General features: G+C 42.7%; 5 protein-coding genes and 1 long non-coding RNA gene across 8 annotated transcripts; 4 read left to right on the top strand and 2 right to left on the bottom strand.

Annotated features, from left to right (window-relative positions):
- Positions 1-3,388: 3,388 nt before the first annotated feature.
- Positions 3,389-6,189, top strand: LOC127772971 (uncharacterized). Its single transcript, XR_008017487.1, has 3 exons — positions 3,389-3,498; positions 4,853-5,731; positions 5,840-6,189. It is a non-coding gene; the product is annotated as an uncharacterized LOC127772971 (long non-coding RNA).
- Positions 6,190-12,363: 6,174 nt separating this feature from the next.
- Positions 12,364-14,506, bottom strand: LOC127773904 (transcription factor MYB59-like). Of its 2 annotated transcripts, none has more exons than XM_052300137.1 (2): positions 14,095-14,506; positions 12,364-13,370 (listed from the first exon to the last, which is right to left on the bottom strand). In XM_052300137.1, the coding sequence occupies exons 1-2, from the start codon at positions 14,351-14,353 to the stop codon at positions 12,772-12,774; spliced, it is 858 nt and encodes a 285-aa protein (XP_052156097.1). In that variant the 5' UTR covers positions 14,354-14,506; the 3' UTR covers positions 12,364-12,771. The 2 variants fall into 2 exon arrangements, with proteins under 2 accessions (XP_052156097.1, XP_052156096.1); XM_052300136.1 differs by having other exon boundaries at positions 14,153-14,506.
- A 6,546-nt stretch (positions 14,507-21,052) lies between these two features.
- On the bottom strand, positions 21,053-23,876 carry LOC127773862 (uncharacterized). The gene is made up of 3 exons (XM_052300070.1): positions 23,565-23,876; positions 23,405-23,462; positions 21,053-21,493 (listed from the first exon to the last, which is right to left on the bottom strand). The coding sequence occupies exons 1-3, from the start codon at positions 23,828-23,830 to the stop codon at positions 21,443-21,445; spliced, it is 375 nt and encodes a 124-aa protein (XP_052156030.1). The 5' UTR covers positions 23,831-23,876; the 3' UTR covers positions 21,053-21,442.
- Positions 23,877-24,021: 145 nt separating this feature from the next.
- Positions 24,022-27,043, top strand: LOC127773861 (phragmoplastin interacting protein 1). The gene is made up of 4 exons (XM_052300069.1): positions 24,022-24,547; positions 25,172-25,334; positions 25,837-25,883; positions 25,964-27,043. Exons 1-4 carry the CDS (start codon positions 24,048-24,050, stop codon positions 26,892-26,894), a joined length of 1,641 nt encoding a protein of 546 aa, XP_052156029.1. The 5' UTR covers positions 24,022-24,047; the 3' UTR covers positions 26,895-27,043.
- A 4,627-nt stretch (positions 27,044-31,670) lies between these two features.
- Positions 31,671-32,533, top strand: LOC127774667 (zinc finger protein ZAT12-like). Its single transcript, XM_052300948.1, has one exon. It carries the CDS (start codon positions 31,765-31,767, stop codon positions 32,359-32,361), a length of 597 nt encoding a protein of 198 aa, XP_052156908.1. The 5' UTR covers positions 31,671-31,764; the 3' UTR covers positions 32,362-32,533.
- Positions 32,534-51,108: 18,575 nt separating this feature from the next.
- LOC127773335 (type I inositol polyphosphate 5-phosphatase 8-like) lies at positions 51,109-57,268 on the top strand. 2 transcript variants are annotated; one of them, XM_052299396.1, is made up of 12 exons: positions 51,109-51,313; positions 51,712-51,820; positions 52,085-52,141; positions 52,247-52,328; positions 52,432-52,518; positions 52,891-52,987; positions 53,551-53,667; positions 54,401-54,878; positions 54,995-55,203; positions 55,308-55,419; positions 55,536-55,693; positions 56,587-57,268. In XM_052299396.1, the coding sequence occupies exons 3-12, from the start codon at positions 52,112-52,114 to the stop codon at positions 56,810-56,812; spliced, it is 1,596 nt and encodes a 531-aa protein (XP_052155356.1). In that variant the 5' UTR covers positions 51,109-51,313; positions 51,712-51,820; positions 52,085-52,111; the 3' UTR covers positions 56,813-57,268. The 2 variants fall into 2 exon arrangements, with proteins under 2 accessions (XP_052155356.1, XP_052155355.1); XM_052299395.1 differs by lacking the exon at positions 51,712-51,820.
- The last annotated feature ends 3,680 nt before the right edge of the window (positions 57,269-60,948 follow it).

The raw sequence follows: 60,948 nt of genomic DNA, 5'->3' as shown, positions 1-60,948 counted from the left end.
TAGAATAAGTTATAGTCAAAATTTCAAAATTACGACTAAGCTAGAGTGCATCTGCTTCTTCAGTTCTAATAGACGCAAATATTAGGGAATGACCTAATATCAAAATAATTAGAAGGGGTGAGACTTCGAACCCAAGTCGTCTAGCACAACACCTTATGGAGCTAGCTCTTCAGATCTTATTTATGACCATCTAAATTCTAAGACAACTGACTGACGAAAGAAGTGATGCGCGAAATTTTAGATTCCAAATCTAGATTCTGACAAGCAAAGTGGAAATCTTTGGTTTTTAGTCCATTTTTTAAATTCTTCAACTACAATAATAAATTCTCGGAATATGAAAAATTAAGCTAAATTATTGTTTAGGGGAGTTTTTAGTTGTGAGAGAAATTCTGATTGTCAGAAGCTCCCTGAACAAGCCCTAAGATTCTGATCGGTAGCGGAGCGTAGTGTAAATGGTGTGGTAGCGTTGTCTCACGTCAGGTAAAGGACTAGGTCTCCATCCGTCCACATCGAGGTCGATAGATAAACAGGTAAAAAGAACCGATCGGGTCAAAACTTTAAACTGACAGCTACTACACTCGCTAGCTTAACTATACTGCTCCCTCCGTCCCAAATTATATATAAGGCGCCCGTCATCTTTTTAAGAAAAAGTAAACTCGGTAGTTTTTTTTACTAACAATCATACTAACTATATCTATACTAAGTATTATGCATGTTATATCATTAGATTTATATTTTGAAGTACTTTCATATGATACTAATTTCATATTTGTTAGGATCATAGAATGGAATAAAATACTGATCAAAGTATGCTATTGAAAACTGTGTAAAAAAATATAGGCATTATAATTTAAGACAGAGAGAGTATCTTGGAGTGAGAAGCTCTATTAATTTGCTTCATGTATACGGTACAGCATTATATTTATCTTATTAATTATCATTAGATAATCAGAATTTGAGCGATAATTTTGTTTTAGTAAACTCATCTAATATAACTAGTAATATAACTAGAGTTAGCTACAACACACACACGGATATTTTGCTAGTTTTATAAAATCTGATAAACTCCCGATCATATGATCAGATTTTTCGATATTCTGAGAAAAAAAAGATCATGCTTTTCTATTTCCAATCATGCATAATATAGCATATGCGTCAAGCATCTTTGTACTAGTACTCTCGACTCAACTCCGTCACTCCTAAAAGTCATCTCACTTTTGCAAAAGTTCGTTAAAAAGTACATATCGACCAAACTGTAGCTGGGGAAAAATACTTCCTTCACACACACCTACCACCATGGCCCATTTTTAGACCTTTCCACCTCTCTCTCTCTCTCCCTCTCTCCAAAGAAAGAAGAAAAACTCCATTACATGAAAAAAGAAAGAAATAACAAAATTCAAGTTGGGCCTAAATTCGAGTGTGTATGTTTTCTCATCTGGATGTGGATTGCATGATCTGTAGTTGGTTTGGGCCTTAGCAAGAGGAACTAATGCTTCTTACAATTTGGGCCTTAATTTTTATAAAGGCCTAAATCATACAATTTTGACAGACTTGATAACGGCAACTTAATCCGGCCCAAGTAATATATCATTCAGGCTTGCAATAAGTTCACTTTTGGTCTCTCATATTTACCAAAAACCCAAACTTACAAAACCAGGTTAAATTAGGTTAGGTCATCTGATAGTACTCCCCTAGACGCATCGATGGGGGCGGCTCGGTGATGTGATGGCGCTTGCGGCAACTGAATGTTCTCATTCGCGTCGAAGATGCCTCAAATGCACAAATTTACTTATTTAAGATACTTCTCCTAAAAATAACTTATTTACAGATATCAAGTGTCAACCATTGAACCAAACCAAAATCCAACTCAATTGAAAGAAAGGGAGGCAAAAAGGAAAAAAAGGTATTGATTTGTCTCCTCTGCAAGTATTTTCTGTGTGTTTTAGCTGCTGCGTATGAATCTGAATCAATGGAACAAATCACAAAAAATGGAGAGAGAGTATTGATGGAATAATCATCTAGCGGAGGCTCCTCTCCATCATCTCGTTGTACTGCACTTGCAGCGAGCGAGGAGATCGATTTGCCTCTGCAGCTTCACCGGTAGAGCGGCAATCGCTCGCAACTCGCACTCTCGCTTAACTCTGAAACCTGAAACTCTCTCTACAGTGAACAGTAAACTGAAGAAACAATCTTCACAAGACTGAAGAACAGATCAGGAACAACCAAAGAAGGCGTTTTTTTTCTTCCCCTTTCATTCTCCTCCGCTAGAGAGTGTCACATACATACATACATACATACATACATACATACATACATACATATATATATATATATAGACACACACACACACAAGTGAGACCGATTAAACATCTACTAGATCTTTGAATCACGCCATCCCACGATCACAAACAAACTTGATCATCCTTGAATCGCGCCTGAAGAGGGATGGGGAAGAAAGGGAAGAGGGGAGGAAGAAGAGTTACGTTGGTCGCTGACACGTGGGTCCTACTCGTCACGCAGCTAAAACATGGTATTGTATTGTATTGTATGTACTGGGATCTCGAGTACACCGGTTTTGCAAAAGTTATATCTGGTATTGCGGTTGAAGGATGTAATTCATATCCGACGTAAAGATGAGGGATCTAAAATGAACTTATTCCTTCATTGCTATGTAGCCACTCGTTTCATTACACATCTGGCCCAGGTGGAGTTCAGGGTCGGTGCAATCCACATTATTACGTTCATGAATAATGATAAAATATTCAGAAAAATATAAAAATGTTACTGTTTTGAAGAGGTGTAACTTTCTCTATTAGACTATACCACCAGTAGTTTTGTAAAAAATGCGGGAAAATAAGCGATCATAAACCCAGGAGTAGTTGCAGCAAAAAAAGAGAAAGTTCTCCTTTCAGTGCTGCCAATCTCTGAATTTTCCACATGGCCATGACTTATATGCAAGACGACACTGTTGCTGCTAAATTTCATTGGTGTCCCTTCAAATTTCAACAAAAATTAATTCATCCAGAAGTTGAAGTTGCTTGTGAGTTTTATGATAAGCTTGGCAACAATAACTTATGTCAGGTCTCAGTAATGGTTCTGTTAGATGGATCTCCCTCCCCTTGAGCCCAACGGCTCAAGGGGGCCTTGACCCGTGCCCTAATCGGGGGCGCCCAGCCCAATGGCTGGTGGGCCTCCCTCACCCTGTGCCATATAAAAAGGGGTGGAGGACGGGGCGGCACTAGAGACGAGGTTCGTCACCGCCGCCGCTCCACCCCACAAACCCTAAACCGATCTCGAGGGGGGCGTAGCCAGTGACGGGAAGTCCACCGCCGCGCCACGCCTCGTCGTCGACACCATCGTTGCCGCAACCGCGTCACTGCCTGCGACCGCTGCTGCATCACCGCTATCGGCACCAAGCACACCGTCGCCGCCGTCCACGTCGAGCCGCAACGACAGCGACGATGTCCGGCGCCCTTTCCTCCACGAACATCTCAACCGGTCGGTATCTAAACCCTCTCCCTTTCATCTACAATGTCGTTCATCAATCCAATAGAGACAACCCGACTAGATCTAAACCTAGGTGATCCAACAGAGAACTCTAACAATGGTATCAGACCAACCCTAGGGCTTAGATCGGTTCGGGGATAGAAATCCAAATAAAAAGAAGAGGGGAATTGATCCCCGGAAAAGAGCAAAAGAAAGAACAGCACACGATCCGCACGGGTCGAAAAGAAAAGAGACTCACCTACCGCCGCCGACGCGCGCGGGAGTCATGCCGCCACCGGTCGTCCTCACGCCGACGCGGGAGAGAAAAGAGGGGGCGGCGCCGCGCCGCCGGCTCGCCGGGCGCCGCTGCACAGCCACTCGACGGCGGCGCACTCACTCTCGGGTGAGTGCGCGCGCCGGCGAAGGGGGGTGCGACGGCGCCGCCGCGCCGTGATGCCGCTGCGCCGTGCTGCCATGCCGCCGCGCCGTGCCGCCGTGGCTAGGGTTCCGGCCGGCAAGCGGCTAGGGTTTCGGCCGGCGTCTTTGGCGGCTTGGGGTTTTTGTTACCCCGAAAGAGGTGCCCGGCCGTCCGATCGAAAACCTAAGATCGGACGGCCGGCGATGGCTGGGCTGATTTTGGCCCAAGAGGGCGCGCGCCGGGGGCTCCTTTCTCGGCCCAGGCCCAGGTTGCGGCCTGGGGGAGAGGGGGCACCCGCGCGCGCGAAAGCCGGCCGTGGGCTGACCGGCTGCGCCGGAATAAGTCTATATTAGGTCCCTTGGGGCCGAATCAAAAGAAAAGAAGTTCGGTTTAGGTCCCTGTTTCAGAAGCATTTACAATTATAGTTATTAAATGTGTTTATTTCTTCAACGTGAAATTATTTAGAGAATAGATAAATGTGAGAAATGCTTCTGAACATGTATTTTGTATATTTTCATGCAAATTACAATAGAATTTTGAATTGTTTTTGCATGTTTTACCTCTGTTTAAATTTGAACCAACGGGAGAATTTTTACAGAGAGTAAATAACAGAGTGTTGTTACTGTTTATATGAATTGTATATAGATCTTCCGTTGCAAATAGATGAAATTGATGAAAAATTAGTGTTTCTAAAATTAAATTTCGAACCAACGGGAGAATTTAATTTTAGGAACATTAATTATGTGCTATGATGTTGTAATTTTCTGACCAACGTTGATAAATTGCAATGTTATAGTTATGGCTCTATGTGTTATGTCTATTTTCTGCCCAACGGTGATGTAGACTTAATACATAATATTTTAATGTTAATTTTGTTCTTACAATACATGATTATCTTAGGTGGCTACTTCTTGATGGGTTACATTAAAGATATTCCAACCCTGACAGGTGATAACTACGGAGAATGGAAAAGAGAACTCGACCTTGCTTTTATCTTGGGAGAGGTGGACTGGGTGTTGACTACCCCATGTCCTGTAGAACCTGCTAAACTTTTCAAAGGTGAAAAAGATTTCAAAGGTGAAAAAGAGTTAGATGCTGATGGCAAAAGAGAGAGAGGGACAATGCTTCCCTCATCATGTCGTATGACATTGAGCATGCGAAATGGTCCTCAGCCAACAAGAACTGTTTGGCTGCGGTAAAGAACATGATTGAGCCAACCATATTGGGTTCAATCCCAGAGTATGACACCGTAAGTACCTCGAGAGTATAAAGAGCCAGTTTACTGGTTCTTCAAAGTTTTATGCGACACAGCTGATAAAGCAGCTTGTGACAGAGAGGTACCATGGAGGTGGTGTAAAAGACTACATTCTTAGGATGAGCAACATGGCTTCCAAGTTGAAGCAAAAAGATTTGGGCATCTCAGATGACTTTCTGGTCCATCTGGTTATAACCTCATTGCCAAAGCACTTTGACAACTTTGTTGTCAATTACAAAATAAGTCCAGAAAAATGGAATCTTGAAGAGCTCATCTCTAATTGTGTGCAAGAGGAGGAAAGAATCAAAGAGACCAATGGTGGTTCAAGAGGAGGAAAGAATCAAAGAGACCAATGGTGGTTCAAGAGGAGGAAAGAATCAAAGAGACCAATGGTGACTCCATTAACCTTGTTAAAGATATCAAGGAAAAGTGCCACAGGTCACCCTCCTCAAAAGCAAAACAGCCTTAGCATCTGCCTCAACAACAACAGTTCACAGTTGAGACAGGATTAGTGTCTCCACTGCAAGAAGACAAGACATTCCAAGAAAGATCGTCCTGACTGGCGAAGAAAGGTGAGAACATTATTACATTTGTAAATGAATCTCATTATGATTAGTTATTATAGATCCACATGGTGGATTGATTCTAGAGCAATTATTCATATGTGTAATTGTTTAAAGGGATTCCGTTCAATGAGGACTATGCAAAGAAGCGAAAGATCCATTAGAGTTGCCAATGGAGTTGAAGCAAAAGTTGAAGCTGCTGGAGATCTTTGCCTAGAGCTCGCGAATGGCTTCACACTTTTATTTTGAGATGTTTTTTATGTCCCTTCTTTGCAAAGAATTAAGTGTATCCAAATTGGATTTTGATGGATATGATTGCCATTTTGGAAATGGAAAATGTGAACTATGGTATAATAATGCATGTGTTGGTCTTGCTCTGTTGCAAAATCAGCTTTATTTGTTATCTCTTTCTGAGAATGTGAATGTTGTGTCCTCGTTGACAAAAGAAAAGAAAGCGAACTCCTGATGTCTCATCGAAATTATGGCACTGTCGTTTAGGCCATATTTCGAGGGGGAGAATTGAGAGACTGGTTAAGAATGTAATTCTTCCTCCATTGGAGTTCTCAGTTTTAGAACAATGCATACAATGCATAGAATACATCGGTGCCCAAAACACCGTATGAGCTATGGATCCTCCGTGTGTGGGGGAGTCTTGCAGAGGTTAAAGTATTTAACCCAAATATTAGGAAGTTGGACCCCAAAACAGTCAGCTGCCATTTTATTGGCTATCCTGAAAGATCAAAGGGTTATTGTTTCTACTGTCCAAACAGTTATACAAAGTTTGTAGAAACGAGACATGCCGTCTTCTTGGAAGACGAAATGATTAGGGGGAGCTCGGTAGTTCGAGAAATTGATCTTGATGAGAGGTGGGTGTCTGAGCCCGCTCAGTCGATTCAAGAGCCTTCTTCTCTCTACCTGTTGATGTTGTGCTTGCAATGCATGACGTTGCGGTACCAACACCTGTTGTTATCTCTCCTGTGGCAACAATGAATGAAAGTGAGGAACCTGTTTTACAGGATTCAACAGAAATTATTGCCACACCAGAGGAGGAGCTGCAACAGCCTCAAACAGATAATGTGCCAGAATAGGAGACCCCTAGAAGGCGAGTCAGAAGATCGGTTATCCGTGATGACTATCAAATTTATAATATAGAAGAGTCGCATATGGAGGATGATCCCACCTCATATGAAGAGGCCATGAGAAGCGCTCGCTCATCTGAATGGTTGGAAGCCATGAAAGATGAAATGAAATCAATGAAATTAAATGGTGTCTGGGATTTAGAAGAAATTCCTAAAGGAGCCAAAACAGTAGGCTGTAAATGGGTCTACAAAACCAAATATGACTCCAGAGGGAATATAGAAAAGTTTAAAGCGCGACTTGTGGCAAAAGGCTTCACGCAAAAGAGAAGGGATTGATTACAATGAGACATTTTCTCCAGTCTCTTGTAAAGTTTCCTTCAGAATTATAATGGCACTGGTGGCACATTATGATTTAGAATTACATCAGATGGATGTAAAAACGACATTTCTAAATGGAGATTTGGAGGAAAAGTATACATGGCACAACCGAAAGGTTTCGTCATGAAAGGAAACAAAAATATGGGATGTCGTCTAAAGAGATCCATTTATGGATTAGAACAAGCTTCGAGACAGTGGTACTTGAAGTTTGATGGGACAATAAAGAAATTTTGGGTATTCAAGAGAATATCGAGGACAACTGTATTGATTCAGAGTTAAGAATGGGAGATTCATTTTCCTAATTCTGTATGTAGATGACATTCTACTGGCTAGTAGTGATGTCAGTCTACTGCAGGAAACAAAGAAATTCTTGTCCTCAAAGTTTGACATGAAAGATCTCGGTGAGGCTTCATATGTTTTGGGCATAGAGATTCATCGAGATAGAACATAGTATGCATTGGGACTTTCTCAAAAGGCATATATAGAAAAGGTGTTGAAGAAATTCAACATGTACAGATGCAGTGCTACACCTGCTCCTATAGTGAAAGGCGAAAAGTATGGGGCATCGCAATGTCCTAGAAATCAGTATGAGCTCAATGAAATGAAAACAAAGCCATATGCATCAGCTGTAAGAAGCCTACAGTATGCGCAAGTGTGCACACGACCTGACTTGGCATTTGTTACCGGGTTACTTGGCAGATTTCAGAGTAATCCAGGCCCAGAGCACTGGAAATCGGTATAGAAAGTCTTGCGTTATTTGCAAGGAACAAAAGGCCTCATGCTGTCTTACAGAAAATCAGAATCGCTCCAGATAGTGGGGTATTCAGATTCTGACTTTGCAAAAGATAATACAAAGTTAACATCGGGATACGTGTTCACCTTGGCAGTAGGAGCTATTTCATGGAAAAGCTCAAAACAGACCACCACCGCAGGGTCTAGTATGTATGCCGAGTTTATAGCATGCTATGAGGCAACGGGGCAGGTGAACTGGCTAAAGAAGTTCATACCCGGTTTAAAGGTGGTTGACAGTATTGAGAAACCACTAAAGTTATACTGTGATAATGAACCCACAGTAATGTGCTCTCACAACAATCAGTCAAGTGGTGCTACCAAACACATTGACATAAAGTACTATGTTGTGAAAGATAAAGTCCGGGATCAAACAATCAGTCTCGAGCATATTAGAACAGAAAGGATGCTCGCGGATCCGCTCACGAAAGGCCTACCTCCCAACATGTTCAAGGAACATGTAGCATGCATGGGTTTAAGGGAAGCCTTATGAATCCTAGACTATAGGGCCCAAAAGTTAAAGTATCTGTTTCTGAATAGAGATGTGTATAGTGGCTGTCGAATCCATCGGTAATTAACCGTGACGATGAAACATGCTCTATATGTAAATCTGTGATGGATTAGAAAAAGCTAAAAGAAATAGTGAGATTAAGGGGGAGAATGTTAGATGGATCTCCCTCCCCTTGAGCCGTTGGGCTCAAGGGGGCCTTGACCCGCGCCTTGATCGGGGGCGCCCAGCCCAATGGCTGGTGGGCCCCCGTCACCCTGTGCCATATAAAAGGGGTGGAGGACGGGGCGGCACTAGAGACGAGGTTCGTCGCCGCCGCCGCTCCACCCCACAAACCCTAATCCGATCTCGAGGGGGGCGCAGTCAGTGACGGGAAGTCCACCGCCGTGCCACGCCTCGTTGTCGACACCATCGCTGCCGCAACCGCGTCACTGCCTGTGACCGCCGCTGCATCACCGCCATTGGCACCAAGCACACCGTCGCCGCAGTCCACGTCGAGCCGCAATGACAACGACGATGTCCGGCGCCCTTTCCTCCATGAACACCTCAACCGGTCGGTATCTAAACCCTCTCCCTTTCATCTACAATGTCGTTCATCAACCCAATAGAGACAACCCGACTAGATCTAAACCTAGGTGATCCAACAGAGAACTCTAACAGGTTCTATTGTAGTTTTTTTTATTTTTCTTAAATTAATTGTGAAGGTGGAAAGATTTTAGGTCCGATTTTTCTTATAAGCTGATATGAACTCTCTTTTCGGTCCGATCAAATTAATTAATATAGGATGTGAAGGTATGATAAGCGCTGATGTTCCTATAGATTTCTGCCTAGAAATGATCTAGACCCCTCTCTCTCTCTCTATATATATACTGTTGTAAGTGCATAAAATGGTTATCTGATCTCAAGCGCATGTGGCAACACCGTACCGGCAAAGATAAGATGACCTGACCTGATCGACCACTATGCTTTAGCAGCGATGGCTCACTGACGCATCTAATCTTACTATGCTATCCGCAGACCCAGGATGAGATAATTAATTTGTTTGAATCAAAAGGACCCTCTAATTTGCTCGCTGATGTCAGCTGTATCTGTTGTAGACTGAGTGATCCATCATTATCCTTTTTGTTAAAAAAAAAAGAAAAACTGAAACATGGGCAATAAACTCCTATATCTAGCTATACTGACAATACCATATCGTGTCTCCTTGTATCATAAATTTATTATAGGCGTTAGTTTCTATTGGCTATGCCCGTGTTTAGTTCCCAAGTTTAAACCAAAAAACGTCACATCAAACTTTTCTATACATAAACTTTCAACTTTTTCGTCATATCTTTCCAATTTTAATCGAGCTTCTAATTTCAGCATGGAACTAAACACACCCTTTCTTTGGAAGCCAGTTATTGTGGCAGGACTGCAGCATCTTAAACAGTGTCTCTATTGCTGATCCAGTTATTGCAGACTTGCGGTATAGCGCTGTGACTTTCGAACACAACCATTATTTAAAAAACAAATATATACTACTAGTACAAGTAAGGTCATCACGCACATCTTTCAGTAACAGAAAGTAGAGCATCGATGGAGGATGAAAAGTTTATAAACGCGTAGGGGGGGAATTTATTCAGCTGCAACAACTGACAGAATCTGTGTACATTTGATGAATAATAAGCCAAGAATATTCAGCTTTATGTAACATGTTTCTTCCCACAAAAAAAATAACACTAGCTCTACTTTATGATGTACCGGTAAGAGAGAAACAAGGGCAGGCATGATTCTTGCTCTCTCTACCAGGGGCCATCAGAAAATATCAATGGGATGTTACTCTCAAAAAACACAAAATAATTGGAGAATTTGATAGCCGAAAAAAAAAAACAGTGGACCGTGGGGGAACATAATTAACGGAGGTGAGCTCACTGATCTTGTGTGGGGTTACTGACACACTATGTCACTAGCTAATTAATGCCATTGTGGTTAACCACTAGTGGTGTAAACAAATCACAGAGATAATGCTAGGTTAATCAGAATTAGGAGCATAAAGTGATTGCAAAAGGAGAAAAGAAAGGCCTTGGCCTGCCTCCTTATCACCACCTTTCCCACCATAAATTTTTATTCAATTCATCCCTTATCACCAAAGCCACTTGGCATTTTTCCTTTCTTGCAAGTTGCATCAACCGTGGAGAGTTATGCTAGAGCTACACCTACAAAATGAACTCATAGGATAGGGCATGAAATTCCTCTCAGTGAGTTGTCAACAGTAACACACACTCTGTCAGTGGAGCATTTTAAAGGGAAGCTAGCTCTTGATATGACTACTAGGTGGAAACTCAGCGTGTTGCTGCGTGAGATTTTGGATTTTAGAAAATTCTAAGCATGAGTTGCAAATTAATTAACTGGATTTTAGGCTAACTAGATAGGGCTTGGTTTTGTGGTTTCCAATTTAAGGGCCCTATCTTTTCGCTTATGCTTATATTTATCAGCCAAAATTTGAATTTTTAACCTTAAATTTGGAGCTGATTTTAAGATTTTTTTTTTCATCGAAGTTTATTTTCCAGCATTTGCTTTTAGATCGCTAAGAACACATATATAAAAGTTTTATTCACAAATTACTTTTCGTTTGCTATTATACCATTTCGCTTATTCCACGAACAAGCGAAACGATGGCTCCGTAAATGTCATATATGCCATATTCTAATAACTAACAATTAATTATTCGCAATGTGAAGACATGTTATCTGATCAATTCTTCAAAAACTAGAACTAATTATTCACCAAAGAAGAGAAAATAAATATATATATTGCGGCCGTTAGTTAGGATAGATTATATTTGCATATATATCATATATATATATATATATATATATATATATATATATATATATATATATATATATATATATATATATATATATAAGCGACCGAGTTTTTTTGCTAGTGCGCGTAGCAATTTTTGGTGCCCATAGCCCAATAGACGGTGTAGATCAGCCATTAATCCACTCTCCTAATGACAGTGAGATTAAAAACAGCTGTATGAGATGTGGTTTGAACTATTGGAGGGATGGAAAAGTTAGATGTGAAGAAAAGCTGGAAAGGGACATGCACAATATATGGCATATTGGGGATGCATGGTGATGAATGGATGGATGTATTATCCCTGGCTTCTGAATTCCTTCCCTACCATTTCAGCCTGCTGCTCATGGCCTCTTGATCTGAGCTTGGCATATATCTTTTTGAGTTACTCTCTCTTGACTTGTGTGTTGCTTGGAGAGAGTTGTATTATTAGATTCCCATGAAACCACTGCCGCCATGCACTAGCTATACTGTGATTGCTTGCTGGTATCTTGGAATATATAAAATTTTTTGGGGGGTGAAGATTCTGTATATTGTGCATGCTCTATATGCGCTCTCAATGTTGTTGGGAGAGAGTCAAGATTCTTTTGTGTTAATTTCTTGGGATATATAGAACCAAGTTTCAGATGATATCTAGGTCATCTGATATGGCAGCACCATGAGTACCAGTTTGATGCTTGGTGATGAACATAATTTGCACAGCTAACCACCCTGGAATTAACTCCTCATGTAAATTAGGGGAAGTTTAATTATGAGATGTTAAAGTATTAATTAGTGAATCACTGGAAAAAAAGTCCCTGGAATGAGCTCTTCATATACATAATTTTCTTTGAATATGGTCTCTTCATATATTTTTAGATAATGGAATAGAATATATTAATTGCATGAGTCTAATTTTGACTGTATTTTGGTATAATTGAAATTCTACTTCTTCAAATATGTCAAACTCTGTTAAGCACTTAATAATGGGTCCACTCTCATCTGAAAAACCTCATTAGCACTGCACCAATACAAGCAAATTAAAACCAGTCACAGAAGGCCGGTTTTTACGAGGTAGAACAGGTTAATTGCAAACCACTGCTTACACTGAATATATGACACATAGTACAATCATAGTACATATACCATGAAATTAAAGCAATATACATATAGCACTTGATCCCATCAGTCTTAACTACTAATACTCTCTCCCCTACATGTACACAAGCTAGGCATGCTGATTGATCAAGCTATAGCTAGATATATATAAAGCAGAGTTGTCTGACAAGCAATGCATAATACGTGCATCATCAGGTGTAATTACAGTAGACAGATGCAAGGATATGCAGTGCAAATATAGATTTCGCAGCTCGTTCATCAGATGATGAGAGTCGTCGTCGATCGATCGTCAGCTAATTAAGCTAAGAGCAGCAATTGAATTAAGGCGTTGCTTGTTTGCAATTTGACTAGTACTATTGCGAGGCATCGAGCATCTTCTTGTAGTACTCCTCGTCGTCGATCCTCCACAGCGAGTAGTCGGTGCAGAATTCCCAGACCGGCGACGGCGGCGAGGCCATCGCCGCCGCGTCGTAGCAGCTCGTATCGGTTTCCGCCGCCGCGATGTCGTTCCAGAGCTGGTCCATGGTGTAGTCCATCGTCAGCAGCTGGCTCGCCGGCGTGGTGGCCGCCGCCACCAGCTGGTCGACGGCCTCGTCCTCGCCGCCGCAGCTGCTGCTTTCTTGCAGCGCCGCAGCCGTTGCCATCGTCGTCGTCGCCGTGGTGAGCGAGGAGGACAAGGAACCGGAGGAGGTCGTCGGCGCCGGCGATGGTGAATTGGTCTTCTTCTTGGCGTGGTGGGCGATCTTGCGCATGTGGGTTCGCCAGAAGTTCTTGATCTCGTTGTCGGTGCGGCCGGGGAGGCTGCGGGCGATGCGGGACCAGCGGCTGCCCCACTGAGAGTGGAGGTGGAGGATGAGGCGCTCCTCGTCGGCGGTGATGCGGCCGCGCTTGAGGCCGGGGTGGAGGTAGTTCACCCACCGGAGACGGCAGCTCTTGCCTGTGCGCTTCAAACCTGAAAGGTGAAACCACCAAGGCCAACATGTGCCAGGGAGACAGCCATCCAGAGGAGGAGGAAGAAGAAGAAGAAGAAGAAGAAGCAGATGGTTAACACCTCAGTTTCCCGTGCGTTCTAAGCTCATGCATGCATGCCTCCATCTCCTAGTTAAGTACTGTATCATCCATCGATCATCGACCGCCTCTAGATTAATTAACTTCGATCATGCAACACCGCATGTTAATTTACGCATGCATATATGTAAAAGCCATCACATCGATCCCCACAACTGAAAATGGAACATTTATGTGTAGGCATCTTAACCAATTCAGAGTTTCAGATGAATATCAAATTTTGTTTTATCAATATGCATATCTAAATCAATTTCAGAGCTCCAGATAAAAAGAAATCAATTATTTGTATTGACGCATGCATCTAAATCAATTCATTCAGGGTTTCAGATAAAAAAAGAATCATTAGCTGTTGCCAAATTGGTATATATGAAGAAGAAATTAAATGTGATAAGGGGATAGATGGATGGATGGATATATGCATGTGTGGGTGTTGCATGATAAGAGAGAGAGAAAGAAGAACAAGAACAAGAACAATCAAGAAGAGAAAAAAAAAAGAAAGAAAAAGAAGCAGTCGATGGATGGATGGATGTTTGATGGGAAGGAGATATATATAGAGAGAAAGGGAGGCATGCAGTGCATGTAGCTAGGTCACCCGCCACCGCGCAAACCTGAGACCTTTGCTAAGAAATCCCAACGACGTTCCCCGAACAAGCGCACGAACCATACCAGTTGGACGTCCTCCTGCTCCGTCCATGGCCCCTTCCTCATCCTACCTCCTCCACTTACTTCTTCTTCTTCCCCTTCTCTATTCTTCTTCTTCATCTTCGTCTTCATCATCTCGTTGCCTCCTGAACCACACATCATCCTCATCATCATCTCCTCCTCCGCTTCCGCCTCCGCCATCGTCGCCGCCTTCTTCACCACCATCCTAGCTATCTCAACACCTCAAAACAAGATCGATGAACAAGCTAGCTAGCTAGCAAGAAAGGTATACTACTCTGAAATATTGTGAGTTGTGAGGAGGAAGAAGAAGAAGAGAGGATATACTTGTTAGCTATGATTAATAATGGAGGCTCTGTAGTGGCCACTTGGGATATATATAGAGGTTGGAGGAAGAGGACAAGCAGACATGGACAATTGGCAAACCTCAATCGACTACAAATAAGCTACTAGCTAGCAAATTAAGTGATGAGTGAGTGGAATTAACCAAGTGCCAAGTGCCAAGTGCATTGCCGTCTGTATCATATCATCTCACATCATCAGTGCGCCGTGATGTCTGCAGCTTAGCAAAAGCTATAGCTAGTGCAATGCACATCGATCTATCTATATTGGTCCATGATTGCAACGATCGACGAGCTAGCTAGCTGGAGAGTGAATCCGTGATGGCGATCGATCCATCGCTGCATGCTGCATCCATGGATTAATCGATCGATGGCTGCAATTAATTTGAGCGTGCCTGGCTCGTGCCCCGGCTATTTCTGACCTTTCAATTCCCCAATGTGACACTTCTATTTCCCAATATCGTGCTTGTTTGCTTTGCCTCTTTGTCGTATATACCTCCAAGGACCATTTGCAACTATCTGCAGTATTGTTGCTGTCATATGCGTGTTCAACAACCCATTTCTTCGAATTCTTCTTCTTCTGCTGCTTCTAGTGTTGGTGATTTCACATTTGTCGCCTCTCACTGCCACGACTAACAGGTTCTAGATCACCTTTTTTTTTTCTCCCTCTGTCTCCAACGTTTCAGAAGCACCAACAACGGCTCACGTTATGCGCGGGGTTAGATAGTAACAATGGGTGGTGGCGGAGCCAAAAATCTCTCAAGAGTAGGGCTCAATTGATGTAATTTTTATAGGTTTACTTTCTTTTTTTTTCTAAATTCTTAAATTTAGAGTGCTTTCAATGGGTATTTAGGACCAGGAGTAAGGCTCTAGCCCTAGCTGCCCTACTCCTGGTTCCGCCCTGTCAATCGGTGTATAGCAATCTTGATATATCTACCAACAACAAATCAAAGTGTCACTTCTCATCTTTCTCCTTCTGTATGACTTAGGGTGAACGTACAGGAAAGGCCTCACATGTCTGGCGATTTTTGGTGTATTAGTGCATCACCTTATTTGGTGTTACGTAGTATTTCCTTTATTTTTTAATATATGACGCCATTGATTTTTATATATATATGTTTGATCATTTATCTTATTCAAATACTTCCTCCGTACTCATAAAGGAAGTCATTTAGGATAATGTTTAAGTCAAACTTTGCGAATATAAATCATGAATAACTTTCAAATTGTTGAGTTTGAAAATATAAAAATTATATGAATAGATTTGTCTTGAAAAATACATTCATAAAAGTATACATATATCACTTTTTAATAAATATTTTTATAGAAACAAGAAATCAAAATTGTGTTTTGGAGACCGCGTCGCTGTCCAAAACAACTTATTTATTTTATTGTGACTTGATTTATCGTCAATGTTCTTTAAGCATGACTTGATTTTTTTATATTTGCACAAAAAAAAGAATAATACCAATGATCAAAAATTTGTCAAGAAGTAAACAACGTTATATATTGAAAAATTGGAGATGTTACATATTAGTTGATTAGGTGATGGTGCATCTAGAGCATATGTTAGACTCCGTTGGCCGATGCAATCGTGTCTGGTAAGTGGGTTAGCCTTGAGTTTTATTTGCTCTTGATGTAGAGATGCAATTAGCTGCATAGTTTTGAGCATCTTTTTTTTAAAAAAAAAATAATCAGTGGCTCTCTAGCGAGTGTTCTTGCAATTGTTCTAACGCCCCGGCCTCCCTACCTTCAAATCAGTGGAGAGATGACACTCTAATATGGTCTTAGACAAGTCAACACATATGAGATGGAGATCCCCTTACATGTCTTGCATGATTCTTGACGCCTTCTAGACGATCAATAACTAGCTAGCAACTGCAACTATGTTACTTATTAACTCACATGTTGCAATTCTTAAGAATATCCTTGCTTCTTTTCTAAAGGAAAAAAAGAATGAGAGAACTTGTTCTCTATTGATGATTGACAAAAAAAAAAAGGATCAGGGCAAGCATGCAGCCCACATTCTAGCTTGCATGCATCATATACATAGAGATAATAAGAGATATCCATGCAAAGCTGAGTTAAATCAAAGTATTTTGTGTTGATCAAGACTTGAAGTTAGCTTTGTATTTGACTTTTGAAATATAGGTTCTACACTTTACCATTTTATTATGTACTTTATTTCAAGTATTTTGAAATATAAGTTGTGCACTTCTACTATACCACTTCGTATTAATAGGCATAGTGAAGTTGTAGTGTAATATTTTGAAACTATTTTCAATTAACAACATATCTAATATGTTTTTCATGTACCTACTCTTTTTACATACATATTGGAAAAAACTTTTTTTTCCTAGGCCATTATTGGAAAAACTTTTGAAAAGTGCACAGTTGACATACGTAAACTAGACACTTTCTTTGAAATTAACATTTGGCAGGAGCTCTGCCATTATATTAAGGCAAAATTTACTACAGTACACTTAAAGTTCATTGTCTTTACTGTAGGACACCCACAAAATATGTATTGGTTGCAGGATATCGTGAAAACATGGTAATTATCTGCTGGACACTTAACACATTATTTTTATTATATCCGGTGCAAATAGAGAGAGAAACAACGCGGAAAGTATAAATTTGCCCTTTTATCCATTGGCTTGTAAGACGACTTGGTCTAGGTCGAACTAGACCCAATCGATTCTCACTCCGTCGATGTAGTCCATTCTCACTCCCCTAGTCATGGTAATTCGAAATAAACCTGATGGGGTTATTAAAAAGAAACATATCCTACGAGCAAACTTGTCTTTTCTAAAAATTTCTCTCTCTATTTAGACCAAATATAATAAAATAACATGTTCATTGTCCAATAGTTAATTACCATGTGTTTTGTGGTGTCCTACAAAGATTATAAATTTTGAGTGGCATGCAGCAAATTTTGCCTAGCTTATATTAAGAAGAGGGGGATTACAAGTCAGTTACATGACTAGCTATTTGCTAAAAAACATCTGTGGCAACAACAGCATTGCCGCCAGAAGGAAAAATTTACATACTTATAGCTAATTCTTGTTGATTAATATATTCTAACGTCGCTAGCAACTAATCTTGATGATTATCTTGAAAGTGATTTTACAGTTATTGAGGATATATCGGGAGGTACCATATTTTGTGTAATTTTTTTCTTTCTTGAAAGATCTTCATATTTCTTTCTTATTGGTCTTTCATGGCTAATTATTGCAACCAATAGTTGATTATCCTGGAAGGTAAAATTACATACTCATATTTCCTATTGGTCTTTCATGGTATCTGTGATATGAATTTGATGGTTACTTGCCATGTTTATATATACTCCTTTCCTAAATATTTGATGCTGATTAGTTTAATTTTGATCTAAGCAAAGAAAAAAATGGAGGGAGTACGTCCTAACAAGACAATAGTACTATGTTTTGTATAGAACAAACTAGAATTGGCATAGCCAATATATATGGTTTCGAATTAAACAACTCGCACTTTTAGTTAGTTTGGCTTCAATGTCGGAAAAATATAAAAAAGAAGAGAGGACTAGCAATTTGCAACGACAAGCCAACATAATGAACAATCTACAGCTACTGATTAGAGCCTAACAACAGTGATCTTTTTTTTTCCTTTTTCTTTTGAGAGATGTGTGGAGTGTGGGGGCATGTCATTAGGGAATTAAAGCCAAAGTAGTCGCCGTGTGTGGTCTACCACTCAATCTTGCTATTAGTGGTATACATTCTACCCAACGTTATCGCACAAAAAGGTGTACACCACTATCCATTTTAAATCATTGTTCTTCTTAGATTTCTCTCTTGCTTATTAGTACTTAATGCCTAGAAGAGAAATGGTTAATCTATTATACAAGGCCAAAACCAGCCACCAAGTTTACTGTCAATACATATGAAATGCCTTGTTAATTAGTATCAAGGAAAAAGAGAGATTTGTATATACAGTTGTTCATCAGGGAGTCTAATCCACATTATAATATTGTAAATTCACTGCTGCCAAAAGGATTATTGTAAGAAATCAAAGTTAGTGTTGTATGTTAAATATAATTCTACTTCAAAAAAAAAAAAGTCTAGCGTGCCCCAATGGGTAATTTGGTTAGTTAACATAAAATTATGCTCCAAAAGACAATCAGGGCATACGCATAAAAATTTTCATACACGTAATAGTTAATTTTTCATACACATGATAGTTTTCATAGAAATTCTATGGAACAAAATCGACGACTCAGTTTGGATTTCCAAACATATACAGAGAGGTTCCAAAAAAATTTTAAAGAAATGAAGGATATATAGATTACGGCTTCTACACCAACTAGGCATGCATACAACCATTTACTAAGTATAACCTTTATAACATCTTTTAAAGTAAATACTACATATTGTTCTTGTGCTTAGGTAGTGTTCATTTTAGATTATTGGCAGATGAAATATGATGGATGATCTACTAGATTATAACGATAAATTAAATATTATATATATTATAAACTGGATAAATAGTTTTAAACAAATAGTCTAAAATAATGCAATAGAGTTTTTCTTTAAGAAAAGCATGAAACAAAGCAATCCATGACAACCGATGGATAACCTGAAAATAGCAGGGCCTTAATTAGTTAATTAACCATAGTGGTATAAGTGGTGTTGAATTCCACTAACTCATTCGAGAATTATCTCCATGTTGAAAATGCTAGAGTTATACCGATGTCAATTTCTTTTCCTGGAGGTAGTGGTATGATGGATGAATTCCCAGGATCACAGTTAAGCTAGAGCCTTTCTCATCATTCCTCCCAAGAAAGGTTAAATCGATGGGATAAGTGCTGTGGAACATCGTGCAACGTACGGTTCAAATTGCAACATAATGCACGGCACGATCTGTAGTAATGTACTATGATACATACTTGTCCTCCGCCCAAGGATCGTAGCTCCCCTGTTCAAAAGAGTTTTTTGTTCAAGCTTTTTGTCATGTCAAGGAGAGGCCATCATCATTTTTTTTTTTACACTTGAAACCTACATCAGCAAGATTAGAAGACAGTGCACACCACTATCATCAAGTTGATCCCGGAATAAGACAAGCAAGAACATTTTTTTCCCCTCAATGAATTTATATACGAGTAGTTGATCAGCTTGGTTGGATTGCAACATTTAATCTTAGTACATTGATTTGTTTGCATTGAGTGCTTCCTCTCTGGTTTTTCTTGTTGAATTACACTAGTTAAATATGTTTTTACTTCTATTAGTTTGTCTCATGTTTAACCTTAATTGACTGAGGAAAATAGGAGGATTTTTACTTAGAGAGGAAGGTAGCATCTGGAGATAGAATTTGCTGACGTGTGAAAGTCAGGGAAAGGTGAGATGGACAGCACCAAGCATGTTGGATTGGCCTCATCTCTTCTTTATATCATCAATTGACACCATCTTATATATTCTTATCCCAAGATTATACAATCCATTCAATTTGGTTCTAATGCACTCTCACTCCTCGCTTTTCTTGCCAAGATTTTGCCAGAGAAAAAAAAAGGACATTTGAGTGATTTGTTCATTCTGAAATGAATGGTGGGCAAGCACGCGCAATCCCAGAAAGTAACATTTCATGCTTAAATCTGTCCCTTATTGGGGCATTTGACTTAAGTTTGTCGCTTATTGGATGGAGCTTTATAATCATAAAAAGGAGGGAAACGATATGGTGTCCATGGGATCATCAATGGATGGGCCCGATCGATCCAAACCTATCCTTCCAAATCCCTATCCAACACATAAGCAGGTAGAACAGCACAATGCATAATGCACAGCACTCTGCTAAAATGGATCACATATTACTGTTACTATAAAGACCCAAACCTTATCATACAGCTCAAGTGTTCAACTAGCCCAAGTACAAATATCGCAGGAATTTCACACGAAACAGAACTCGATTCCGCTAATAATTGAGCCTACATACAAATGGCAGCATTATCTTTTTTTAAGAAAAAAGAAAGAAAAGAGAAAAACAAGGTATTCTAAATGGCAACTCGAATTTTACCAGAAACAGAACTTAAGCCTACGGATGAACAAACGCAAGAATTTCACAGGAAATAGAACAAATTCGAGCTGGACGGAGGATCATGTCCCGGCCATGCGTGCGTGCATGGGGATAGCTGACCTTTTGGTCCCTGGAAAGCCAGGCCAAGAAGATGGATGGATAGATAGATAGGCTACCAGCAGTAGTAGCAGAGAAATGCTGGGTGCCATTGCCACTTGCACAGGTACCCTTGCTTTGCCTTTCCATCTGCCAAAAACGTGCCGTCTCATGTACACGCATGTCATTTGCTTTCCTGTGCCAGCACAACACATCCAAAGGGAGCTACAGATCTAGCAGTACAGGCCAAAGGTCAAACAAAAAAATTGCCAGCATTGGAGGAGGCACTGCAACTTGACGATGCAAAGGTAATGGGCAGAATAGTAGTTGTGGGGGAATGACATGGGAGCAACTGGGCAGCACACTCACTACTGGGTTCTGGAAACTACATGTTCTATCTGAAGTCGCCGCGATTCATGAGTCATTCATGGGCAGCAAAGGAGACTAATTCTTGACACTAGAAGTATCGGCTGAGATCATCACAGCACGAAACATCATCTTCCCTAACGAAACAGTCACCAAATGGTGTGAATATGATACATGATGAACAAATTCAACAGAAGTGCTATCATAGTTGATCCATAACAAGAAAGAAGTCAGTTCAATTGAAGTTGGGCCTGGGTAAGATCATGATTCATTGACCCAAGTGTTGGGAACTATAGAAGCAATCAAATATCAGCACTACAAAGTGCCTTAGGCAGCAGGAAAGCTGGTGGCCAACAAGGGAAAGAAACAGATCACCTCCAGCCATCATTTGAAGCCACTATATCAGATTCAACCTTATTTAGGCAGAGCAGCATTCTTATCGAGTAGCTTGAGCTCAGCTCTTTCCACTCTCCTCCTCTTTCATCTTTTTCTCCCATCTACGTTTCTGAAGAAACAAAAAAATCAAGTACACAAGAGCAAAGAACAGCCAGTTAGATATTTAATATTTTTGCCAAGGCATATTACAGTAATACTCCCTCCGTCCCATTTTAAGTGCAGTTGTGGGTTTCTATGTCCAACGTTTGACTGTACGTCTTATTTGAAATTTTTTTATGAATAGTATTTTTATTGTTATTAGATGATAAAACATGAATAGTACTTTATGTGTGACTTTTTTTTAATTTTTTCATAATTTTTTCAAATAAGACGGATGACAAACATTGGACACGGAAACCCACAACTGCACTTAAAATGAGACGGAGGGAGTATTCAATTAACTGACGCTAGCATAAGCATCACTGTACTTAGTCTTGAGAATACCAGCTTGAAATCATTTTGACTAAAACTAGTGGCCTTATTTTGGAATTGGAAAGCAAGAATACCTAAATTAACCCATCGGTAGTTTATGGATGAAAAGGCAAATAGAGACAGGCAATTGTAAAGAAATCAATGGACCAGAATGAAAGTTCAAATTCTTAGCCCATCCATACAAGGACTCAGACCTCAAGTGGACTACTTGGAAACATTTATGCTAATCTCATAAGCTTGCTAAGGCTGTGTTCGGCACCCCTTCTTCCCAACCCCTCTCCCTCGTTTTCCGCGCGCACGCTTTTCAAACTACTAAACGGTGCGTTTTTTGCAAAAAGTTTCTATACGAAAATTGCTTAAAAAAAGCAAATCAATCCATTTTTTTTTAAAAAAATAGCTAATACTTAATTAATCACGCGCTAATGGACCGCTCCGTTTGCCGTATGCACTGTTAAAGTTGGGAACCAGGCTGTCCGAACACAGCCTAATTGGGCTTATTCAAGTCCGATAGCATCAACAATAATAAATTTACAAGACCACAAGGCCACTCCCAGCAGCTGATTTTTTTTTTATCTGGATATGGACTTATGCTTAGCTTAGGTATTAGAACTAAGCTGATCTGAATTCAGTTTTTTATACTTGGAGAAGAAAGCTTATGTTTAACTTAGGTACGGGAACTATGCTGATCTGAATGATAAGCTAGGTATCAAGGACCTGAATGGCCCTGCCACAAACTGTACCTAGATGCCTCATGTTTAGTTGAAGGGGCTTTTTTGGGCTTTAAGTAGATGGGTTTTTACATTACAAGGTTGATAGGCGCAGCTTCTTATGATTATGCTTGCAACTGATTAGGCACAAATACTAACACTCTCTGAATTTCATTATGCCAGTAATACAAGCTAGCTACAGAACCAAAGTATATTGCAAAACAATCTCTAGATTTTCTTTTACAAGGTGTAAGAGAGGGCCTAAATTAGAACTGAACAACTTGTGCATATAAGACAAATTAAGAAATCCAGCTAGGCCAAACAGGCCCTGATACAAGGCAAACAAGTCCTAGCATCTTCTCAATATAGGGTATAACATATAAGCAACATCATCATGTGTTATACAAGAAATTAAGGATCAAAAGGCAGGAAAAATAGGCCCTTATGTTAGACAAGCCAGACATGAGTGACATGACAGGTTCTCAAATATGTATCAGAATTAGTGAACTATGAAACTCCATGTTTTTCTCCACAGCTCATATATAAGACTATACTAGATAAAAGAACCCAAAGGAATGAATTTGTACTTTGTAGTAATACGATCAAGACTGACACTGAGATACTATCAGCGCCATCTATAGACAAATAGAAAAGATTATGCAAAATACCGCAGCCAAATGTTAACATTGGCAGATAAAACAATACACCTAAACTGGAGCCATGCAAATGCATAGCTAGACATGATAATGAGCTCGGAAATGCATACTACAATATACGAAGATTAGTAATACCAATGCAAAGCGTGGAGAATGGAAAAGAACAGGCAAGATGAGGAATCAAACCTTGTAGTCAAGGAGCATCTGGGGCATCTTCTTCATCAGCTCAACCGTGTTCGCACGCCTGGAAAACCACGGGATCAAAACAACAAAACAAATCAAGCCACGGGGCAACAAATTCAAGCAATCGAAAAGGAGGAGGGATCCAGGGGATGCGCGCGCGTACTTCTCGGCGGAGATGCGGTCGCACTTGTGGCCCTTCCGCTTGGTGCGCATCTCGCCGCGGGGAGGGTCGTAGGTCCAGTCCTCGCCGGCGAGGAGGACCTCCTTCCTGAGGCGCGCCCGCTTCCGGGCGCTGAGGCCGAGCGGCTTCCATGCCCCGAGCTCCCAGTACCCCCACACCCCCTTCGTCAGCTCCCCCTTGTACTTTGCAAGCTTCTCCCTCCACGGGTAAACCCTCGCCGCCGCCTCCGCCGCCGCCTTCCCGGCCATCGCCTCCACCCGCGCTAGGGTTTTGCCTCTCCCACCTCGGCTTGGTACACTTCACCCACTGGACCCAATTAAATGGGCCAAAATATCATCCGGCCCAACTTAAATGGGCCCAATTGTTATGGGCCGCGTGAGGCCCGGCCCATTAGAAACCCTTCTTCTTCCCCGAGAGGAAGAGAGAGAAAAACCTCGCAGCCGCCGCCGCCGCAGAGCAGCAGCCATGGTGCTCGCGCGCAAGAAGCTCAAGCAGAAGCTCCGCGAGGTCGTCCCGAATCCCGGAGGAGATGCCGAGGGGGAGGTGGAGGCGGAGGAGGGGGTCGTCTCCTCGTCCAGGTCCAAGCGGGTCCGGCCGAAGCGACCCAAGAAGGTGATGACTCCGATGGAGGCAGTGGAGAGGCGGAAGCTGAAGAGGGAGGAGCAGTTCAGGAGGGAGGTGGAGCTGAGGAGGGAGGAGAGGAGGAAGGTGAAGAAGGAGAAGAGGCGGATTAGGAGGTTGATGGAGGCGGAGGCGGCGGGCGAAGTGGGTGAGGCGGCGGCGGAGGAGGAGGAACATGAGGCGGAAACGGAGGGTGAGGAAGAGGCGGCGGCGGAGGAGCAAGTTCCGGCCAAGGTGGTTGAGAAACGCAAGCCCAAGTCGGAGCCCAAGGTGAAGAACCAGAAGCAGCTGCAAGTAGCTGACCATGCAGTTGGATCTGACGATCCCGTCTTGTCGGAGGAGAGGTGAGTAATCGGTGCTTCAAAAGATTGTGTCCTTTTCGTATTCCAATTCATTGTTTGTATTGCCGCTTGTATGTCATGGCGATTGGTATTGATGGTGAGATGCCGTTCTTGTCAAAAGATAACAGAAAATAGCATAGAGCATGTCGGTCCGATGTGAATGTGAGCATGCAAACAGTCTAATAGGAGTGGTGTTAATTACAGTTATTAATAATAAATTGTTCTTGTGAAAATATAGCATGACATGCTGATTTGCTGTGGTTGTTTGCGTAGAAATGGTCTAATGGGCAATGTAAAAATCTAGTGGTTGTTCCTAGATTACCATTATTTTGATTTGTCATGGCTTGAAGTATAGGTTGTTCCACAATTCAGAATAAATTATGTGACCGTTTGGGTTGGTTATGATCAAACAAGTCTGTTTATAAAAGTATATTCTTTAAGAAGCCCAACCATTTTTTAACTCTGACATGGAGCTGTAAAATGATTGCTTTGGAGTTTAGAAAGGTGGTTTCTTTGTAGCGGAATCTTCATTGAATTGATAAGAAGTGCGATGGAGCTATTTAACTGCTTGCTGTCTGTCGGACTTATTGAGATTAGCTCTGTAATGGTGTTGCATTCTTGTTTCAGCGAGAAAAATGCGAAGAAGGTGTATGTTGGGGGCATCCCATACTATTCCTCCGAGGATGACATAAGAAGTTTCTTTGAAACATGTGGCAGCATCACATCAGTGGATTGCATGACATTTCCCGAGAGCGGGAAATTCAGGGGCATTGCCATTCTCACGTTTAAGGTCAGCCTCAAAACCTTGTTTGCTTCCTTTTAGCCCATTGTTTATGTTCTAGGAAGGATGTCAACTCACAAATTTAACGGATAACTTAAGATAATTGTTGATCCAGTAAATGTCTGAATGTGCATAGTTTTGATGGTACTGGAAGAGTTTGCTTCAATTAACTACATTCCAATGCAGTCTCGCTTGTTTTCAGCACTGTTATAGTCTTGTAGAAATTAATGATTTAGTTTCAGAATAATGTAAGAAATTCCTCTCTGTGGTCTTGTAGTAACTAATATGGTAACAATGCATCTCGTTGTCACCTCATAGTATTGTTTTGACCAAGTTTGCCGCTTGGTTTAATTTCATACAATGGATCAAAACCATCTAGATGCAAGCACTGGGTGCTCCTTTAATCTGTTACTACTGCCAATCATGCACATGGCTTGTTGGCTGTGGCAACATGCTTTTTGCCATTTTTCCTTAAACGGTAATTTAAACCTGACCGATTTTTCTTGTTCAGACTGATGCTGCCGCACAAAGGGCATTGGCTCTTGATGGTGCAGATATGTAAGCACATCTGCTTCTGAACTTTACTTCTTCCTTTTTTGTTTTCACCATAAGCGATAACCTTCTTGTTGACTACACAGGGGAGGATTTTTTTTGAAAATTCAACCATACAAATCTGTCCGTGAAAAGGAAGATTTTGCACCAAAGATGATAGAGGGATACAATAGGGTTTATGTTGGAAACCTGGCATGGGACATAACAGAGGATGACTTGAAGAAGTTCTTTTCTGATTGCAAAATCTCATCCATCCGATTCGGAACAGACAAGGAGACAGGTGATTTCAAAGGCTATGTGCATGTGGATTTTTCTGAGGGTACATCTGTTGCTGTTGCAATGAAGCTTGATCAGAAGGTGATTAAGGGGCGGCCAGTCAGAATTAGATGTGCTGTCCCCAAGAAGGACAATCAGAAGCTCAATGGCAATGCAAATCCAGATTCATCAAATAATAAGATACGGATTTGTTATGAATGTGGCACGCCTGGTCATATCTCTTCTTCTTGCCCTAATAAGAAGGCTTCTGAAGCCATTTCTGATGAAAAGAAGGCTAATGTTGACTCAGTCACAGCATCGTCAAAGAAAAGGCGGACATGCTATGAATGTGGCATTCCTGGCCATCTCTCATCGGCTTGCCCAAACAAGAAGGCCGGCGATGCTGTTTCTAGTGACAAGGGGCCTGATGATGAGACAAAGTCTGCACCATCTATCACTCCCGAGGATAATAAAATAGGTGAAGAATCAAATTCAGCGCCCTCCAAGAAGAGGCGGAAATGCTATGAATGCGGCATTCCTGGTCATCTCTCATCAGCTTGCCCCAACAAAGTTGCTGCAGTCAATTCTGACATGGAGAAATCTTATGGTGGCTCAAGTACTATACCTTCAGCCACTTCAGATGGAAATAAGGCTAGTGATGACACAAACCCTGTGCCTGCGAAGAAAAAGAAGAGGCGGACATGTTATGAATGTGGCATCGCTGGCCATCTCTCGTCGGAATGCCCAAACAAAACTACCTGATCGAATGGTTGTGTTACTGTTTTGGATTTTTGTAGCACTAGAAGTGTCCTTCACTGGACACGAGTTATATTCATGGAAGGGATAAAGAATTTGATTCAGAGAAATTTTTGTAGGCAATCTAGTATGCAATAGACACTTCTTATCTTTCTTTTACCTTTGTCAAAATATGACTGCATCCTGATTCCTGATATCATAGAGCAGGCAATGAATCAATCATTATTCAATCTATGACCTCTATATCTTTCTGATCTGAGCTTTGTACCAATAATTATCTCTTTTTTTTGTCAATTGTGCAAGTTGGGAAAATATGTCACAGAGAAATGAAATTAATTAGAGATGGAGCCTGTTCATGTACTCAGCCCAGGCCATGCAGTCCAGCCCCAAGTGCTCTATTATAATCAGATGTCCATGTCAGCACAGCAAATTTACTAGTGCTGCCCAATAATTAACACTAGAATAATAGAAATTTTTGGAGTAATAAACTACAGTATCATTATGATTCTCAAGATGCATCCTGCTAAATGCTAGTAAGATACTGTAGTAACATCTTGTGCCCAACTCACTCCCAGTCTGATTCGATCAGCACTAGCTGTTTGTGTGCTGACATCCTGCATCACTGCTGCTACTGCACTTTGGATTCATTTTTATCTGCTACTGATTCTGAGAGCCATCCAGATGCTGAATTCATTAAAGATTCATCAGTCACCAGAGTTGGCTGCGTCACAGTGGTGGCGACCTACGTGGAGAAGGCGACCAAAACCCTAAAAAATTTCAGAGGTTCGTGAACAAATACACAACTGCAGAGCAAAGCTAGTTGCAGAAGCAAGCTGATTAACTCCGGAGATCCCAACTGCACTACTGGTGAGTTCCATCACTGAACGCAGCAACCCGTTCGTGTTCTTTCCTCTGACAGCGACTTAACTCTTTCTCAAAAGCAGGTTTGCTTCATCCATTTTGTGACCTGTGTGTGACAGCTACATTTGTACAGGTTGTTTAATTATGGTTAGGAGGAAACAAAATTGCTAAATGATCACACAGTTTCTTCATGCTCTTGTCATGAACTAATGACTCTAAACCTGCTGCAGTGACATTTTTTCAGTGTTTTCTATACAGAGAAGAGGGGTTTCCATGTCAAGATCGAACCTGCAAAATTTTCAGAAAGAAGATCATCCAGCTGCAAGATTTTCAGGTAGTGATACTGAATACTGATGCTTCCGTCATGGCTCACTAGAGTCATGTAGTAGTCTCGTAATGATCAACTTGTTGATCTTTGCTCTCCATTACAATTGTGGTTAGTAGTAATCAGATATTTCCAACGGATCACAAAGCTGTTTATTGCGTTGATGGGTAGCAGCGTCACAGCACTATGCTCTACTAGCACCATTAAATTACAGTATTCACAATTGCTTTAGAATTTTTATTCCATTCTTCTTTTATATTTGGAGCAACCTAGAACCGCACCACAAGAAAGAAGTGGATAGAACATGACAAGCAAAGCAAAAATCATAACCAGTGTCAACGATTACAGGATTTGTGTTTTCAGTGTAGTTCTTAATTTTTCGAGGTATCTGAAAATCAACGGCTAAGTTTCTAGAAATTCCGGAGTAGCTGTCCTGGTTTATCATCTCCTTCTCTCCTTATATAAAATTAAGACATATAGATGCTGGCTCTTAAGCAGCATGATTATGCATAATCTGCCCCCTGAATCACCAAAGAATATACTGCCTTTTGGAAAACTGAAATCGCAGTTTCAACACCGTGACGGAAGATCCAAATTAATATGATAATCATGTCACTAGATAAACTTTTGAATCAGCAGTAGCTAAAGTAGAGTGTTCCCTGAAAGATTCTCCTGCTCATTCGGTGGACGGCACACCGGCTATGCAGATACAAATTATGATATTCAGAAAGAAGATGCAGAAAACCGAAACAGGTTGGCAGTTTCTTACCATCTCTCAGGGATATTTTTCTCCTTCGGAAATCATGGTTGACATGTTTGATGTAGTGTTAATTGCTTCTATAATGTGTAATTTAAAGATAAGTTGTGCTCAGCATGCTTCACGAAGTGAAAAAAGAAATAGCTGCACAAGGAATCAGATTTGCGCTTTGATACTGTAGTAGCAAGAAACACGCATAAATAACTAGCAAGTAAGTCAATAGAAGCAAGAACTGAGTATTGGGCAGCAAAAGATAAACAACTTAGGACAAGTTTGACATGATGGCAAGTTTTTGAGATTCCTGATGCAACTGTTGCTGAATCTCCAGGCAAACAATGAAGGCAAACTTCTATTTTGGATCTTTTATGCGGAGAACGGCAGGCGCAACACAAGATGCAGCGTCGGAGTGAAAGTGACACAAAGTCTACTTATAAATTATAATCATGCAATGAGTCATGTTCATGGCTTGTCTCCTCTGACAAGTTCATACTGATTAGGGTTGCTGCACCAATGAGAAGAAGTTGCAGGGACAAGTTGAACTCCCAATTCAAGCTACCAATCATCTGCAGTTGCTGAACAGTAGCTTCTTGGCAAGAAACTGCAAATTGCTCATCTGTGTCTCTGGCAAAAGGACATCATGCTGTGCACAGAAAGCTCCATGAATCTTTTAGAGCAACTGACTGAACAGTTGTTCCTCCTGTTTTTCTATATTGGCTTGATCGTATCGCCGCGAACAGAAAGGAAAAGGATTATGTTGCTTCAGGATTCACAAAGGACCACCTTTGCCAACTGGCCTTTGCAAATTGTTTGTGCTCCTTGTATGTGCTGCCAACATGATGAGATGCAGCAAACAGATGAAGCTTTTTTTTTTCTGATCTTTCTGTAATTAGTTAGTACTTTTCTGAATGTCCAAGTCTCAGAAGTACTTACTTGCCAGAGACATTTTTAATCTAGGATTCAGTCATACTTCTTGCAGAGTTCAGAGTTGCAGTCAGACATACACATGGAGTTTGATCAAATTAGCCAGGTTATTGACCTAATATTCTCTCCTGTCTACATTTCTTCCCTGTAAATGTCAACAGAACAGAGGCAAGATTCCATTTGATCCCCATCAAACACTGACATTGTGTGGAACAATTGCAGAAGGCATAAACTCTTAGATCATAATAATCCATCAAAACAGCAAAGCACTAGTTCGGAATGCAAGTTGCAGAAAGCAGAAGTAAACAACACAATAACTTTGCCCCCAACTTCCTTTTCTGCTTACATCAAGCAGCAATAATTGATCAGTTCAGTCCAATAGACAAGTGCGGTGCCAATGCAAGCAATCCAACTATTCAAGAACCAATTATAGTCAGGAACTGCTTATTTTAACAGGAATAATTTCTCTTATTGAACTGGTACAATTGTCTTCGTCGAGTTTCAGCCTCATTTGCCACTACTGGATTTTTGTTTAAGATGGCTGTTCGTGCTGACGAAGTATCACTCAGATGCAAATAAGGAAGAGTCGTTTCTGATACTGTCAGCAGCAACAGCATGCACAGTGAGTGAGTGCAAAAGTTAGTATTAGGTGCAAGATACTGTTCCATGTGCCATTTGGATTAGCCATGAGACGTTTCATGAGCTCATCATTCATCAATCAACATTGTCTAAAAAAAAATCACTCATCAAGCAAGCAGGTGATCATCGTTTGGAAGATGTACAGTTGTCGTTCCAAGATTCAGCAGCATATGTCTAGGCATAATCAAACGAGTTTATCTCCGGTCCTTGCAAGGTATTCAGAAGTAAGTACGGTCCTGATTAACACTAAACATATAGTACGAACAGAAAAAAAAAATCTAACCAAACTGAACTGTCAGAAGGTAAGCTCTACAGTACTGCAACTAGTCCAATGGGACATCATATATTCCAGTGGATGAAAAAAAGAAGATATCCTCATAGTAACAAACAAAGTACTACATGTAGCATTATGCCATTATCTACATTTTCTTCAATGATCTACATATATTTAGTCTAGTGGTAGTGTACTACTACTCTCAGCTTGTGCTACAATCTGTTTCTTGTCATATTGTCATATGTTTTGTTTTCTGAAATGGCGTTGCTGTTATCTTCTTGTCAGTTTGCCATGCTTTATGAAGATTCTACATTTGTAGTGAAAATATTGAAACTCACATGTGATTCCTACTTGATCTCAAACTTTCTTTTTTCTTTCAAGAAAAGAATGAGTTGACCCAGAATCTACAAAGTACAGACACTGATGAGATGAACTGCACGCATGCATGAACAAGGTCAGCAGCAGACTGAGTGAGTGAGATTCAGAATTTTGTTTCTCCATGAACCAAGGGACGCATAAATCAAGTCAACGAGGCACTGACACCGTGTCTGAAATGACCCAAAACAAAAGTGTCCGATCCCAAGGTCATTCCGACGCTTGCATCGATCCAAGCAACAGCTGTCGGCACGGCGAAAACTCGACGCCGTCTACGGTCTCCTGCTTCTCCAATTCCAATCATCCTCACCAACAGCAGATGCATCATGCATTGCTAGCTATAGCTAGCTCTTACAATTCATGATCGAATCAATGTAGAATAATATAGTTATTAGTATTCCTCTCACAGAGTAGTGACTCTTTCTTGCAACAGATTAGTAATAAAAAGCAAAAGGTAAACTGGTTCTTGGCTTCTCATAAAGCCAACTTGTGCTTTGTTTAATCACCAACTGGTTACTACTACTGCCATTGGTCAATTAGTTTATGTTGCATTTATCACAGTGAGCTGAGATGATATCCAGCCTATAAATACTCCTGGGTGTGCTTCTTCTCCATTGGAGAGTCATACATCTCAAGCTTGCTTCAGATTTCGATCAGCTTCAGTCTTCAGACAACAGAGAGGTTGGTTCACAAAGTTTCAGTAAGTAAAGCATTCATTCAGATCATGAAGAGGTTTGCATTCGAGGACAGCGATATGGCGCGCGTGCTGATGCTCATGTCGTCGCACGGGCAGCAGGAGCAGGCGCTGGCTCTGCCGGTGCCGGTGCAGCTGCCGCTCGCCGCCGCGCGCGGCGACCGCGCCCCGGAGCGCGCGTTCGTCTGCAAGACGTGCAACCGCGTGTTCCCGTCGTTCCAGGCGCTCGGCGGCCACCGCGCCAGCCACAAGAAGCCGAGGCTCGACGGCGACGGCGACCTCTCCCTGTCCAAGCCCAAGCTCCACGGCTGCTCCATCTGCGGCCTCGAGTTTGCCATTGGCCAGGCTCTCGGCGGCCACATGAGGCGCCACCGCGCCATGACCGGCGGCATGCCGCGGGCGATCGTCGTCGACAAGAAGCCCGACGTCGTCGACGTCCACGTCCACGGCCACGACGACGACGGCGGCATCAAGCGCGGCGGCCTGTGGCTCGACCTGAACCATCCACCCTGCGACGACGCCGGCGACGACGACGCCGAGTGCGGCCACAATGCCGCCGGCGCCGGCATCACGTTCCACCAGTTCTTGGATACCGGAGCCATGGCCGTTGACTGCGTCGGCTACTAGCTCTCTTTGCCGGATTTTTGCCGGATACTACAATACTTATATGCACCGATTAATCTTGGTGCAATTTCTCTTTTACCTTTTCTTTTTCTTTTCATTTCTTCTTCTTCTTGTTGAGAAATCCACATTTTGTAGCGGTAGAATATATTAGTTCCTAATACAACAGAGCATGGCACACGTTTTGGGTGCCAATGATCAGATGCTGTGCTTTGGGGTTAATCTGGAGGATTACATGAGATAATATTCACCTCCTGATGATTTCCTGGATTTGTGATCAAAACCCTTTGATCAAATGGATTAATGTAATTATCTGAATTGAGTAAATTAAGTATAGAGCTTGTGGTTTTCAGTTGCTACTCACTCCATGTTGACCCTTGATTCTATATTAGTAGTATATTCTTGTCCAAGGTGATTTACATAGCGAGTAATTATATGGATAGATTCTAAGTACAATGCCAAGTGGCAAGAATTTTCGATACTTGACGTCACCACCCGAGATATTCATATCTACATATAAGAATAGTTTGCTGATGCCAAAAAAAAAAGTCTACATTACTTTGCTATCCCTGTAATAGTATATTTGTTGTTGTCAACAAAGAAACTCTACTTACAGGGAGTAATATATCACATATTAATCTATCTCGTCAGTTTCATTAAGAAAATTATAACCATTTAAGTGATATATAAGAAATGAGGGGACGTCCCCTTGAGAGTCAATATGACTTTCCCCTACTTGTAGAGTTGAAGTAGTGATCCACCTACCCCATATTGCATATTTCTCAGTAGAGATTTGCTCCGGTCCAACAAAAAGTACCTTAAGGTACCGGTATCTCACGATACCAAATCATTTCCAATCATTGGATATAACAATATCCATCCTACCTAGTTAGATCCAACGATCGGAAACGATTTGGTACCATGAGGTACCGGTATCTCGAGATACTTTTTGTTGCACCAGAGTAAATCTCTTCTCACTAACTGAAATTGGATCCATGTAGATTTTTTGTCAACAATTTAACGGAGATTACTATAGCTAGATAGCTCCCCACGCACTGCACTTGAAAAAAACATATTTTTGACCCTGTAATTGCATGGCCCTAATAAATAGAGATCACGTCGTTCTCTATCCTTCTGTTGAGCAACAGGAGTATACACTTCCCAAAAAAAAAGAAATTAATTGTTGGTACATGTACGTGTGAATCCAAGTAAAAGCTCAATCTTTTTTCTCTGAACCTAGACAGGAACAGAATATAGCAACGAGTCAATGCATAAACTAGCTTATAGATTCATCTCTAAACTGATCTTTCTATAAACTGCTCATCGATCAGTACTTATACATATATACAATTTTGTCAAGCAGAAATAAAAGATTGGATCAAGGACATTACATGTGGTGTCAGTGTATTGGACGGCAGAATGGCAATTTTCTTTATCACCAAATTGAGCTCAGGTGAGGCAATCACACAAGCTAGCTAGCAGACTGGCAGTTAGGTCGTCACTTTGCAGGCGCAGCAGTTGCGGACTTGTAGCTGCTCTTATGGTTAAGTTAAACTTTTGCACAGCTTCATCAATTCAATAGTACAGCAACTGGCTTATGTGGCGATTAGGACTGTAACAAAAAACAAAATGGTTTTGCTTTTATAAAAATGTGCAACTTGTGAGCCGCCTTCTGCGTTGAAGATTCATGGATCGATCGATGACACAACTGCATATACGCTGCTACTCGCCGATGGTATCAAACAATGACGACATTCTCAACCATGGACGTATTTAATTGCATATATATATAATCGTGGTTTCTTCTTAATTTAGTCAGTTATTTGGTAATTAGAAGGTTCATTTTCTTTCTTTTGTCTATTATGCATTCATTCAGTTTGTCTAAAACCTGAATTTTCTTTCTTCAGAAAAAAAATCCTGACCTGTCAATTAGGGAAATTAGGTAGGATCGGAGATTTACTTAATTCCCCACCTTGTAGTTATTGTTCTTGTTGAAATTTTACGGTACTTGAAAGTGTCTAAGAAGTACCAAAATTTTTAGGATAAAATTCAATACCTCATAATTGAGATACTGAGATATACTAAATTTTACACTATAAAATATGGTATATAAAAACACTTTTTTTGTTCATCTGCGTATATGTATAATAGCTGCCTGTGTTGTAAAAGGGTGTTTACATATAAATCGGATATATGTGATGATTGATGATTGAGGTAAGATGAGCACATCTCATGACATACGCAAAGCTAGCTAGCATCCTTAATTAGTTAATTTCATGATGTAGCAAATTAAACTTGATCTATTTATCAAAGCAGCGATTCTGTGTCATTCACCTCCAATCAGGAGCACTACTAGAGCGAATCTTCAGCCTGCAATTATATTTAAACGGTGGTGGTTCTCGTGTGTATAATCACCTCTTGCTAAACAAAGGTGTTAATTCAGAAGCAAAATTCCAATGAAACTCTCTTGCTATATACTAATATAGTTTGTACTATACATGTACATATTCTAGACTAGCTAGTAGTATCATCCACACGGCATGTATATGAGGAAAACTGCAGCAGCTGTGGTTGCTAGCTAAGCTTAATTTGCTAAGTCAGCATCACACGCAGAGACAGAGAAACTAAACCCTATTTAATCCCATGTCTGATGTGTTCTTGGTTATTGCAGTACAAGAACAAGTTGCTCTTATGAAAATGATCGTTTGCTCACATCAGAGAGCAAGCAATGATATATGATATGCATGCGTATAATTATTGATGAAGCAAAGGGAACGTACTTAGACCACCAAGAAGCTTATTGATATGCACTTAATTAGATGCAATCATGCATCAGCCTATAGAATCAGTGTTCTTAGCACGTAGATTTTCAGATAAACATACATAACCACATATATACTCTCGCTAGCTAGGTGCTTTGGTGAATCTGAATGCATGCATCTGGCCATCATATGTTTAAGTGCTCAAAACCGTGTGATTAGAAATCTGCTTAAATATTTAATTTGATACTTTCAGTACTCAAAAGTCAAAACTATTGGAAACTAAATCAGATACGTGCAGAACATACGTACTGAAACATACTCCCTCCGTTTCGAAATGTTTGACACCATTAACTTTTTAGCACATGTTTAACCGTTTGTCTTATTCAAAAACTTTTGTGAGATATCTAAAATTATATGTCTACATAAAAATATATTTAACAATGAATCAAATGATAGTAAAAGAATTAATAATTACTTAAATTTTTTGAATAAGACGAACGGTCAAACATGTGATAAAAAGTCAACGGCGTCAAACATTTCGAAACGGAGGGAGTAATATGCTAGTTTCGTCGCCGTTTCTTGCAGAGGGGTCAGCGTGTTAATTGTAATTAATTAATTAAGAAGTGAAACAGCGGTGAGCTAGCTTAGCTAGCGTAATCAACTGGTTCTTCTTAAATTGATACTATCACACTGCACCCGAAGAGAAGAATACAGTATCCAGCCTCCCATTGAACCGCCCATAGCTAACCCCTAAAGCTGGCAACTTTGAGGTATAATTAATTCAGTAGTAGTAGTAGTAATTAAGTTTGTACAAGTTGATTTTATAGCTAAATAATCTCAGTCCTAACCCTAATGCACGCTGGCAGTTAATCATAATGCACGATCGTCATGAATTCATCATGATTCATGCATGCATACACTTGTTCTGATCGCATGCGAGCACACCGTTCCACAGTCATCTACTAGTACTACTGTGAGAATCCAGCAAGAATCTTTACGAATATCCATTTGTGAATCGAGTAGTAATTAATTAATTAATCAGATATTTGATTGGATCGGATCAGCTTGCTAGCTAGTAGCTAGCCCATTATCCCGTGCTTAATTGCTTAATTAATGGAGGAAGAGGTTATTGGAAGCTGGAGCTGAAGGTGGTCGCCGGCGGCGACGACGACGCATGAGCATGAGGGAGCTTTGGATCATGGCGAAATTGGCGAGATCTCCGATCACAGCTAGCTGGTCGCGTTGGCACAGGGCACCTAGCTATCGGCCGCGCAGCCGGCAGGGCACGAGGTTAACGTCGCAGCCGCATCGTGGCCGGCGAACTGCGCGTCCAAGGCTGCGGTGCACTCGCTGCTGGGCAGGGGCACGCCGGCGTCGCACCTCGCGGCCGGGAGTTCGCCGTCGCAGACGGGGAAGGCTACGGCGAGAGATCGATGGTGTGCGTGCTAGAAACGGCCCATGCAAATGCAATGCACGTTTATTGGGCCGAAACGGGATTCGACTTAACGTTTTGTGCCGGGACGCCCATATTAATCACTTGGCCCGAAAACGGGGTGTCAATTTCGTGCGGCCCAAGAACGGTGCAGTTAAGTAGTAGTACGTTCACTTACCTTCCCTTATCTTTTCGTCGGCTTTAATTGATGACAACATATCCTATGCACACAAGCCCTTACGTGTACACACATACACACCAACTAAAAAATGTCACCAAAAAATCTACAAAAAATCATACACATACTTTCAATTGTATTACACCTAGGGTTAAAATCTTAACGTCAAATTCATTATATTTTAGCCGTAACAAAAAAACAAAAAATCTGACCGTTTTAAGGTTGTAATTTTGTCAGAATTTTATCTTTTTTGTTATTCTCTATGTAGAATGAATTTGAATATGCGACTTTGCACGCAGATGTAATAATATTAAAAGTACATGTATGAATTTTCCTAGAATTTTTTGTGAAAATTTTTAGTTGGTGTACACGGTGTGTACACGCGAGGGCCTGTGTGCATAGGATACACTCCCTTAATTGATATCCCTATACCATAATATCTGAAATCTTCATCCCCTATCTTAACAAAATCATCGAAGTTAGATCCCGTAGCACTATTGATAGCTGATTTTATTGACGCAGTATCCTAATCAAGAAAAAGAAAAAAACAAGTATATGGATTTGGTCAATACACCGTGGCCCCACTCCATCACAAGGATGCCACGTCAGCGAAATCAGCCATCAACTTATGTTGGATCCGACTTGAACGATTTTTTAAGATGGGGGATAAAGATTTTCGGTATTATGGTTTAGGGATGTCAATTGAACTCGACGCATAGATGAGGGACGGTAAGTTGACTTATGCCGTGGATTTCAATTTACATGGGAAAAAGTACACGGAAGGTCCCTCAACTTGTCATCGAGTTACAAAATCGTCCCCCAACCGCAAAACCAGATATCCGACGTCTCTTAACTAATCAAAACCGGTCACAATAGCTCCTTCGGTGGTTTTGACCCGGTTTTATCCTACGTGGCGGCTGAGTCAGCGTGGGACCCACATCTCTCTGCTTATCTCTCTCTCACTCTTCTCTTGTCTTCTCTTCTCTAACTCGGCCGGCAGGGGGAGGAGCTGTGGGGCGGCGGCGGTGTAGCGGCCGCGCGCGGGCAACGGAGGAACAGCGCATGGGCGGCGAAAGGAGGAGCGGCAAGTGGGCTCCCCCGCCGGCTGTCGCCCATGAGGCCCACGAGGGAGAGGAATGGTGGCGGGGGGAGAGGAGCGGCGGCTGGGGAAGTGGAGTTGGGCGGCGATGGCGGTGGCGGTCGGCTTAGACCCAGCAAAGTTGCCGTCGCCGTTAGACCCAGCAGAGACCCAGAGGAGGTCGACGATGGAACCTGCACGTCCCGCTTCCAGTTGGCCGCCGGCGACGGCGGCGGTGGTGGAACCTGCATGTCGTCGTAGGCGCTCGTGTCCACGTCCTTGAGGAACCTGCACACCGCCCACCCCGTCCTGAGCACCACCACGCGCGGCTTCTCCCTCGGCTGCGTCGGCCTAAGGTCCAGCACCGCCGCCGTCGCCGTCGCCGTCTCGTCGTCCAACTCCTCTGAGGAAAGCGATGTGCTTCTAGTAGTTCTCTTTTCTCACTGGGCTCCATTTTCCAAGGAAAAGCGAAGCCAAGTCTCGTTCGTGTATCATGTTTTTGGGGTCACTTTCTTGTGTGTATATATCCCTCATGCTGTTGTTGCCATCAGATCAGTTATGTGAGATTCAAATTCACAATTCTGTGAATTGATCTGCAGGTTCTGGTGGTAATTCTGTAATTGTTTTTTTAATTGTTCGTGTGTGTGTGGGGGGGGGGGAAGGGAAGCAGATGGCGTGGTCGAGGATTGCGAGGGGCTCGCAGCTCACGCAGCCACTCCGGCGGCATACACGCTGCACAATCCGGCGGCGCTGGGCCAGCGCGCCTCGTCGGCGTTGGCGTTGTCGTTGCTTGCCGACAAGTACACGGCCGCCGCCGCCAGCTGAGCAGGGGGTCAGCACGACGTCACCTGCGCTGCGTCCCGTAGCGGAGGCGGCGACGAGGGTGGTGGAGTGCTCGGACACCGCTGACAAGATGGCGACGGCGGCGGTGCCGGACCTCGGGCCGACGCGGCTGGGGAAGAAGCCGCGTGAGGTGGTGCTCGAGATGGGGTGGGTGACGTGCAGGTTCCTCAAGGCGACGGCTGGCGGGGGAGCCCGCCCGCCGCTCCTTCCCCTGCCGCCCCTCCCCCGCTGCTCGCCCCGCGACTCATCGCCCGTCGCCGGTCGCCAACGCCCTTTTCCTCTGCCGTCTCGCAGAGAAGGGAGAGAGATAGAGATGAGGAAGGGTGAGAAGAGGGGAAAGGAGAGAGGAGGATGATGTGGCCGCACTGACACGTGGGTCCATGCTGACTCAGATGCCACGTAGGATAAAACCAGGGTCAAAACCACCGAAGAAACCTAAAACGAACGGTTTTGTAAGTTAAGGAAGGTCGGATATCTGGTTTTACCGTTGGGAGACGATTTTATAACTCGATGACAACTTGAGGGACCTTCAGTGTACCTTTTCCATTTACATGCAGCTCGTTTCTTGTTGGACCGGAACTTACGTGCGACCGTACTAGTTGGGCCAGAACAGGATTTCCATTTCGGGCGGCCCAAAGATGGAATAAGTTCACTTAGTGACCCTCAAAACTGATCGAAATCTAATCCGTGACTCTAAACCACAAAACCGGATATCTCGACCCCCAAACTCTTAAAATCGGTAACTCCTTGGTGGTTTTGGAGGGCGGTTTTGCTGACGTGGCGCCTACATGGCGGTATTGACCGGGTCTCCTTTACACGTGGCGTTGAGGTGGCATTTAGAATTTAAAAATATGTGTGGGACCCATTTGTCGGTGGTACTAAAAAACATTTGTGGGACCCACGTGTCACTTCTCTCTCCCCTCCCTCCAGTTCCTTCTCCCTCCTCGCCGCTCCCTCTCTCTCTCCCTCTATCTCCTGCGGCGGACGGCAAGGGCCGGAGCAGCGGGCGGAGACGGTGGCGAGCGGCGGAGGCGCAGGCGTGACGCGGCGGCTTGCGACTGCGAGCGACAGAGATGTGGGAGTGGCGGCGGTGGCGCCCGGCCCGAGCTCCACCGCCTCCTCACCGACGGCGACCAGTCGTTCGAGCAAGAGGACGGCGGCGGAAGGCACACGTGGCGGGGTCGACGACGACAACGTCCTCCACCGTCACCGCCGCCGCTCATGTCGACGCGGTCCAAGTCGATGCGGTGCCCGAGGCGAAGCCGGCGAGGGCGAGCGGCCCGGCCACCCAACCCAGCTGCCACGCTCCACGCCAGTGCCAGCACGCCAGAGCCGATCACCGCCGTAACAATGTGTGCCGTCGCCGTCCATACCGTGCCTGCAAAAAAGACCCAGTTAACCGGAATCGTCACCGGCGCAAACGAACCAAACAATTCTCAATCTCAACCCAACTCGCAAGGTGTCCCAAGAAAACAAATAGCCGATCATCCATGCGGCATGCACGCCGTAACCAGTCAAAAGAAAACCCCCCAAAAAAACCGGGGAGAAGAAATCAGGAACCAGCGAGGACGAACACGTACGCACCTTTCCGCTCGTGCTCGCCGCTCTCGACGTCTTCCGGTGCGGCGTTCTTGTCGCGTATCTGGACGGTAGGCCATATATATAGGGAGGCCGCGTGTGCCTCCCACCGTCGTCCTCCTGCTCGAACGCCTGGTCGCCGTCGGCGAGGAGGCGGTGAAGCTCAGCCTAGGCGCTGCTGACGCCCGTCGTTCAGTGCCTGCCGCCTCCACTCCCGTGTCTCCGCCGCTCACAGTCGCAGGCCGCCGCGTCACACCCGCGCCTCCGCCGCCATCTCCGCCCGCCGCCGCTCCGGCCCTCGCCACCCGCTGCGGGAGAGAGAGAGAGAGAGAGAGAGAAAGAGAGGGAGCGTGTGCCTCCCACCGCGCGCGGCGAGGGCCGGTTGCCGCCGCCGCCATTCCCGCCTCTCCGCCGCTCGCAGTCGCAGGCCGCCGCGCCACGCCCGCGCCTCCGCAGCTCGCTGCCGTCTCCGCCCGCCGCTGCTCTGGCCCTCGCCGTCCGCCAGACTGCTGCAGGAGAGAGGGAGAGAGAGAGAGAGGGAGTGGCGACTGGCGAGGAGAGAGAAGGAACTGGAGGGAGAGGGAGGGGAGAGAGAAGGGACACATGGGTCTCACAATTTTTTTTATGTGTCACTGACAAATGGATCCCACATATATTTTTAAATTCTAAATGTCATCTCAACGCCACGTGTAAAGGAGACCCGGTCAATACCACCACATAGACGCCACGTCAGCAAAATCGTTCTCTAAAACCGTTAAGAGAGTCAAATTGTACCGATTTTAAGAGTTTGGAGGTCGAGATATCCGGTTTTGTGATTTATGGTCACGGATTAAATTTCGATCACTTTTAAGGGTCACTAAGTGAACTTATTCCCCCAAAGAACGGGGTATTTGGAGTTTCGCGCGGCCCATTTTTTGTTGGACCGTATTGGGATTTCGCTATCGTGAGGCCCAAGTACGCAGGGTTGGCTGGACCAGAACCTGCCGCCGGCCCGGCACCAATATGTGGGCCACAATAATGGGCTCACGTAGCCCGTCTTATCGGCCTTTGCAGCCCATATTGGAAGCCTAAACATTTGGCCTATGATACTATATGCTGGATCACTTTGGACCTTATAGCGTTTGACCAGATTCAGGCCAGACAATCTCACCCAAAAAAAAAAAAGCAAATTTAGTGCTCGTACTGCCGACCTTCATGATAGAATTTCATGATCTCGAGTTTGGACTGAAATTTATGTGGGACAGTAAATGCATATGGCATCAATAACATTTGTTCTTGGTATAAAAAAAAACACCCGGTCAACGTCGGCGTCGACGGCCCGGGACGGCGGAGGTCTAAGCACTATGAATAGTGGAGGTTTAGAAATGTGACGAAGTAAAAACCGATCCCATCAGCTCGTGTCTAGTTTGCTAGTTCTAACTAAACGATGAATGATGATGGTTGAAAGTGGGCTAATTGGTGGCGCATGGCGTCAACTCACCTGAAACGGATAAAGATGGCACCAATGGAGGTTTGCACGGCGCACTAGGGGCGACTAGATGACTTCCACTTGTCAAATTTGGCCGTTTCAGGAGAATATGACGGGAAGCAGAGAAGCAGGGATGTGTTGAGGTCGTTTGGTTTTCTTTTCTTTTTCGGTTGTGCGTTCTCCTTCTTATTTAGGTGTGAGTCTAAGTACTCTTATATCTTTTGAGAAAATTTATAAAATGCCATTGACAAGCACCCTAATCCCAAAAATACCATCGACAAGTGCAACTTCCCGAAAATACCATCGTACAAGCCTATTTGTCCCAGAAATGCCATCACAGCCGAACTGCTGTTAACTCCTCTCCGTTAGGTTGTATGGAAAGACAATCTTACCACTGGGCAAACATTTGCTCACACATCATTCTGTATTGTTTGCTCATGCAACATTATTTTGCATTGATGCATATTTAAATTCAGACATAATTATTTTGCTATCAATCAAATTATTCCAAAATTACATTCACAAATTTTGGCATCAAAATTATTTCAGAAATTTTGCTATCTTCTCTCCGCTCGTCGCCTGAGAGGCTGCTGCCGACATGCCGCCGCCTGGGGCCGATGCGCCACCGCTTGGGAGCCACGCGCCGCTGCCTGGGGGCCCCGCGCCACCACGCCGCAGCCTGGAGCGCCGCATTGCTGCCAGGGGCCGCCGTGCCGTCGCCTGGGAGCTGCGCGCCGCCGCCGGGGGCCCTCGCGCCACCACGGCGCGGCCTGGAGCTCCGCATCGCCGCGGCCTAGGAGTGTCGCGCCGCCACCAGGGGTCGCCGTGCCGCCGCCTGGGAGCCGCGCCGCCGCCGGGGGCCCCCACGCCGCCTCCTATAGGTCCGCCGCATCGTCCCCGTCGCCATAGGGTTAGGTTTAGGGTTGTCTCTGATTTTCCCAATTTCTTTTCTTTTACCGGACTGAGATAGTATAATTTGGAGTGAGGGCAATTTGGTCATTTTTATAAAATTTTGTTCTAACGGTGTGGACTAAACGGTACATTGACTGTGATGGTATTTCTGGGACAAATAGGCTTGTACAATGGCATTTCTGGGAAGTTGTGCTTGTCGATGGCATTTCTGGGATTAGGGTGCTTGTCAATGGCATTTCATGGATTTTCTCATATCTTTTTGGCTGTGTATATCCCTCGTGAATATAAAGGCCGGATTAATTGAAATCCATTATTAAAAAAATAAAAAAAACATCAGTTGTTCCTTACTACGGAGTATTGAGTAAAGGATACGACAAGTGGAGAACTTATATATTCAGACATGCTGCTGCATGGATGAACTTAACTCACGATCGAGACAGGATTCTCGCAGGAATCGAATTGCGACACGATGCTCACATGTACGTTCAGATATATTTTGCTGCTGGGAGATGTACCGATGCTTCCGATGGCCACAGCAAGGCGATCAAAAATGCTCAACCAACCCAGATCTCTTCAGCCTTCACCTCTTCCTTTTCGTAACAAAAAACCATTATCTTAATTACAAGCTCAAAAAGGCAAATCAAGGAGGTAATTAATGAAGTCATTGGTATGAAACAAGAGTAGAGACGACGATCGATGACTGAAACATTCAGAGATTTATTTTAACACACCGCCCGCGTGCACCACGCCGACCAGCTATCAAGCTACCTCATGTATATATCGTCATGCAGGCATGGTTAATCAATTTACTATATTAATTAAGCAAGCAAGCTTAATTAAGCTAATTTCAACCTACAGCTAAGTAGGACTCGCACATCTCGCCATCACAAAAGTTGATTAGCATGTGAGCCCACCAATTGATTAAAGCCATTTTGTATACTTTCACATTACATCACAGTCACTACCTAATTAATTAATTAACTAACTAGTGACTCCGTCTGATATATATGTAATTAAGAAATTAACAATGCATGATTTGTTTGCTGGTTTCTTGGAAGCCAACCACCACCTCCCAATTACTTGGACCCTGGACTGTCCTCATTTCTATATTACTACTTGGATTATATGTGTGTGCATGTGTCACTAGTCTAGCTATGTGTATCTCATTACCATCAGCAAAAGAATCTGTACATTCTTCTGATGGCAAACTGGTTAATCACATGCATGCTGAAATTAATGAAGAGTGCACTGATCATGAATTAGTAGCTAATAATAAAATCAAGAGTAAATTCACTGTGTACTCCAGAAAACTCACTCAATCCCTTTCATACCTCTGAAATTTACCCGATCCCTTCTATACCCTTTAAATTTCAACTTGATCCCTTCCATGCCCTTACCGTTACATTTTCCTTCATTTCACTATTACGTTTGGCTGCAAATATCTTTTTTGCCCTTGATGTTTTAGGTTTGAATTTAAACTTGAAATCCGATTGAAAATTTGGTTTGAGTATACGGTATGTGTATTTTATGAAACTAGTGAGACTAAATAATTAGTGCAGAAAATTTTTACATAAATTTTGAAAATAAAACAAATGTAATAAATAAATTAAAATATTTATTTAAAATTTTAATAGGACAATGGATTTTTTTATCGGGAGCATTCATAAAAAAAATATTTCAAGCATTGGTAGTCCTATCTTTGTATGAATGCTCCTAGTTTTTTATGACTTTTTTGAAAATAAATACATATTTTTTTCATTATGTCGGTGATATGGATCCGGGGGTATGCATAGCGGAGGGAAGTATCCTTCCCTCTGGTCACGTGGCCACGTGGCCTCGCCTTCCCCCGCCCCTCGGATGGCGCTGAAGTGGCCAAGGGGCCTCGGGGTACCACGTCACACCCCTCGGGCTTTTGAGGCATACTACCCCGAGGCCCTCGCCCGGCCACCACGTGGCGAGGAGAGCGGGCGCGCGGAAGGCACGGTTTAGCGCCTTCAATGCGCGGCGCCCCAACCATCCCTCACTGCATTTAATGCGGTGTGGGTGGACGTGCGGCGCAGCGCGACTGACCCCTGTCAGTCGGGCATGACCGGTCACAGGAGATTGGACGGGCCGCAGTGCCCCCATATTCCGCCCTATGTCAGGCGGAGCGGAGTTAGGTATGCCCCATCCCATCTAAGCACTATCAGGAGTAACCTCTGCGCGTGGTGAGCCACCAAAATCTCCATTCATTTAAAGGAGAATGACAGAGGTGACCCCCGTGTCAAGCGGGGGTCAGCACTGGGCCCCACCCGAGGACGCGCGACCATCATACGTCCGACTGAAGACATGGATGGCGGCCTAATCCCGTCAGGGTGGGTCCCCCTCCCGTGGAGGGGTAGGCATGGACGTTGCATGTGGCATCCCCTTGAACTATAAAAGGAGGACCTCACTCCCCAGGAAAGGGGACGACTCTTGGATAGCTTGAGCTTTAGAAGAAGAACATCTAGGTTACCCTCCAGAGCACATGACCTCTTGTGAAAGTTAATCATAATTTCATACACACAGGAGTAGGGTATTACGCTCCATAGCGGCCCGAACCTGTATAATCACACGTCTTCCACACATCCCCGAGAGCGATTTAGTAGTTAAACGCCAAGCGGAAGTAGGCCCTTGATCATCGTGCCATCTCCCCCGGCCGAACTCACAAAAGGGGGGGGGTCTCACGACCATCCGCTAGAGAGGATCACTCCTCCACACATTATCTAAAAATAATTTTTGTGATGAATAATGCATCATAAAAAAAACTCATAACTATAATAGTCTCATGTGACAAACTTTTATATTTTTAATAATATAATTCATAAATTTCTATGTTCATCTAAAGGGTAAAATGGTCATTTTTATAGAAATTAGACGGTCAACTGAAGGGAGGGGTATGGAAGGGATCAAAATCAAATTTTGGGTGTTGTCGGTGATATGGGCCCGGGGGTCCCTGGTCTAGGGGAAAAGAACGCCCTTCCCGTGTGGCGGATACGGTGGGCCCAGTCCCCCCGAATGGGCCACGCCCTCGGAAAGAGAGCTTCCGCTTTCTTCCCCTCCCCTCGGGCTCGGGGTGCCCCGTCACACCCCTCGGGCCCGAGGGGTTGGATCACCCCGAGGACCTCGCTTCGTTGCCACGTGGCGGCCATGTGTGGGGTTGAGCGGGCGGGAGCGCCGTCCGCCAGGCGCATTTATGAGTGGCATTGCAACCGCCCCCACGTTTAATGCGGCGTGGCTCGGCGTGCACCGCAGGCTGTTTGACGTGCGCCTGCGACCGCTTTTTGACCAGTCTGTGACCCGCCAATGGACGGATGGGACGGGCGGCAGTCCACCCACGTCCTGGTTTGTGTCAGGCGGCGTGGGGGCAGGTATGCCTTGTCCCATCATGCACAGCGGCGGGTCCTGCAGGTTGGTCCGCCCAATGTGTGTGTGCCCACAAAGTCGCCAAACATTTAATAGGGAATGATAGGGGATGTCCCCCGTATCAACCGTAAAGTTTCGGTGGGGGCCACCCAAGGTTAGCCGCATGGATCGCTTCCGGCCCAAGGCACAAGACACTTTTTAATATAGGCAATGTGGGCCCCTCTCCCGCGGGGAGAGCGTAGGGGCAATGCATGTGGTATCCCCTTCGTCTATAAAAGGAGGACCCTGCCCTACGAGTGAAGAGAGGTCTCTGAGAAAACCGGATTCTTGGAAGAGGCTGGCCAAGCCCTAGTTTGTAATCCCAGGATCTAAAATCTTTGTAACCACACGAAGGTCATCACACAGACAAGAGTAGGGTATTACGCTTGATAGCGGCCCGAACCTGTATAAACCCTCTCTCTCACTCTCTCGCCTTCCACCTTGTGAGCTTGATTCTCGCAGATTCACCTCGCTCGTGCGAGAACACATTCCTCAGTATTGCACCCGGTCCCCTGGCCGGACTCACAAAGGGGGGCCTCACAGCCTCCCGCTAGAGAGGATAACCCTCCGACAGGTGTATATAAGGAAGTAAGCAAAATTCAGGGGCATAGAAGGGATTAGTTAAAATTTCAGAGGCATATAAGAGATTTTCTCTAAAAATAAATGAATATGAGAACCAAAATTAGGCAGTATGTATTGAGCTCACTAATTAATTATTTGCACTAATCATTGGTCAAGCAGTAGTTAATTTCCCATCAGTTTCCCATTACACTCCACTAAATGAGAGTGGTGGTAGCTATGTATATTTTCCACTGAATAATGTGGTCACAGTCATCTACAAGCATCATTTTCATGGAGCTTGTTGGGTAGTTTTCATGTTCCACATATTTAAAAATATATACTTGACTACTAACTGATGGAGCATTCGATTCTCAGCTTTCTCTGAAAAGTTCCTCCCACATAGGCTGTCATTTCAAATGATGATTAGAAGAACTCATCAACACCACTGAGAAAACAGAAAAAGGGCTCATTAGTTGTGGTGCCTTGGTGTGCCATGAGTTGACAACTAATCACTGAACTGAAACAAGTTGTTGTCTGCAGCCTCAAACATCCCTTTCTCCCCTTTTTTGCAGATTTGTGACACAAGGACACATACACTGCTGCTACATACATTCCCTATCATTAGGCCACATGAATGATGCAAGTTAAAGTAATGGGAATTGATTAAAGTTTGTTATAATTTATGCATATGGATTAGTAGCAAACCAACAAGCTAGAGAGACAGACATTCAGAATGAAGGACAGCAGCAATAGCAATAGCAACAGGATGACCCATCACCAGCAAAATGCAGGTGATTTGGCTAGTGTGTGGTTGGGCAGCTAGCAGCTGACACTAATTAGTAATTAATTAGTAATTAACTAGGAACAGGAGGGGCATTAGCCACCTAATCCGTCCTCTAGGCACGGTGTTGGCGCGTGGCAGAGCCAAATCTGTTTCTTAATCCTGAGAGGACCAAGCAAAATTAAAAGGGCATTATCGCTGATACGCGAGATCAGCCTGCTGCCTGTTCGTCTGCATCATGCATGGTCTGTCTGTCTATGGTTTGTGCGATTTGATTTGATCGGTTAACTTTTCGGTGAACATCATGTGAGTGAAGTTGTCAACTGTTGATGAAATCGATCGATACGTGGTCGGTCCACTACTGACAGCAACACGCCACAGATCGAAGCTGTTGAAGAGTGAAGTTTCATCAGACATTTTAAAAGTGAACAAGGTATCTTTTTTATCAATAAAATCTACTATCATGTTTTTGTTGCAAAAAGAGCTATAGTTCTGAACTTCTTATGAAAATCAATACTACAAGAGTGAGGTTTCAGACTTTCGTTTTCGTTTGTTGTGCGTTGTGCTACTGTAAAATACTACAGTCAAGTCGAGTAGTCGACCACAGGTCAGTCCTGAATCTCTAAACAAGTCAGGTGATCGATTGATCACTGTTAATTGTGCTTTCACATATGTATCATTTTGTCCACCACCTATCGTTATAAGTAGGAGTAGTACAATACAGCAATGGTAGTCTGATTTGGTCGATCCATCGATTAGCATTCAGTCTATATATTGCCGGCCGGTTTCTGAATATGCATGACTACTAAACACGCAGTAATTTGACTAGCTTGCTGTCAATTGTCATTGGCAAGGCATCAGAGAAGCAGTAATAATTCATCATCCAGCATGCAAGCATGATGATTTTTTTTTTTTTTTGAAACAATCAAGCGTGATGAATTGAACTGCACACATCTGCATGAATGTTAATCCACGACGTCCCTACCACCAGCAGATCAATTTGGCACACGCCACCTCTGCACGAACATGAACGAATCATGCTACTAGTAGCAGAAGAGGAATATACCTGCGTGATACTCCAGTAATTAATTAAGTTCAGTTAATGTTATCGTCATGTTGACACCGGCCTCCGTGTTTTTTTTTCTTCGGTAATCGCCACAGCCTCCGACCCAACGTTGACTAACTTAAAAGTGCTGCAAAAGTGGACACTGTTTAAGAAACGTCATTCATATTGTCAGCAAAAAGATAAGAAAGTTCAGTACATATTTCGTTAGAGTTTGTGTCGAATATATGTACGTAGTCGGTTACCGTTTAGGACTTAGAGTTGTACTAGGTATAGGACTAGAGTAAGAGTCGGACTCTATCCTAGAATCTCTCGTAAATAGAGGGGCGCGCCTGTTGTAACCTCATGGCGATATAGTATAGCGGCTGCCGGCGGCGACCGGCTGTGAGTCGTTGTAACTCTGATACGGTGTATATGCTGGATCGGGGAGGAGCGCCCGTAATTAGTGCCCTGGAGATGTAAGCCTTGGCTGAACTCCGTTATCAAATATCGTGCCTCGGTGTCGTCATCGTGTTTGGATCTCCTATGGCGTTTCTTCTGCGTTTAGTTTCCGATGTGATTTCGGGGCTGGTTTTATAACAAGTGGTATCAAAGCCCAAGGTTTGGAACCCGGAACAATCTCCATCAGACTAGTTTTTTGGGTTATGTAGGCCTAGAACCTAAAGTTGTGGCTCCGGTTAGGCTTGAAGTCGGAGCAGACCCAATATGACCTAGGTGGCCCATAGTTGATGGGCCGAGCTATGCACTCTAACATGTTCATGTCTACTCTTTCCTACTACTTAAGATAGGTGTAAATTACTTTACTGATATACGGCGAGAGACGGCCGTCTGAGCGGTTAATATATCGGTAATGTCAGTTTCATCTGATCTAATGATCATCTTAATAAACTGAGTAATTGTACTAAGCTAAAACATATACGGTATTAGTGCCAAGCACGTCGTGCTATAGTAGCCTACTACTGCCGCACTACTAACTTGATGCTCCTACAAGATAGCACAAAGAGCTAGCTTAGCGATCAGCGCTTGTCTGACTTTGATCAATCAGTGATATTATCGATCGAGCTGATCAGTGACCTCACATGCATGATATTTAGGCACCAATTATATTAGCTGTCAGCAACTGATCATATATTCAGCAACTGACCAAGTGGCTAGCAGTCCTATTTTATTCACAAAAATACCGATTATAGGATTAGTAATCTGGTTTAATTTTGCATAAAAAAATCAGTAATTAAAACACCACTGTATGAGTCTATAATTAACCATGTAGGTTTTGCCGGTTTCCCTTTAACTAGTCATGCAATTGTCAGATTTTTTTTTTCTTTTTAATATGGTCTCCCTATCCTCTTTTTGAGGTTTATCTTAAAAAAAAGAAAAGGTCTATAATTCGACCACTAATTTTTTCCTTGTATAATCACTAATCATGTTTGGAGAAGGATTCTGAAACTACATAAAACGGTAGTCACTGCACTCAATAGTATCATGTGGAAGGTCTGCATAATGCATGATCAAGCATATGTAAAGCTTGGATCGAGGCCAGCCAGAAGCTAGCTATGAAATGATGCGTGGAACTGCAAAAAGGAAAGGAAGAGAAAAGTGCAGGTACAGTCAACGTCGCGTGCCACGCTGGATCATATAAAGTGATATATCACGATGTACACTGACCGGTCAACGGTGCCTACGTAGGCTGGCAGGCAAGCTGTGTGCATGCAAAATTTGCAACTTGCAAACCTGAATATTTTTAGAGGCGAGGCGATTTTTCATTTTCATTTTACAAGCGTACGCGCACGTAGCAGACTCCACTACACACACACGACAACACACTCACATAGAGACCCGATACTACCAACTTATTAGCCTCATAAAAAAATTCGATTATAAATACTGGATAAAATATATGAACATAGGTATTTAAACCTTGGTGAATGAAGTTATTCACTCACAACTTCACCATCACATTGTTATATTTTCCTGTAGTTTATATATGCTACTTCCTCCGTTTCACAATGTAAGTCATTTTAGCATTTCCCGCATTTATATTGATGTTAATGAATTTAAATAAATATATATGTCTAAATTTATTAACATTAATATAAATATGATAAATACGAATGACTTATATTGTGAAACGGAGGAAGTACTAAATGTAAATAAAATATAGTAATTTCTAGCTAAATATCTACTCCCTCCGTCACAAAAAGAATCAACCTAGGATGGGTGGGGATGTGACCCCTCCTAGGACAATATATGTGGACACCTCCTATGTCCACATACATCAACCTACGAGATGTCACATCCCCTCCTAGGTTGATTCTTTTTTTGGACGGAGGGAGTAGACATTAACCCTATCCAAATGTATAGATATAAGTTAATATTATATTTTAGGAGGGAAGAAGTAAGTGTTTTTAGGAGATGACACTTTATACATGTACTGTAGCAATTAGGTTGCAACATTTTCTCTGAAGACTTACCAATTTTGAAGAATCAAAGAGTGTCAACAGGAAGACCACATCATTCTATAGTGGGCCCATCTATCAGTGAGACAAGAGGGGACCTGTGAAGAGGAGCAACTGCTGAGTGTGGGCCCACATGGCAGGGCAGGGCAGGGCACACCCTACCTATAAAGGCAGAAGGCAGTTCCCACCCCCACCCTTCTTCTTTCTCCTCTGTCACCACCATTCCCACTTCTTACCCCTTCTTCTTCTTCTTCCTAACCATCAAGGAATCAAACCCATTCTCCTAACTTACCCTTAATTCTCCAACCTGCCATTACCAATCAAGCAAAAGCTCACTAACCACCCTCTCTTCTCACTCTCTTCCGCCATTGTTGCTCAGGAAGACGAAGAGCTCTGCCACACGCAGGCTGCAGCCTCTGATCAGTAAGTTTCACATGCATACTCTTCTTGCGCCATTAACAGCTGTTTGCTGTTCCTCTCCTAGTCATTTCTAGCTTCCATATCCACATGCTGTAGTACACTGTAGAGGCAGCTAAGATGTACATGTATCCATAAGCTTTCTAGCCTCATAGGATCATCCTGCAAACTGAAAAGAAAAATGCCTCGTTTTTTTCCTTTTCTTTATCTTTTGTGGTTTCCTTTCTCTTCAGAAAGTCACAATCTTGATTTCTCCCACGCGGAGTTTAGAGTTGGGCAGGCATCTTCTATCTATCTATCTATCAATGGGTACAGTCGTACAGGGGAAAGAGATATACACATGCCTGCGTGCCTACTTGCCTTTTGACCATCTCAGTTTATGATCAGTTTCTTAATCCATGCAGATTTCAAGCTCCCATTCCTGATTGGCAGATGTGCACTACTGCCACAGTCCATTTCACATATATTTTTGTTGTTCTCCCTTTGCTTCTCTTCTCCTCTCTTCTTGATCAGGTAGCCTAACTTATTAGTCTTCAAGTTCCAGCTGAGCAAGCTGCTAGTTTAGTCGATCTTACCACTACTTCCCCTGCATTCAATAGATTGATTACTGATGATATAACAACCAAACACTTTATAACATGAGTACTATACTTTACAACTAAAGAACGATCATTGGGGAGATCTACACTTTTATTTATATATGCATGTCTCTGCACTTTTTTTTTATTCAGACACATGAGAGCTTCTCTTTATATGTCTCGTGTCCATGTTTGGCAGGGAGAGAGCAAGCTAAGGTGGTGAAGCATGAGGAAAGGCAATGCAAGATTCCCAAAGGTTGGAGCTTTGATCTCAATTGCATCAACATCATTTCTTGAAATTCCTCTCCTGTGCTTTGTTTAATTTACAGGGGTGTGTTTTTTTTTTTCATATTTTGCGCAGTCATCGTCATGGCCGAGGACGAAAACGGTGGTGAAGAAATGGCTCAACCTGAAGAATGAGGAGTTTCATTCAGACTGCATCAGTAAGCTTTCATCTCAAAACAAGATGGATAAATAATTAACCATCCTTTTATGTTTTCTCCACCAAAAAATGGAATTCAGTGCTAATTTGATGTGTTTAATCAGACGAGAGCTTTGGCCAAGGGAGGCAAGAGAGGAGGAAGAGCTGCTCGGACAAAGATGGCAGCCTTCTGACGGGAAGAGATTTGTCAGGTACAATGCAACTTCCCTCTTCTGACGGGAAGAGATTTACAAAGCAGTACACAACTGCTGCTGCAATGCTAGTACTACAGCAACAACTTCAGAACTGCTCCTCTCTTTATTAATCTTCATGTTTCAAAAGGTATCAAAAAGTGAGAACATAGTTACTGTTTCTCCACGTCTACTTCACGAGATGGAACTCAACTCTGAGCTTTTGCAGAGCATCTGCATACTAGCAGTAATACTACTACTAGCTTGCACAACCTGAAGATGAACTGAAACTAAAATGAAAAGAAAAAAAAATCAGATGTTTGTAATTGAGGTCAATTTGGTTTGTTTCTTTTTTCTTGGTTTCTTTAATCCTTTTTTCATATTCATGTACAGGTGGTTGGCTGGTGGAGAGCTCTGAAAATCTAAGACCTCCTGCCCGGTATGGCTCACACCCGCCAAGTTCTTCGTGTCAACCTCCCAAGGAGCTTAGGTGAGTCGACATGAATACACATACCATGACTGCATGTATTCATTTCAGAATTCAGATTGCGTGTAGCGATGTAGAGTGTGCATTTCTTACATCACCACACTGCACACATCATCCAGAGGCATGGAGCTAGCCAGTGAGATGAACAAGAAACAAAAAATAACAGGCTGTGGGATGCATGAACACGTTCTGAATTTCTCTTCCTGTCATGTCAACGGGAGAGCAAGATTCAGCACGCACTTTGTTCAGAGGCTGTGTCGAGTTCAGTTCAAACGAATTGGTCGGTTAGATAGCTAGCTGGAGTAGCTAGATCGAATTAGTGGATAACATTTGGGAATATTTTGGGGCTGGCAACTCGTGGCTCTCTTGGTTGTTTAATCCATGGACAGTAGTACACACTACACACAGTATAGTTAGCTGCAGTAAGACAGTTTTGTAGTCCAACTGAACCTAGCTGATGGGTCTAGATAATGTGTTAATGATGGTGTTAGATGCGTGTATTGTACTACTTGTACATCGTGCGTATGAAAGTATAATTATTTATGTATGTACGTATAAATATACAGGATGTTCGTGGGGACGTGGAACGTGGGAGGAAGAGCACCGGATCAAGGGCTGGACATCTCAAGCTGGCTCCTGGACCAGCAACCTGCATCCTCCCCTGCTCACATCTATGTTCTTGGGTATGCACTCATCTAGTTGCTGTAGTATTATCATCAGTGATTTGCATTTGCATCTTTATATCTTATCTTCAATCCTACTAATTCACTGCATGTAATTAAGTTTGTTTAATTACCTCGGATTCTAGGATGGAACACACTGCTTTCAGAAACTGGTAGGACAAACTGGTAGGATGGAGTAGTATTGACTTGTGAAGATGGGCAGCAAAAATAGTGGGCTGCCCATATTCAGAAGTGAACCTCAAAAAATTCTACTGATGATTCAGATCATGAAACAGTGTGCTAGCAGGTTAATTAAACTGCTATGGATTTCAGTGTAAACCCATACTCCGTACTGACCAGAATTATGGCATTCTGTTACTTCTTTTAACATAGGAACAGTCACCTGAAGCTGTAGGTTAGCATAGCTGCAGAGCTATGGCCATGGGTTTCAGTGTTTTGGATTTCAGGACCTAATCATGATTATTCCATCACCTGGAGTATTCACCAGGAGATGTAATTATACTAACGGTGCTACTAGTAATTAATTTGCTTCCTTCCATTCCTGACATATGCCTTGATCAACATAAACAAGACGGCATTGTTCCATGAAACAGTGACACAATGATGCATTTCCATTTGACCAACAGCTATGACTCCAGAGGGATTTTACTAATTAATCATTTAATCTGTCTGTGTATTGGTAAGCCTAAAGTTTGATTATCCTAAGTAAGTGTTCTTTACTATCATGCCACAGGTTCCAGGAAATAGTGCCGTTGAATGCGGGAAATGTCCTTGGGGCTGAGGATAAGGGGCCCACATACAAGTGGCTCGATCTCATTCGCCGAGCTCTAAACCCTTCCTCCTCTGAAATAAGCCATAGTTTTCCTAGCAATTACCCATATGCCACCGAAGCAAGTCCTGAGCGACCCAAAAACGATAGGGTCAGCTTCTCGGACTTACTGGCGATGGAGGACAGACTCAGCATGATATCAGAGCTAGACGACGACAGCGAGCCGTCGACCTCGAACCCAGAATCGAGCAGCGAGGAGGAAACGACGGATGTCGCGACGCGATACCCGAGGTCGGCGGGGCAAGGGTACCGGCTAGCTGCCAGCAAGCAGATGGTGGGGATCTTCCTCTGCGTGTGGGTCCTGGCTGACCTGATGCCATGTATCACAAGTCTCAGGGTGTCTTGTGTTGGCAGGGGCATCATGGGTTACATGGGCAATAAGGTAATTAAACTGTGAACTTATTACTTGCCGATCAATTTCATCAATTCATAAGATGATGATCAAATTGTGGCGTAATTAATTTGTTTTTAATTTGGAATTGGTTTGTGATGATGAAGGGGTCGATATCGATAAGCCTGACGGTGCAAGGGAGCACGACGATGTGCTTCGTGTGCACGCACCTGGCGTCCGGCGAGAAGGACGGCGACGAGGTGCGTAGGAACAGCGACGTCGTCGAGATCCTCAAGAGGACGCGCTTCACGCGGCGGCGCCGGCTGTCCGCGCCGGCGGCGGCGGTGCCGTCGCCGGAGACCATCTTGGAGCATGAGTAAGACACTGAAAAATTCCATCTGTCGCCCCTGACCCTGATCGACTTGATCTTGTATGGATGTATGTCTGAATGATTTTTGAACTGCATGATTATATTTGCAGCAAGATCATATGGCTCGGTGATCTGAATTACCGGCTGACGGGCAGCGGCAGCGGCGACACGCAGGAGCTGCTCGACAAGAACGACTGGCAAGCATTGCTGCAGAAGGATCAGGTGCGAATCAATGACAGTAAATCTGAAGCTCAGAACTGAAGCAGTACAAATTCAGAGATGAATAATCGTGCATGCATGTAAGCTAAAAATTTGATGGCTGCGTGAATCTGCTGCAGTTGCGAGTGGAGCAGAGAGCCGGGCGGGTGTTCGGGGGATGGGAGGAAGGGCAGATCAGCTTCCCGCCGACGTACAAATACCTCGCCGACTCCGACACCTACGCCGCCGCCGCCGCCGCCTTCACCTCCTCCGCCAGCAAGAAGCGCACCCCGGCATGGTATGTAAATGTAATTAAATTTCTCCTACCATTACTGTAACAAACAAAATTACTCTTGTTATGTTCAGACAAATTAACTAACATTAATAACCCCTGCAATAGGGATCAGATAGGATTTAGCTAGAGATCACATGCATGGTTCACGATCGATCCAAAAAAAAGAATGCATGAGAATAATGATGCAGTAGCTAGGGCGGGCTGAATGCAATGAATCATTAAGTCAGTCATTCATGTGACTACGTGAGGTAGCTGCTACGCAGGCACATGCATACTGATTCCTGCATATATTCCTCCTTAATAGCTAGATCGTGCACAGTTTTGACTTAATCCATCCGCAATACTCTCCATCACCATTGCATGTTGATATGCATGATATATGATGATATGCATGTTTCCGTCACCATTGCAACAATTAAGAATGAGATTCTACAAATCGTGACCAATCAATCGAGTTACTGTCGAGTACTACAGAATTGGGAATATTCAGAGCAAGAGAAGGTTTTATATATATATATATATATATATATATATATATATATATATATATATATATATATATATATATATATATATATATATATATATATATATATATATATATATATATATGCCCTCCATCCAACTGAATTTGATTAGCACGTATACTAGCTATACACACAGAATGTTAGCACTAGCTTAATTATATTCCAGTATACAATTGATCAGACCTGGGGTAGAGTAGAGTAGACTCCATGGTGTGCAGTCCTTGTCACGCTCTACTAATTAATCTGCCTCTTAATATTGCTATACTCCTAATTAGTATTAAAATGTATGGTACAAAATATAATATTTTTTAGTACTACGAGTCTAGAAGTAACACGAAGAATTTGGCTTAACTGACCCTGAAAATGCAGGTGTGACCGCATCCTGTGGCGCGGTTCGGGGATGGAGCAGGTGCGGTACGCGCGCGGGGAGTCGCGGTTCTCCGACCACCGCCCCGTCAACTCCCTCTTCTCCGTGCAGCTCGCCGCCGGCGGTAACAACGCCAAGCCCGACCACCTCCACCTCCTGCTCCTCCGCCCACGGGCCGCCGGACCTGAAGCAGCAGCTGGCATCGGCCTCCGCTCATCCAGATTCTGACACACACACGTAGATGAGCATGTAGTATGCCTACTCACTAGCCTGCCAGGATCGATGAAGGGCTGCCGGATCGAGAGCAAACAGATTGCCGTTGGATGAGCAGACAAGCTTGTGGCGAATCGATGGAGGAGAGAGGGTAGACTAGCGCAGTGTTGACACACGAACAGGGGACATTCTTCTTGGGAACCCAATACCCAACGGAATGGAGTTTTGTCTACTGCCCATACTGCTGCCAGACTACGGGCTGGCATCTGCAGCTTTGATTAGTAATTGTACCTGTACAGATTAATCCTAGTAGGAGTACTATTAAACGGGATTTAAAGTGAATTGGGATAAAAAAATAAACTTTTCAGATTTCGAAATATAACTATAAAAAAAACTTTTCAGATTTAGAAATATTACTATCAAAAGTGGATTAAGAGAGTATACTAGTATTTCAGTTTTTGATGGGCTGCCAGTTACTACGAACAAGAATGTATGATGGGCTGCCAGTGTAGTGTCGTGATCCCACATGAGTGGATGTCCGAGGTGGGGGTTGCCGGCGAGAAGCCACAACCCACGCCGGCCGCCGGTGATCAGCCTCCACCCTACACGGCGCCGCCGTCTCCTTTGATTTTGTTGATGCGTCCAACTCACCACGATTTATCTATGGACCCAATTAATGTTAGCGAACTGGGCCGATATCTTAACTAAAGGGCAGTTGGATTGGGCCAACGCAAAAATGGAAGCCCGGCACGATGTATCTACTAGGCCTTTGCTTACATCAAGTTCGTGCGCGTGTGTAATCTGGCTGGCCCATTACATGCGTGCAGCACCAACGCCAATTCCACCCCAATAACAAAGATAGACGCGTCCGGTGTCGCCTCTTTCTCTTTCTTTTTTTTTTTTAAAAAAAAGAGAGAGAATAGCCAACATGATCTCTAAAGTATTTTTTTCCGATGGTATATATCTAATTCATCCTTATTTTTGTTTTTCTTTCTTTTTCTTTTTTCTATCATACACGTTAGGGTAAATTAGACAATCCATTATAGATTTTGCATGGATGATGACATATCATGTTCATATAGTGATTTCGGTGGAACCAAGGAATATTCTAAGCCATATATGATAAAGTTTAAGGGTTTCTTTGAATAATATGAAAAGTTAGGAACTGAACTGATACCAAACCAAAATTTTAAGGACTGCATTGGCTATTATCCCAAAAGACAAGAGTAAATTCCGTTGGGTCACAGGTATTATGGTCTAAATTACATAAAATCGTATGAGTTTTGATATTTGGCAAATAACCTCGGATATTACGTTACAAAATTTTCATAAAACTACATCGGTTATCCATTTTGACTTGTTATTATACTAAAATAAAAATGTTTAAACTTAGATAGCTACAGCTTGTATATGATGGGTCAAAGGAATTGTAGATTTCATACTTAATTTTAGAACTCATATAGTAATGGTGGATCGAAGGATAATTGGTCAAATGTGTGGATCAAAGGATAATTTTAGACCATCTGTCCAGAAAATTTTTCGGCCCTCTTCTTTTTTAGCAATGTTCTCCAGAGCTGCACTGCACAGCATTCATTGATAATACATCATCTTCTTAAATTAAGTATTTCTATTTTTTTCTGGAAAAATTAAAAGTGCATGTGTTCAGGATTTAAATGTGAACAGGTACGTAACAGGCGCATTTGAGAAGAGAGGGAGTATTATACTATGTGATGAACAGATGGAAGAGGACTGGAAAAGTATGCCGATCGAGGAGATGCCAAAGCATATTATTTGCTGCGTCATCCTGCAAAATCAGCTCGCTTCCTGTGACCTGTAGTAACTACCCATCCTCTCTGTTTCATTAGTCTATAAAGTTAACTAAATTTATAGGAAAATATGTAGCAATTCTTACAACACATAATTAGTTATATTAAAAATATATTTTGATAATATGTTTGGTTAGTATCGAGAATATTATTGACTTAGGGAAATAAGTTAAAAGAAATTATAATATAACTATAATATAAAATGGAGAGAGGGGAAAGAGATGGGAGCTAACAGGAGGCACATGCATGCATGTATGTTTTAGAGTCAGACAAGAAGATTCATGGTCAACTGAAACTAACCGATGATGCAAGCTTAGAATATATTAGTAGTACTAAGTATTACTACATCCGTCCTAAAATGTAGCTATTTCTAGCACAGTACTTTGTTCTAAAATGAAGCTATTTTTCTACCTACCTTTTCCTCTCAACCAATCATAACCATTCTTTTTCACCTACTTTATCTTTTCAACCAATCACACATCTTCTTCAATCATTCTCACCTACTTTCTTAATACCCGTGCCAACTTTAAAAATGCTTATATTTGGGGACGGTAGAAGTATCTGACTTCAGTAACGGAACTAGTAGTACTTAGCACGTATAGTACTAGTCTAATGGAGTAAGTAAACCAGGACGATGAAAAAGAGTCAAAAGAAAACAGCTTGCCCTGTGCTGTAATCTAACAAGGTAGTGGAGTAGTACAGAGTTGAAGCATCTAGCTAGCCAGATCTATTTAAATTAATTCCACCGCAAAGTCGACTTAGTCCTTTACTTAATTAATTGTATCGTTGAGATTAGAAATATAACACACATACAGAGTGGTAGATTGTAGTACGAGTCAGTGTAATTAAGAAGAAATTAAAAGGATGGAGCGAGAGTAGCAGGCCGGCACGCACTAAATTATAAAATTAAGTTCGTTAATTAAATTATATCTCTGTTGTAAAAAAAACAGAGAATAAGAAGAAAGAGAAAACTAGTGAGCAGCATCGATCGATGAACGCGCGTGTAGACCACGCATGCATGCAGAAGAGAAGCTATCGCATATATATCGATTCGATTGGCATATGCTGTCCAAGAGTATTATGCTGTCCAAGAGTATTGGATACTACTATTCCAGTAACATATACTTTCTCCGTCACTAAATATTTTACGCCTTTAATTTTTTTAAACATATTTAATCGTTTGTCTTATTAAAAAAATTAAACAATTATTAATTATTTTCCTATCGTTTGATTCATCGTTAAATATACTACTACTACTCAAGTTTTTGAATAATATTTATAAAAGTTTTTTAATAAGATGAACGGTCAAACTTTTTTATTTAGGGAAAGAGGGTGTAGGGTAGAGCTAATTTGGAGTTAATTGCAAACGTGAACAAGCACTAGTGCCTTGCTCACTGCGTCCCCAGATCGTGCAAATGCAGGTTTTCTTGTAGTAGTAGTAGTAACTTGGCGCATGGATGGATGCAGATCGATTCATCGGTGAGACGGCGTGACAGTTGCTTTTCATCTGCAGCTAGCTGGATCGAGTAGCGCGTGCGTTGGTAAGCAGTAGCAAATCGGCAATCGTGACGTCTGACTGATCGATCGATGGACTTGTTAACCATGCAAAAATAGTGGTATATGTGCGTTGCGTGTATTTGGAAGCCAATTGGTGGCAATTGCTAACTAGCTAGCGCACGAGGAACTCGCGCGCGCGCCAACGATCGGAGCGCACCAACAAATGACTAATTGTTATTACTACTAGAAAAGATAATCATATATTGTTTGTTGAACTACTTATTAATTTGTATTTATGTATAATAAACAGATATTGCAAAAATAAAAGAGAGAGAAATCTATAAGTAAACAACAAATGAGTGGTCACATTGAAATAATACGTACCATCATCATTTGTCAACAAGTGATTTATCTAGGCGAGCACCGACGCCCGCCAGCCTGAACAGCTAGTAGTGTGTGTTGTGTGTAAACAAAAAACAAACAAAACGAGGACGCTGCAACCAAACTGAGGAGCGGGACCGGCCACCGGACCGACAACACCCTCACCCCGAAAAATATGGAGGCACCCTCAGCTAAGGTTGTCAGGATTGGGATACAGAGATATAGGATCGTTTTGCTCAAAGTAATATCGTATCATAGGATCATATCGTATTATCGGGATACTATGAGATTTTCTTTTTTAAGTTTAATTAATATTTATATTAATTATATATAGCCATTCTATATAAAAAATATAGTAATGATATATATCATGCAAATAGAGACATTTATCAAGAGAAACCACATTGGTTTTGATATATTTAATTGATTTTCATATAAATTTGAGCA

The sequence above is a fragment of the Oryza glaberrima genome, chromosome 5 (assembly GCF_000147395.1).
Source record: "Oryza glaberrima chromosome 5, OglaRS2, whole genome shotgun sequence".
Taxonomy (NCBI): Eukaryota; Viridiplantae; Streptophyta; class Magnoliopsida; order Poales; family Poaceae; genus Oryza; species Oryza glaberrima.
This window is presented reverse-complemented; position numbering and strand designations above follow the sequence as displayed.

Excerpts from the sequence above, each read along its gene's own strand:
- LOC127773335 (XM_052299395.1), top strand. The coding sequence starts at position 52,112 with ATGAGGAAAGGCAATGCAAGATTCCCAAAG. Across the intron at positions 52,988-53,550 it reads CAACCTCCCAAGGAGCTTAG|GATGTTCGTGGGGACGTGGA; the intron begins GTGAGTCGACAT and ends ATAAATATACAG. Across the intron at positions 54,879-54,994 it reads TGGGTTACATGGGCAATAAG|GGGTCGATATCGATAAGCCT; the intron begins GTAATTAAACTG and ends GTGATGATGAAG.
- LOC127774667 (XM_052300948.1), top strand. The coding sequence starts at position 31,765 with ATGAAGAGGTTTGCATTCGAGGACAGCGATATGGCGCGCGTGCTGATG.
- LOC127773862 (XM_052300070.1), bottom strand. The coding sequence starts at position 23,830 with ATGGCCGGGAAGGCGGCGGCGGAGGCGGCGGCGAGGGTTTACCCGTGG. Across the intron at positions 23,463-23,564 it reads GACCGCATCTCCGCCGAGAA|GCGTGCGAACACGGTTGAGC; the intron begins GTACGCGCGCGC and ends GTGGTTTTCCAG. Across the intron at positions 21,494-23,404 it reads AGATGCTCCTTGACTACAAG|AAACGTAGATGGGAGAAAAA; the intron begins GTTTGATTCCTC and ends TTGTTTCTTCAG.
- LOC127773861 (XM_052300069.1), top strand. The coding sequence starts at position 24,048 with ATGGTGCTCGCGCGCAAGAAGCTCAAGCAGAAGCTCCGCGAGGTCGTC. Across the intron at positions 25,335-25,836 it reads TTGCCATTCTCACGTTTAAG|ACTGATGCTGCCGCACAAAG; the intron begins GTCAGCCTCAAA and ends TTTCTTGTTCAG. Across the intron at positions 25,884-25,963 it reads GCTCTTGATGGTGCAGATAT|GGGAGGATTTTTTTTGAAAA; the intron begins GTAAGCACATCT and ends TTGACTACACAG.
- LOC127773904 (XM_052300137.1), bottom strand. The coding sequence starts at position 14,353 with ATGGTGGTGAAGAAGGCGGCGACGATGGCGGAGGCGGAAGCGGAGGAG. Across the intron at positions 13,371-14,094 it reads TTTCTTAGCAAAGGTCTCAG|GTTTGAAGCGCACAGGCAAG; the intron begins GTTTGCGCGGTG and ends TTCACCTTTCAG.